Below are 72089 nucleotides of genomic sequence, written 5' to 3' on the forward strand. Positions count from 1 at the left end.
TTATATTTCTAGCACCCCTATCCTGCTAGCTAATTCTATCTCAGCTGTGATCCATGCTTGACCCTGGTCGGACCATCAAATAGTCTCTTTTCAGACTTCGTATGTGGGTCTGGCTCCCCAGACAGCAGTGTGGAAATTAAATGATTCCCTACTCAATGACCCAGATGTAATTGCAAAAATATCAAATAGACACTTATGCTCCGTACACACGACCGGTTTTGCCGTATGAAAAAGTCAGATGAGAGCTTTTGGCTGGGAATCCCGACCGTTTGTGTGTGCTTCATCTGACTTTTTCCCACAGGAAACTGCTTAAAAAAAAGAGAGCAGGATCTCTTTTTTTCCCGTCAGGAAAAAATCCTAGTGGGAAATCTGTTCGTCTGTATGCAATTTCTTAAACTGTACATGCTCAGAATCAAGTCAACGCATTCTCAGAAGCATTGAACTTCATTTTTCTTGGCTCGTCATAGTGTTGTACGTCACCGCGTTTTTGACTGTCGGAATTTGGTGTGACCGTGTGTACACAAGACAAGCTTGAGCGGAATCCCGTCAGGAAAACCATTGTTTTTTTTCCGACGGGAAAACCGCTCGTGTGTACGTGGCATAAGAATAATTCAGATTCAATGACTTGGAAGAGACCCCCCTGATTCTATGGGCGGCCCATAAGGCGGTCCTGAGAGGCTATTTAATATAACTGCCCACTATAAGGAATTTCTTTCCTCACTAGGGAACTGTATAAACTATGCCACCTACATTACCAATCTCACTCCCCAGACATTTTGAAACAAATTGCTCACAAAAAAGTTGAATTAGATACCTGTACTTTTTTTATTAGACCAAAAAGAGAAATCCTTATGTTGGCACGTTTTTTTCTTCATAGTAATTCAGCCTAGGCAATGTTCACTCACAAGCTACACCAGTCCCTCCAGCCAGCAGATGTGTATACATTGAGGAATGGAAAGGGTCAGATGGTTTCTCATCCCAAAGGTGCTACATATCTTTACCTCGTACTATGAGGCTCTACTTTCCCCCACGGACCCTGGATCCTCTCTTCAATAGGGGTTAATTTATCAAAGTGCTCTGCCCTTACAATAAATATTAACCAATAATATAACATCAACGTATCAAGGTATCCGATAGTACTCTACTATATCCAGGGGTTCGTCTGGCTCCCTCCCTGAGAGAAATGTATAATGCTAACTACCCACAAGTTTTCTCAAAGGTTAAACAAAGGCTGAGATTGTGGTCCACTTACCCCATCTCCCTTATGGGCAGAGTGACAGCGATAAAGATGTCCATCTTGCCAAAGCTTCTCTATTACTTAAGGGCCTTGCCAGTCTGTATTTCCCATCAGACCATTGATCAGATCCAAAGGGAAGTTAATATATTTATTTGGAAGAGTAAGAGACCTAGATATGGGCAATTAATAACACCTTAGCCCCTCTTACAGGGAGGCCTAGACCCTCCAAATAAATGGCTATACTACATGGCAGCCAGACTGGCACAAACAGCACAGTGGCACGGCTCTGTGGCCTCGATCCCGTGGCTCCAATTTCGAGAAAATATTGATTTGCCCATTATACCTCCCAGGTCTGCTATGGCATAATACAGTTATGACCAGGGAGCTGAGCCCATTCAATAGTATTGTCCCCCAAACAATACATTTATGGTCATTATACCACCAGAAATTTCAGCTTTCATCCCCAAGACCACCCTTATTCTCCTTTTTGGGTGATAAAAGATTCCCCCCTGCATATACCTCGCCCACTGTATAATAATGGTGGGAGCAGAACAATCTCATTACCCTAACTTCCTGACACAAGGATCTAATTTTTGTTCCTACTCACACCTTCAGCAAAATATGATGCACCAAAGACAGAATTCTTTAAATATCTCCAGGTCAGACACTTTTATGAACCATTAAACCACCTCAAAGTTAGACCAAGATTTACAACATATGAATCAATTTGTTTTAGTTTAGCCAGAGCTAAGGGGATTATATGACAGTTATACAGATATCTAAATGGGTTACACTTACCCGAAAAGTCTTCTGCAATGGTCAGTTGGGAAACAGATATACTGTAGGTCAGGAATTTACTATGGATGACTAATCATATATGATCTTAAACATGCACAAGTGCACCAGCTCCATGTCCCTTAAATAAATGGTGGTGAAATGCACACCAGATGGTGCTTGACCCCCAAGAAGGTGCACCTGTTTTACGCAAGCATCCCAGACAACTGCTTCATGGCATGCCAAGATACAAGCTAATTTCTCCATATCTTTTGGAGCTGCCTTGCCCTCCAGCTGATAAGGCAAAATGGCACAAATAACAGGTTCCTTTGTTACCTTGACTTTACCAATGTGCCTACATTTTGCACCAATTCTGGAGGTTTTCAGCACTGTCCCAAAAATTAGCCCATACACTATTCTGCGCAATCATATGGGCCATAGCACTAAACTGGCGGCCCCCGATAATGCCATGGTCACAGGTACTACAAAGATGGAAGCAATTAGATTAATGGAATGGGTGCATCATACTATTATGGATACGATGCATATCTTTGACCGCAAATGGATAAATTGGGAATCTTATGGTGGTTGAGTGGAAAATTGTTATCTCTCCCTACAATAATATCCCTAATGGCACAAACTTCCAACCATACATAGTGTTTAGCATATCTTTCTCTTTTCAATTTTTTTGTTTTAACTATGATTTAGTTCAACATGTTACAGTTATGATCTAAGTTTCAAGAGTTAGAGTTGAAACCACCCTGGATATAATTGTCGTCTCTGACCCTGAGGTTTAAAAGTCAGTACATTTTGAATATAAAGACAGGGTACTTTTTATACCCTACTACAGAAGTATGGCTCATGCTAAAACCATTACTGCACATACATATAGATACAATATTATATATCTGGATTAGATTCACTCTTTCAATGTTGTATACATCATATCCTCTGTATGGATTCCTTTTTGTTATGCTTTTAAATTCTCAATAAAAGCGTTTGTATTAAAAAAGAAAAGGTGTACACTGCATACTCCTGGGGTCATGTAAAGCACCCTCATGTGCATTAACCGCTGCACTGAACACAGATAGTACATACTTTATTCAGAGCATACTTCAGTGCGTGTGCGGGTGTTTTATGAAATCCTTGGCACACGACCGTGTACAACCGCCTCTTCTAATGCATCTCACTAAGTTGCTTAGCCTTTAAGAATGGTTATTCCAAGAGGATAGTCTAACCATCAAGACAGACCTTACATTTTGCTGAATCACTACTAGAATCATTAGTTATCATTAGTTATCATTAGTTATCTCCTTAGTGGTTCCATCATGTAACAATATTACATAATATAATAGATAATTGTGAAAATAATTTTCACTTGGAAGATATTCTGCCACTCTTTCTGGCTTAATCCCTATTTTATCAAGCGGTATATCCACCTACCCCTAAACTTGCTCCAGCCAAATACTCTCCACACATGTTATTCTTTCCAGGCTACTCCTTTCCCTTATAGCTGGAACATTACCAGCCAGCCCCTTACCTTCGATTATCCTCCTGGTCCCCAGACTCAATCTGCACACATTTTTAACTTAGATGTATTTGTGCTGATCTAACTTAATATGTTTACTGGACATTTTGGGGATTAGCATGTGAAAAGCTTGTCTATGAACAATTATCATCTTCTTCTCTTCCCCTCTCCTACCACCACACTGTGACCCACTCCTATTGTTTCACAAGAACTTCACATTCTACCTCTTCTATCCATTGTACCTTATGACATCATATTCTTCCTCCTTCCTGCTCCTTCAGTCCATAGTCAACACATGTCTCCACCCTCTTTCCTCCTCTTTCCCTGGATGATCTCACTATTTCCTCCTTTTTTCCTCTACTTCGGTCAGCTTTTGCTCCATGGTGCAACTTCTCTCCACACCCTGCCACGATTATTTTCTACTACACATCTGCAAAACCTACTTTCTGCTTTGTTTCCCTCATCCTATGCAGAATCATCTGCCTCTTCCATTTTCCTCCACAAATTATTGTAATTTCTGCTTCTTTTCCCAGTGCCTCAAGATCAGCTACCGCCCTGCGTCCTACAACCTGCATTGTTGTAAATAGCTTACACTCTGTTTCCACACTTGAATAGCTCTTTTGATATGGTTTCCTTGATCAAATACAGTGATATGTGTCCTGCTTAGTTATTATCTGATTGGCCAACAATGATTACCAGTGCTCTATAACTTGCACATAACCTAAAAACTATTCATTCTAAATTAACCTGTTCATTAATGGGAATACAGTTGCTAGTATTTTAGTTACTATATGGGGAAAAACACTTCAATTTGTTTATAAGTGGAACTCCTACAGAAAACACATTTCTATATTTACGCACAATGGTGTAGTGAGTAGCACTTTCGCCTAGCAGCAAAAGGGTCGCTGGTTCGAATCCCGACCACGACACCATCTGCCTGGAGTTTGCATGTTCTCCCTGTGCCTGCGTGGGTTTCCTCCAGGTACTCCGGTTTCCTCCCACACTCCAAAGACATGCTGGTAGGTAAATTGGATCTTGTCCAAATTGGCCCAGTATATATATCTGTGTGTATGACTGTGTGTCCCAAGCGTGTCACGATCCTACGGGGTAAAATGACCGCACCAGCCAAGCAGACACTGGCTGGAAGAAGCGCCCACAGGCGATTCAGTTCGCATGAGTAGCGCTATACAAGTCATTCATTCATTCATTCATATATTTACATTTGAAGATATAGCTAGGGAAACCAGCACAGTATTGCTGACTGAAGAATGATACACGACTTAACAGAAATCTATGTATCGATGTGTTGACTCTTGTTTCATTCACCAGACCAACAAAGGACATATTTATGAAGCTGTCAATGTGACTTTCAGTAAACATACACTGGTGGTGAATCAATCAATGTTGTTTTAAACCCATAATAACTGGAAGAACCTCCTGCAGTGAATGTTTTGTAAATGTCAGACTCATTGCTTTATAAATATGACTCAAGCGTTTAGAAATCAGTAATTACATCTATAAATCATCACATTTAAATTATACTTTTGTTTATATAATTTATTCTCAGTATTAGGTTTAGTCAATTGGATAGTTTTAGTTCTCTGTCTACCGCTTTATTGCACTGTTAGTTTCAGGTTAGGGTGTATTCCCTTATCTTTGCCAGTAATGGTCCCGCAGAGAGTCAGATCGAGGCGTGGTTCTATGCTTCCTTATATTGCGATGAGTCAGTGCTTCGCCCGTTCTCCAGTGACAACGTCTATGTGAGACGAAACGTACGATACGAGACGTATGTCGGGAGGTTGACGCGCTGACGTCATCGCTAGTGGACGGGCATCCACATGCTGGACGGCTTTTATATTTTCTATGGACATGCTTTTATCCTTCTTCCTGTAAGTGTATATTGTATTTTCAATAAACACCTATGTTTTACCGTATCACACTATTAAGTGTTTTTACATTTTGGGGTTACGTTTTCGTGATTCCTCTGGGATTTGGTCTATCGAGCACATCCAGTGCGGTCCCGTATTAATCTCTGCCTATTGGAGTTTTGTGGAATTGGATATCTGACAGGCTTGTTACTAACTTGCCTTTGGTAAGCAGCCAATCTAGGTGGTGGTGGATCATGAGTGCTTGCAGTGACTAATTTGGATTCATTTCCTCTTTGTTGGCACCCCTAAATGTGTGCCACAACTCATCTTTGGACCCAATATATGGACTTTCATATCTTTTCTAAAAGACTTCAATTTTGTCATTTCACATAATTTTTGGTATTTTAGTAGTTATGTAACAGTATCATGTTAGATGATATTAGATAATGTTAAAATAATAATATTTATACCTTTTTGTGCCACTATGCCAATTGCACTATATTACCAAAAGTATTGGGGCACATGAACTTTAATGGCATCCCAGTCTTAGTCCGTAGGGTTCAATATTGAGTTGGCCCACCCTTTGCAGCTATAACAGCTTCAACTCTTCTGGGAAGGCTATCCACAAGGTTTAGGAGTGTGTTTATGGGAATGTTTGACCATTCTTCAAGAAGCACATTTGTGTGTCTTTATGGACCATGCTTTGTGCACTGGTGTGCAGTCATGTTGGAACAGGAAGGGACCATTCCCAAACTGTTCCCACAACGTTGGAAAGAAATTGTCCAAAATGTCTTTGTATGCTGATGCCTTGAGAGTATATATATATATATATATGTTGTACAGCAACCAATCTTCTGTGTGGGAAGAGTGATGTAAATTATGTCTTTTAATTAATGTATCAATGTATAATCTTTGCATAATTTATACTATATACATTGTATTATCAGTTCTATCTAATTTATATCAAATAATTTGAATACCATAAATATTACCAGCTTTACACGTCTGCATAAATCATTCTTGTTATGTCACAACATACAGCAATAGAATAATAAAGAAACAAGCCTTTCATGGCCAGAGTTTATTGATGTGAGAATGACAGACCACATTTTGCAGCATTGGTATACCTCTGTTGTCAACCACTCTACAACTAATTTTCCCACTCAAACCATTTTTAGATTTTATAAGGGCAATATTTGAAGCTTTTATCTCTGTTTCAAAAATAGGTTGCTCAGATTTGTTATTATAGACCAAGAAATAAATGCACTCTTAACTGAATGTAAATTAACATTTTTTAGGCATGTAATATTGTGCTGAGGAACAGGGATCTACAGATTACTAGAAACACTGCCTAGGAGCAGTCTCTGAAGGCCTGCCTGAGAAGAGCAGAATGGTGTACTCAGTCCATTGCAAACATTTCCTCTGCATGGATCACTGTCTTCAGTATTTTGTCAGAACAAGATGAGAGGAAGTAGGGAGGCTGAGCTGCTTTAATATGATGGATGTTTCCACTGGTGGATCACATATTGGGAAGCGTCAGCAGTGGGGCTTGACTTGCATGACATGTACGTTGAGCCATGAGCATTACGTTTACTGCTCAGGACTCAAGTGTTACAAGATTGTGTCATACAAGAACTCAGTAGCGGTGTGTCCATAGTGGGTGCAGGAGCGCCGCCCCCACTCTCCTGCACCCGTCAATCAACAATACATAGATTCATGCATTGAATGAATCTACGTATTGTCGCCGCTGCTGCCCACTATTCAGGTGTCCGGCCCCCTGTTGAGCGCTGGCCATCTGAATAACAGCGGTGGGTGTGTTTTGGAAGTGCCTATCAGAGGCAGCGGCTCTAAAGGCTTTCTGATTACAGCCTGTGGGCTCAAATCGGCTTCCAAATGGTTAACCAGTGGGCGCACAGGCTGTGCGTTTCCTGGTTAACGCTGACCCATGTCTCAGCCAATCAGGTCTGGTTACTGGTCACCTGATTGGCTGAAGCGACATCGAGGGCGGGAGAAGACATCGAGGGAGCGTGGAGGAGGATGGCTGACCCAAGAAAGGTAAGTGGCGGACAGGGGGGGCAAACTGTCAGTATTTGATGGGGAAATCTGGTGGCATTTGAGGGGGCAATCTGGCGGTATTTGAGGGGGCAAACTGGCGGCATTTTACGGGGCAAACTGGTGGTATTTGAAGGGGGAAAACTGGCGTCAATTAATGAGAACAGTGGTGACAATTGATGGCACAGTGGCTGCGTTTGATGGCACAGTGGCAACAATTAATGGCACAGTGGGACAATTGATGGGCACAGTGGCGACAATTGATGGCACAGTGGCAACAATTGATGGGCACAGTGGCTGCGTTTGATGGCACAGTTGCGACAATTGATGGCACAGTGGTGACAATTGATGGGCAAATGAAAAAAAATGTGCTTGCACAGCAGAGCTTTACCACATTTAATAAGCTCTGGGGGAAATGAGTGCAACTGCACTTGCAAACGGCATAGTCTATTTGCCTTTAGTAAATCCACCTCAGTGTGTTCCTTGAGACCTTTGGTAATGGTTCCATGAATGAAGCACTTATCATTATATTGCCTTAAACCAATAAAGACAAAATACAAAATTGTTCCTATTGCCCTATTTCACTCTTAAATAGCTACATCAAATTATTAGCCAAACTTCTAACATCACTTCTATCTAAAGTGATTATCATGCTTATGAATCCAGGCCAATCCAGTTTTATGCCAAGTAAAGGTACCCATGATAATATTTGGAGGCTGTATCTAAATATTGATATTGCTATTGCATCCAAACAAAGTAGCTTGGTTATTTCTATGGATATTTTATTAGCCTTCGTTGATGTTCATTGTATTTTTCTTTGGGAAACTATAACCAAAACATGGTTTGGTCCTTTTATTGCTTAAATTGGTCCAGCCTTTAACAATATCCAGGCTAACACTGATATAATAGCAGATTTCCCTCCTCAGTGGAGCACCTGGCAGGGCTTTCCCTATATCACCCTTGCTATTCACGACAGTCATGGAACCTTTGTCTCCTTTAGACAATCGGTTTAGTAATTATGCATAAGAGCGTATAATTTTTTTTTTTGGTGGGGGAGTGGATCTTGGGTGGGAGTTCCCACACTTTTTTCCCTAGGACTTAACCACTGAATAAATCACTGCCTTTCCAAAAGGCCCTTATGACTACCTAGCCCAATCTAAATTGCAAACCACTGACCTCACTAAGTATGAGTCTTTTAATATAACTCCTATTCATATTCATATGAAAACCAGGATACAAATCTGTCTACAATCCCTGCCCTTAAATCTTATCAGTCGCATAAGCTTAATTAAAATGATATTCCTTTCCAAGTTTCCCTACGTCCTTAAGGCGTCTCCTATATTTTTCTCTCTGCAATTATATCAATGTATTGATTCCATTATCTTATTTACTTTTAGCAATTTCCAAATGAGATCAGCCAAGTCCTCCTTGCTGACCAGACAACTGGAGGGAGGCTTGGTCCACCCTAATCTATTTATTTACTTCACTGCTTTCTGACGCTTATGTATCCATGATTGGGCAGGTGGGTTGTATGGGAGCCGTTCTCCCAGCGATCGGAGAGGAAGAGAGAGGAGAACTACCACCCAGCATAACAGCTTTCATTTCAATAGCTGTGTATTCCCCGCTGTGAAATGAAAGCTGTTATGTTCCCCGCGCTCTGATCATCCGGGCGGCAGCTCTCCTCTCTTCCCCTGTACAGGTAGGATGCATTGGTGGATACAGGCTGCAGTGGTGGACACAGGCTGCATTGATGGATATAGGCTGCATTGGTGGCAGAGGCTTTATTGGTGGTCACAGGCTGTATTGGTGGACAAAGGCTGCATTGGTGGCACAGGCAGCATTGGTGGATACAGGCTGTATTGGTGGCACAGGCTGCATTGGTGGATACAGGCTGCATTGGTGGCACAGGCTGCATTGGTGGACACATGCTATATTGGTGGATACAGGCTGCATTGGTGGCACAGGCTTCATTGTTGGTCACAGGCTGTATTGGTGGACAAAGGATGTATTGGTGGCATAGGCTGCATTGGTGGCACAGGCACTATTGGTGGACACAGGCTGTATTGGTGGACACAGGCTGTATTGGTGGACACAGACTGCATTGGTGGCACAGACTGCATGGTAAACACAGGCTGCATATAGTGGACACGTGCTGCATGGTAAACACGGGCTGCATGTGGTGGACACGGGCTGCATGGTAAACACGGGCTGCATGGTAAACACGGGCTGCATGTGGTGAACACGGGCAGCATTTGGTGGAGACGGGCTGTATGTGGTGGAGACAGGCTGCATGTGGTGGAGACGGGCTGCATGTGGTGGAGACGGGTTGCATGGTAAAAACGGGCTGCATGGTAAACACAGGCTGCATGGTAAACACGGGCTGCATGTGGTGGACACGGGCTGCGTTTGGTGGACTCGGGCTGCGATTGGTGGACTCGGGCTGCGTTTGGTGGATTAGGAGGATTAACTTTAAATTAACATACAAATTCACAGATATTAAGATCTAAAAAACTCCTTAAAAAAATCTATTATATATAGAATATTAAAATTTGTAATACAAACTAACCCATTTTGTGTATCTACCATCATTTATTTACTAATCAATTATAAAACAGCTAATACTCAATTCAAGCCTTCAGGAGACATGGAATGTAAAGTATGAATCCATTTTGTCTCTCTCCAGAAGAGGTCCCTGACCTTTTTTGAACCTATTCAAGCTGGAAGTATCCTCTCTACACCCCAAAATTGTAGTGAGGATGGATCTTTCTCATAAAACCGCCTATAGTGATCTGAAACACTATGAAACCTATATTCCTTCTGGATATTTTTTACATGCTCCTCAATCAATTTTTTTAAGGGTACATTTACATATATATATATATATATATATATATATATATACATATATATATATATAATTACATAATTAGTTTGTCAGGACAAACCAGTTTATATACAACATGAGTAACGTCACAAGTGATAAGATCTCATATTTATACCCTGGTATCTCTGAATAGATGGTATGCCTCCTCAAATTGTTTCTAACATGACAGCAAGTTCTGTATCCACATTCAACTAAAGTTCTTAATTCTTCCTTGTAACCTTTATTTGTAGTAGTTACTGTATCAATTGGGGGGTTTAGCTTTTTCTTTTGAGCGCAGTACACGTGTTTATATACATACACTATATTTTCAAAAGTATTGGGACACCTGCCTTTACACGCACATGAACTTTAAAGGCATTCCCATCTTAGTCCATAGGTTTCAATTTTGAGTTGGCCCACCCTTTGCAGCTATAACAGCTTCAACTCTTCTGAGAAATCTGTCCACAAGGTTTATGAGTGTTTCTATGGGGATGTTTGACCACTCTTCCAGAAATGCATTTGTGAGGTCAGGCACTGATGTAGATGAGAAGGCCCAAATGTGTTTTATCGGGTTGAGGTCAGGATTCTGTGAAGGCCAGTCAAGTTCCTCCACCCCAAACTAGCTCATGAATGTCTTTATGGACCTTGCATTGTGCACTGGTCCAAATTATTTGGTGAAGGGGAGATTATGGTGTGGGGTTGTTTTTCAGGGGTTGGACTTGGCCCCTTAGTTTCAGTGAAGGGAACTCTTAAGGCATCAGCATACCAAGACATTTTGGGCAATTTCATGCTCCCAACTTTGTGGGAACAGTTAGGCATGGCCCCTTCCTGTTCCAAAATGAGTGCGCACCAGTGCACAAAGCAAGGTCCATAAAGACATGGATAAGCAAGTTTGGGGTGGAGGATCACCTTTGAGTGCTTTAGGGCTAGGTCTGATCACTTGAAGGTGGGAATGTAGCCTTAAAGTGGTTGAAAACCTCAGACATGAAATACAAACAAAGCATTTCTATAGTGTGTACTTGTTTCAGTTTAGAGCACTATGTGTCATTTCTGTCTGATGCTTTGTTCCTCTGCTATCAGCATGAATCACTTCTGACAAGTTTTCCTGACACCAAGAGAGAAAGGGGGATAGGGGTGGGAGCTCCAGCTGATTGACAGCCTCAGCTCTGTTCCTGTGCCCAATCAGCTCTCAGAGCTCTCCTCGCTGAGCTCTGCAGAGTATATTTTTAGCTCTCAGCCCACTGTACACCAGTTTAGTGTTGTCTTCCACTCACACCAGCTGCCTGCTTAATAGACATAGGTGATGACATTAGCTTACTGTTAAAGATAAAGAAAGTTACACTAGAAGTCCCTTTTGGCAGCTAAAATAGTTTGTATATATGCATTTCAGCTGTCTGTTTAGTTGTTTATGTGAAAAGTGAAGTAAATGTTATTATTACAAAGTACAGTATGTTTTTGATAGTCTTTATTAACTTAAAAAGTAAAATAAAATAAAATATTAAAACAATAATTAATATATATACAATTAGCAGTGGCTTTCTAATAAAATGTAAGGGATATGTGCCATAAGGCAGTAAAGGATCAACTGTGACTTTATAGTCATGCAATAAACGTTGTCAAGACGTTGTCACTAATAAATAGCTTTGGTATGACTCCTCATTTTATAAGGCATGACTGAATCCATATATCCCTAAAAAGAATCCATTGAGGGGCCAGAGAGATCATAATTTGCTGTCAACGCTCCATTTGTGTATTTTTAATAGATATATTCTGTAAATAGAAAGCACCACATACTGGGGAAGATGAAAGGCTATTGTGGTTCTTTGTCTTTCATGATAGAAATAGAGGTAAAGTTAAATCTCACACACTGGGTTTACAAACAGCAGGTACAACCCAATAGGTGAATTCAACCCTTTACTGCCCAAAAAAAAAGGAAAAAAAAAAAAAAAACTTGGGTGAATGTCGAATTGTAATGCCATCCGCTGATTAGGATAAAGTGAATTTTATATTGATACTGAAGAGTTCATAATTTATTATGTTGATCCAGACGCTGGACGTTGTGTTCATAACAGTTTCCTGGTGATCACAAGTAGGCTGAGGGTTTCAATCAGTGCTAAGAACATTGAATATGGCTGAATTGAAGAAGCAGCACTTGCTGAACCTGAAAAATAAAAGTACAGCGTTACTACAATTATAAATTTCTCCAATTATGGATGAATTTTCAGATTATTTGTTGACTAAATTCATCAACAAACATACAGTTCCTCCTGATACGCATCAATTGCCCACGTGGAATGTTACGTAAACACGTGGGATGACGTCCACTCCATATTGATAAATAGCTGCTCCTAGTTAAAATATATTTTTGTAGCTAAAGGATATATTTGTGCTGACTTGTCCAATTATGTGTAAAAAAAGGTTGTTAATATTTTAAGTTATGCTTTTAAAGAAGTTTGCCACATTCTTTCATTTATACCGCTGGGGTTGCCAACCTTGCCTAGATGGTAGGTAACATTTGGATTTTTTTTCAGCTTAAGAGTGATGTTTCTTCATGCTAAATTAAAAATAAAGCCAAACAGATCTAAGCTCATGGGCTGGCCCAAATTTGATATTTTTTTGTCCCTGATTTTTTGTTTTACAATTGGGTCACAGTTTGTGTCACCAAAGGGTTTAAAGGGTTTTTGCTAATTTAATATTGGGCCTCAACAGATGGCTCTAGGTTTATCATAATGAAGAATTATTACTACAGAAAAACAACATTAGTAAGTTACACCCATTCAGTTTGGCCTGGCACATCATTCAGGGACTGAACATAAAAGCCCTAAAGGCTGTTTAATTAGAAATGTGGTAACTCTCTATCATGTGTCTGCTTTTGAAAGCTCTGCTGGGAACTGGAAGTTCAAAGTCAGAAACCTGAAACTCAAGAACCTAAACAGCATAGTTACAGTGGATATAAAAAGGAATGTTAAAATGTCAGGTTTCTGTGATGTAAAAAATTGAGACAAAGATAAATAATTTCAGAACTTTTTCCATAAACTGTACAACACTTTTCTTTGCAAAAACACTCCAAATCTATCAGATTGTGAGGGCATCTCCTGTGCAACAGCACTCTTCAGATCACCCCACAGATTTTCAATCGGATTCAGTTCTGGGCTCTGGCTGGGCCATGCGAAATTGTTAATCTTATTCTGGCAAAGCCATTGATTTGTTGTTTGGATGTATGCTTTGGGTTGTTGTCATGCTGAAAGATAAAGTTTCATTTTGTATTCAACTTTTAGCTTTCATTTGGTGGTAAATGGTAATAAATATCTCCTGTTTTTTTTTTTTAATCAAAGAAAAACTAGGCCAAAATAGTAATTAAAAAAAATTCTGTATATTTGTTGCTACTACCATAACCTTCCACCAAAGAACAACCCAAAATTCTCATCCTCCTGGTGATCACAGTGATACCACATATGTGTATGTTAGTTATTTTTATGACCCAAACACTAACCCTGGCACTGACCTTGATCTAGGTATAGATTTTTTATTTTTATTTTAATAATAAAATATAAATAATGTAAATAATAATATTATAAATTTGGCACACTTTTTTTTTCTCTCTGCAAGGAAAGATATACAATATACAGAGGAAGAAAACATGGGGTGGGCTTTACAGTGACTGATCACTGTGGTAGCCAATAAGAGGCTATCACAGCAATCAGGTGACTCGAAATTGGGTGTTACGGGTCCCAATCGTTAGTACGATCAGCAGTTGCTGATAGTATTAAAAAAATATATATGGCATTGTCTCCATGAATGCAGGGCTGGCACAGGTATCATAAGGGCTGGTATGCCCATGACTTGAGGCCACAGCTGTTAGCATCCCTACCCCTGTGATTTTAGGCCATACAGTAGGACTGTTAGATCTCCATTATGAATCAACAACAACTTTATGTGACAGACACAGGGATGTTTCACACCAACAACACTCTATGCATATTAGAGAAGGGTTCTGTGCAACCACAAGTATTATATGAGGGTCTTCTGTTCTCATTTGTCTCACACAGTGTCAGAGTGGAGTTATTCAGAAGGAGAACATAAATGAATTAAAGTGGAAGTAAACCCTCCTATCGTTTTCAGCCAAGGAAGCAGCCATCTTGACCTCTGTTTAATCTGCAACTGCCATGATGCTGTACATGTGACCTGTTATGAAACCAGCCATTGGATGGTTTGGCAGTTTGGTTGAGAGCACAAACAATTGTGACAGCTAGCATTTCCGGCATGCCGGGAATGTTAACTGTTTTTGTAACTATCAAATTGAAGGGTTTACTTCCACTTTAAATAATGTAATTAAACATGTTTAAAATGGTATAAAAAGTCCCAGTAGTAAAAAATACTTGCTATATGGTGTATTAAAACCTAATCAATCCCATCTCAGGAGTGGATTTTTGAAGATTTGTTTATCGCTAAATATTAATGAATATTAAAGTTCATCTTTGGGAACATGTTACATTCTACACATTTTTAAGTGTGGAACATGTAACATATTCCCACTGGTGCAACCTTTCACCAAGCCATCACCTGTAGTGACAGCAACCCGAGGCTCTTCTCCCTGAACTCGCTGTCACAATTCTAACAGAAATGTGGATGTGCAGGGCTCCGCCCTCCTGGACGCATCACTCATTAACAGAGTTCTGTGACTGGGGGAGCTACAAGTACTGACAGCCTTTGCGGTTGTTGGCTTGTCGTTCTCAATGAACTACCCCAGCGCTGTTTAACATTCTAGGTAGTTCATGATTTCTTTCTGTCATTGTATATGAGATACGAGCAGACAGCTTACACTTGCAGGGGTAGATCCACGTACCTGGGCGCATCTTCCCGCCGGGCGTAGCGTATCTAAGATACACTACGCCGCCGCAACTTATTTTTTTTTCCGAATCCACAAAGAATTTGCACCGTAAGTTACGGCGGCGTAGTGTATCTCTGGCGGCGTAAGGGCGCGGAATTCAAATGGATGTAATGGGGCATGTTTTATGTTAATACGTCGTGACCCGATGTAAATGACGTTTTTTTTTAACTGCGCATGCGCCGTCCGTGGGGGTATCCCAGTGCGCATGCTCGAAATGAACCCGGAACAAGCCAATGCTTACGACGGTGACATCATTCTACGCAAATCCCTATTCGCGAACGACTTACGCAAACAACGTAAAAAATTCAAAATTTTACGCGGGAACGACGGCCATTCTTAACATTGAGTACGCCACCATATAGCAGCTTTAACTATACGCCGGAAAAAGCCGAACGAAAACAACGTAAAAAAATGCGCCGGCCGGACGTACGTTCGTGGATCGCCGTAAATAGCTAATTTGCATACTCAACGCGGATTTCACGGAAACGCCACCTAGCGGGCGCCAAAAAATTGCATCTAAGATCCGACGGCGTACTAAGACGTACGCCTGTCGGATCGATCCCAGATGCCGTCGTATTTTGTTTTGTGGATACAAAACAAAGATACGACGCGGGAAATTTAAAATTACGCCGGCGTATCAATAGAAACGCCGGCGTAATCCTTTTGTGGCTCTGCCCCGCAGTCTGCAGGAGTCTTGCATTGCACCTGCGATCTGCTGATTGCAATGCTTTGCAGGCTCCTAGTAAAAAAAAAAAAAATACCTACACCTTTTTTTAACTGCAAAAGATATCTAGATATAATTTTGCATTTTACAAATGTGAACTTATCCTTTAAACAGTTGCCACAAAAAATAAAATAGTAATCTCCCAGTGGTGACACCTGTTCTAGGGACAGCTATCAAAAATGATATCTTATGTTAATGTATGTATTTCTCTTCTATGGAATATAGTGTTATCTAGGTAACTTGCTTCAACATTGTCTCAGACAACAATGAACTACTTTCCTTTTTCTATCCATGACAGGTTTAGCTGGAGTTCCACATTTAATCACACTTACTTTTGTGCAGCGTTTTTGAAAGTTTGTAAGTCACATTTCCATTTCTGATTGAGACTCTAGAAGTAAGCAAAAGTCACATGAGAAAAATCCTAAAAATAATGTGGAATGCATGCAAAATTCATATTTGTTTTAGCTCAAAGCAGAACTAATTTATTTCATGCAAACACTAATATATACTATAAGGCCCCGTACACACGATAGAATCTATCCGCAGATAAATCCCAGCAAATGGGTTTCTGCGGATAGATCCTATGGTGTGTACACGCCAGCGGATCTGTTTCCGCGGAGAAATCTCCTCTGGGATGGATTCCAGCAGATCGAATATTTGTTGTGCTGCACAACATATCCATCTGCTGGAATCCATTCCAACGGATGGATCCGCTCGTCTGTACAGACTTACCGGATCCATCCGTCCAAAGGGATTCCCCGCACGCGTCGTAATGATTTGACGCATGCGTGGAATTCCTTATATGACAGCGTCGCGCCCGTCGCCGCGTCATAATCGCGGCGACGGCGCGACACGTCATCGGCAGAGGATTTCCGCGCGGATTTCAATGGGATGGTGTGTACACTCCATCCCATCGAAATCAGCGGATTTCTTTGAGAGGATTTATCCGTGGAAACGGTCCGCTGGACCGTATCTGCGGATAAATCCTCTCGTGTGTATGGGGCCTAATAGTGCCTGCACGCACACTTGCAAAACTATGGGCCAGATTCACAGTTGTAATACGCCGGCGTATCTACTGATACTCCAGCGTATTTTCAAATTTGCCGCGTCGTAGCGTTGTTTTGAATCCTCAAAACAAGTTACGACGGCTTTAGGCTTCGATCCGACAGGCGTACGGCTTCGTACGCCTTCGGATCGTAGGTGTAATACTCCGGCGCCCGCTGGGTGGAGTTTGCGTTGTTTTCCGCGTCGGGTATGCAAATTAGCTGTTTACGGCGATCCACGAAGGTACGCGCGTTCGTCGCAATCTCTTACGTCGACGCTAGTCGGTTTTTCCCGTCGCATACTTACGGCTGCTATTTCATGGCTTAGATTTAGACCAGCCATGTTAAAGTATGGCCGTCGTTCCCGCGTCGAATTTCAAATTATTATTTTTTTGCGTAAGACGTCCGGGAATCCGAAAGGACGTAACGCACGTCGCCGTTCAAAAAACACGTCGGGGCGCCGTAATTTCACACAAAGCACGGCGGGAAATTTCCTAACGGAGCATGCACAGAACGTTTGGCGTGGGAGCGCGCCTAATTTAAATGGTACACGCCCCATTTGAATTAGGCGGGCTTGCGCCGAACGCATTTACGTTACACCGCTACAAGTTTACAGGCAAGTGCTTTGTGAATCAAGCACTTGCACTGAAAACTTGCGGCGGTGCAATGTAAACGAGATACGTTACGCCGCAGCGCAGGTACCTGAATCTGGCCCTATGTATCTCTACTCTTTTTTTCAGAAGGTCCTCCAGCTGTTGTGCAGGCACAGTGCAGAATCTGGGTTTCTCTATGATCTTTTAGTTTCAACAGGTTGCACAGCTTAGAGCTCATAGACTTTCCACAACTTCCTCTTAGTATGTCTTTATGCATTGGTAAAAGGGGAAGCAACCATCACTGCACAAAAAAATGTGGCTTTCTCTAGTTCTACCTTGTTGTGTCTTCTCATTTGTTGACAGCAGCCTTTAAAAGAAGTAAGGCCTGTTTCAGATGGACATCATCTATTCCAGTCAGCAGGGATCTACAAACAGGTCCCTAGCTGAACTGAGGGTAAACAGAATGGATGTCACTGCTGTGAGATCCATGTGCGTTAATATTTTCCACTCCAACCTGTTAGCAGAGGCATATATTAGGTCTTTGGGCAGGCAAATTTAAACGGGCATGCTTTCCGGTACAGGAGGATTAGGGTGGAGATAGAACCGTGCTATTACATGCCTGATTCTTGGCAAAGAATGGAAATAGTTTCTGCAGGAAACTTTCAGTTAGGAAATTATTACATCACTTCACTAACTATTAACTTTTTCAACTTCCACTACTGCTGAGTAACAGGCAAGTTCTAATCTGTAGTCTGGGAACATCCATGTACCTTAGTGATGTAACCATTAGAAATATAATATAATCAATTGGTACTTCTACCTGCAGCATTTCATTAAATGTGTCATATTGTTATGTGACCTAGTAAACTGATAAGTATTCAATAGTAGTCTAAAGTGCGTCTTCTGCATTACTATCTGTTATGCTCTGATCACATTTGTAATACTTACATTAAATCAACAGAATCAGGAATTGGTGAAGATGATGAGGTCCATTTAGCAGTGAGTGAATTATTTGCATCAAAGGTGTGATTCAGCAGTGGTCCTCCAATACAGCTACTACTTCCATTTAGAGACCATGTTCCAGCAGCTGTGTTGTTTGATAGAGCCTGGAGTAGGACTGTGACACTTCCATTGCTATTGCCAGTGACGTTAACTGCAAATCAAATATGAACTGTTATTAGAAACCTGTCAGTAGCAATAAAACGTTATCTACATATTTAACATCAATAGACCTTCATGTCAAAACAGGTACAGTATATTTTTCTTTTGTAACTACTACTGGTTTCAGGAAAACCAAGACCTCTGGCTTGCTTCAGCTCATCTTCCGCTCATGTGATACTGACCTCTGCATTGCTCTTTTTATGCTCTCATCTTCCAAATCTCTACCTATCTGTCTGTGTGACCACGTTCCTGCCTCTTCTGTAAGTACTATGATGACATCCAGCACAAGTTCCCCTTCCTCAGCTTCAACTTCCATCACAAGAGTCAGTTCTTCTGCTGGCCCATGCAACTCCATGTCTTGTCCTGTCCTACATTGTCATCAATCTCGGGGGACAAGCAGGACAGGAGGCGTAAGGGAGAGCTCTCTTATTAGTTTGACCTCTACCAGATACACGACTTTTGGTTATTTTATGTCTAATTTAGCCTTAGTTTTTTTTTATATTGTAATACTGCTAACTCATTAAAAATTCAGATTTGTTGCTTTTCGTAATTCAGTGACCCAAATCAGTCAGCAGAAAATACACTTGCTCTTCTTAAGGCGGTGCATATTTCCAAATGTTCTGAGCTAGGAAAAAGGGCCAACTTTTAACAGCCTAATCACATCCTCAATCACACAGACCAGTCAGAATTAATGATGCGTTAACCCAGTGGGGCTGTTCTTTTTACCACTTCTTTTGCTTCATGCTAATACATGATACAAATAATGCAATAATAGGAAATTTTGATTAAAATGTTAGTGCAATATAACTATTTTGGCAGTTGATTAGAAAATTATTCAATGTAGTCCACTGCATTAAACTTCAAAGCACAACAAAAGAATTTGGTTATAATTTGGTTATATTTGGCTTTTGGATAAAAGAGCACTTATATCAAGTTTGGTTTAGCTTTTTTTTTTTGGGACCTCTTTTATCTAATTTGTTTTAAAACAACCCAGCTACATAATATGTGTGTTAAATAATGTTTATTAGCAAATGTGTGAAGAATGTCACATTTGTTGTGTTAAAAATAACAGTCCAGTAAGTATCACTAAAACACAGTGGATGGTGTATAACAATGACTGATTTGGTAAATTAGTGTTTTATAAAGGCATTGACCTGATGAATTTTCAGTGAATATATTGTTAATATGGGGTGAATGTCAGGATATGCATTGTATAAATATACCCTTATGTTGTAATAATAAACACAAAGCTCCACTAATATGTTAAAGGACTAGTTGCTCCTTCTATCTAAAAAGTATTCAATCAGGACAGAACATGGAAACTGCCATTGTTAACTTGTTTTAAAAAGTTCAGGCTCTGGCACAATCAGCCAGCGACATACCTGGGGTAAGGCATGTGCCAAGGGTGGCACATAAAGGACGCACTGCACAGGGGCTGTTACAGAGGGGGGTGGGCTTAAGTTTGGTATAGCACCCCCAAAAAACCTGCTAACACTCTTATTTTATTGTAAAATCTACGATTTCCCAAAGTACCCCATTTACTGGTGCTGCACAGTGTCATGTCTTAGTCTGCACCATGAAAATGTTTGATGCTCAATTGCTCATCCCGGGCAGATTGTGAGTTGACATACTAACCTAAAATATGGGTGGCAGAAGTTTAGACAAGGACGCAATTTTAGAGCCTGTCATATTCTCAGTAAATATGTCCCTGTTATCAGCCTAATACTGATAGAGTTACTGACCTGGAACAAGCAAGCAAGCAGCGACTCCTGACCTGCATACTTGTTATGCAGTGAACTATTAAGCAGTGAAGCACGGTTAAGGATGACCACTCTATAGCATCCACATGTAAAAATGTATTACAGTTACATTGATAGTTCCTATATTTTATATAGGCTTCTACCATGACTGATGAAGAGTAGCTAGTAAAAGTGATTGAACTATGACAAACCTAAAACATGTCAACACAGCACAAACATTCTAAAGCCAAAAAGTGAAACTGAACCAACTAAAATGTTAACTGTTGAAGGTGGTTAAAGCGTATGTGTATCCAAAACCTTTTTTCTTATTTTTGGATAGAGTAGAGAATGGGTAAAACCTATTTGCATTCTGAAAGTTGTTGGAGAAATATCTTCTACAATTTGAGGAGAGATATCTTCTACAATTTGGTGACAATTTTAGAAGTTCCCCTTCTAGACAATTGTCACCAGAACAGATACCACATTGGAAGAAGTCCCCTCTTCCCACCTCTTGTTCTCGTGACAAGTGTTGGATGTCCCCTCACTTTCTGTGTTGGTGACAGTGGTCCTCAGGACAACTGGAAAGGGTGAATCTCCCCAGCAATACAAATTTGTCAAAAGTTTAATAAAATTTGCTTTCCCTGGCTCAGTAATGTAAAAAAAACATTATGTTCCAAGAATAATTACTGTATATATACAAGTACATAAAAACATAAGCAAACATAACAGCACAGTGTCTGTTGCATTAGCAGAATCAATAAGTTCTAAAAGTCTCACCTGTATACACAGTATCATTGTAGAGGACCTCGGGAGAGATACTCATCTTATAGTCGTGTTCTGATGATGTGATGTTCGGAAAGTCACAATCTAAAGCATCAGCTGCGTGTCCTGCAGTGATGACTCCAATAAGCAGGAGAAGAGCAGCGCATTTTTTAAGAGACATCGTGGTATGAACCTTTTTTTCTGTGGAGTTCACTTGTGCACCTCTGTTTTCTTGCACACCTTTATATCCTGCACGGCCAAAATTATGTACTTTCCTACTTCCTTTTATTTATTTGCACAAGGATAAATTCTTTATGAGTTACACAATAAAACTATTCCTGTTTTTATTGAAACCAATTTGGCAGCCATGTATTCATTTCAACATATGTATAATCTTTGACTCACCCATAAGAAAAACATTGGTTATTCATGTATAAATTTTCTTTAAGTCTATTAAAAAATGTGTGACTTACCGTATAACTTTTTCCACTTCCGGCATGACTGATCATTGGAGTAGATATTAAACCAGTTTGATGGGTTTCACTTCACCCTAATAATATCTATGCTGCTTATGTGACATCTTTCTAAAACGAAAAAATTATGAAATAGTTCAAATTTGTTTTCATAAACTCATCAATGGCTCATCTTCTTAGGAAGTAATTATTAAATAGGTTTTTCATTTATTACACGATACTTCATTGAGGAAGGCCAGGAAGGTGTACCATACCACTTGTTTCAGTTCCACTTAATAGCAGATACAGGTGGCTCAAAGATTCAGGGCTACTTTGTTTTGTTTTTTGTCTTTTTTTAGGGATGATAATGCTTCTTAAATTATGTTTGTACTTGTGGTGGAGTTTTCCTATATGTCCCTCCTCCCCAAACAGCATTTACCCAAAGTCCTAAACCTGTGTGTCTCTACCTCTGTGAGATGTTTTGCTGTGCAACCCACTGGCATTAGCAAAAGTCTCATAGCCAGACTACTTCTTCCTAGCATATGCTTCACTTAATTTCTTTGTACAGACCTTTCATTATTTGTCCCATTGGTGGACAGACCTTCTATAAAAACAAAAATTCTATTGTGATGCAAATCCATGCAGGAAAGACCTCGCAGAGGCTGGGACAGCTTAAGTTGACCATATACTGTACAACTGAGTTTTAAGTAGCGCTACCCCCATAGGAGCTGCTTGAGTTTGTTCAGTCCGTTACTCTGCCTCTCAACCCCAAGAACAGTCTTGGCCCCTCTGGCAAACCTGACAATAGTGTGAGTGCAAGGACCAATGAGAAACACACACGTTATGCTAAAACACAGAAATTGTCTTTACTGCAAGGTTTCTAAGAAATAGTAACATACAATAACAGTATGTTTTTAAATGAATTAACTGAAGAGCAGCAACTGAGATCAAGAGCAATATAGCTCAATATACTGTCAGGCTGCTCTCAGGGGATTCCACAACCGCAAGTGACTCCGAGAGCAGAGGCAACACTTAAACAATATGACATTTTATATAAGATTGGCCACCACTACTTAAACTTGGCTCTATGAGTCCAGGCAGGAGGAGAGAAGAAGACTGACCCTATTTTATGTCAGACCTATTTCTTCTGTCCCCTGACACCACAGGCCCAGCTTCAAACACTGTACTCAGTTATACATTCAGTGGCTTAACTCCCAAGTCAGTCTATTCCGTGCACACACACTACAAATACTGAGCCCTGTGTGTGTGTGTGCATGCCCATATGACTCCAGTAACTCCAGTCCCTTAGATGAAAGATTAAAGCCTTGAATCTTTGGCTTAAAGAGACCCTCTACCGCACCTAATTACTTAAACTGATTGTGGACCACATCCCTGATACATAGAGCCAGAACTTTAAAGGGGTTGTAAAGGTTCGCTTACTGAACAGCTTACTGAGGAGGAACAGGAAGTGAGAAATTCAGACAAAGAAAACAAAGAAAAAAACATTTAGAAGGGAAATTTAAGGAAAAGGTAAGTGAACCAATAATGCAATAGCTTAAATTAACCTATTTGGAAAATAAAAAACAAACCTTTACTACCCCTTTAATTCCTCAGACTGGGACTTTAAACTGGGCCACAAACAGTTTGAAAGTGAAAAAGTATTCAAAATTTATTGCACATTGATAATATATAACAACATGGACATGGGGATATACGCAACAAACACAAATATTGGGAGCAGAAATGGAAACCAGCTACAAGGAAAAGCCCAGAGCTTTGTCAGACAGACAGAACGTCCAATGCGTTTCGAAAAACAAAATGCAGATCTTCTTCAGGGACAGAGGGCTTGCGGGTTCCAAATCTGTGGCTTATATCCCAAATGTTGATGCTCGACCCATAAAGATGAAGAACATAACTCAAAAGTAAAAATAAAGCTATGTCCATCCGAGCAGCGCACATGCAACAGAAAACGGGAATGACATCAGCCAGAGGTCTGTATAATGTGGAATGGTCTTATTGTGTAACTTAGTGGTATAAGTCAATATAGACCATAGCTAGAGAGGAGAGGTAGAATAGTACTTTCCCCTTGATACGGGTCCAGTTGATAGAGAGTGTATATCACAAATTAAATCATCCAGAACATCATGGGTTAAAGATGGTTGTATCCCTCAGCCAGATATCTGGACGTGCCTTATGGATCTTAAAGTTGGAGTCAAAATAATGTGGCTGTAGATGTAGTTGGTGGTGGCTGGAAAGGTAGAACAGAGAACTCGGTTCTAACTTGCCCGCCACATCCCCAGCCACAATATTTTGGGTACAGTGCCAAGCGAGTGACAATGTGCACCCAGCAGTACTTTTGGCCCACATTGCCAAAATGCGCTGCATCCCCTTTTGCTTCCTTTCCTGTGATATCAAGGGAAAGGAAGCAAACCCTGGCCCGGTAGGCCATAACGCGGGGGGGGGGGGGGGTGCTGCAGACACCCTAAAGGTGGATGCCGCACTTGAAGAAGAAGACCCAGAACTAATGGCATCTGCCCCATAAATACCCTCCCCCAGCATGCACAGCGAGGCTCAACCCTCCTGATTGGCTGCTGGGGAAGAGCACCCGAACCTTGACTCCACTGCTGCCATCTACTGCCCTGGGAAGAACACCCCAGTACAACAGAATCCCACAGCACAGGCAAGCTGAGACAGAGACCCAATTTGAACATATCAACCAGATCAGAGTTTAACTACACTCTGATCTCCCTCTAAATTTTTATATTTAAATAGCACCGGTACTTTGAAGTAACCAGGCGCTACACAATCCTCCCACATGAATAGACACTGTCCTCAGTGTCCCAACAAAAGGTATTCAAGCCTGAATACCTGACCTGAATCTGCTTTACAATAGAGAGAAGAGATAGAAAGATAGAAAAATAAAACATTCTTTGTACAATACTTACAGTATCAATTTAAAACAACAAGACATTCCTGACTATCTATCCTGCCCCATTCTCCAACAGTTTTGATAGTAGATCACGACCTGTAAGATATAAAATGAAAGAACATACATACAAATATACAGTGGGGATCGAAAGTTTGGGCACCCCAGGTAAAAATTTGTATTAATGTGCATAACGAAGCCAAGGAAAGATGGAAAAATCTCCAAAAGGCATCAAATTACAGATTAGACATTCTTATAATATGTCAAAAAAGTTAGATTTTATTTCCATCATTTACACTTTCAAAATGACAGAAAACAAAAAAATGGCGTCTGCAAAAGTTTGAGCACCCTGTAGAGTTAATATCTTGTACTGCCCCCTTTGGCAAGTATCACAGCTTGTAAACACTTTTTGTAGCCAGCCAAGAGTCTTTCAATTCTTGTTTGAGGTATCTTTGCCCATTCTTCCTTACAAAAGTCTTCCAGTTCTTTGAGATTTCTGGGCTGTCTATCACGCACTGCTCTTTTAAGGTCTATCCATAGATTTTCAATTATGTTGAGGTCAGGAGATTGTGAAGGCCATGGAAAAAACTTCAGTTTACACCTCTTGGTGTAATCCCTGGATTTTGAGGTGTGTTTAGGATTATTATCCATTTGTAGAAGCCATCCTCTCTTTAACTTTAGCTTTTTCACAGATGGCATCAAGTTACCATCCAAAATTTTCTGACATTTTATTAAATCCATTTTTCCTTCTATTCATGAAATGTTCCCTGTCCCACTGGCTGCAATACAATCCCAAAGCATAATTGATCCACCCCCATGCTTAACAGTTGGACAGAGGTTCTTTTCATTAAATTCTGTGCCCTTTCTTCTCCAAACGTACCTTTGGTCATTCCGGCCAAAAAGTTATATTTTAACCTCATCGGTCCACAGAACTTGTTTCCAAAATGCATCAGGCTTGTCTATATGTTCATTTGCAAAGTTCAAACGCTGATTTTTGTGGTGAGGACGTAGAAGAAGTTTTCTTCTGATGACTCTTCCATGAAGACCATATTTGTACAAGTATCTCTATATAGTGTACCACAACTCCAGTGTCTGCCAGATCTTTCTGGAGGGATCGTGCAGTCAAACGTGGGTTTTGAATTGCTTTTCACACAATCCTGCGAGCTGTTCTGTCTGATATTTTTCTTGGTCTTCCAGATCTTGCTTTAACTTCCACTGTTCCTGATGACTGACATTTCTTAATTACATTCCGAACAGAGCATATTGACATCTGAAAATGCTTTGTTATCTTCTTATAGCCTTCTCCAGCTTTGTGAGCGTCAACTATTTTCAGTTTCAGTTTTCTAGACAACTGCTTAGAAGAACCAATGGTGCAGATTGTTGGGGCAAGGTCAGATGAGTCTGGGCATTTAAAACCTTTGAGATTGACATCACCTGGTCTTCCCAGACGATGATTGAGAACAATCCATGACACTGGCAGGTCTCAGCTTTGCAAAGGGGGCAGTGCATGCTATGAATTCTGCAGGGTGCCCAAACTTTTGCAGACACCATTTTTTTGTTTTCTGTAATTTTGAAAGTGTAAATGATGGAAATAAAATCTAACTTTTTTTGACATATTATAAGAATGTCTAATTTGTAATTTGATGCCTTTTGGAGATTTTTCCATCTTTCCTTGGCTTTGTTATGCACATTAATACAAATTTTTACCTGGGGTGCCCAAACTTTCTATCCCCACTGTACATCACTATACAATTGAAGTCACTAAGGGTGAAACTGAAGCTGCACCTTCCCCAGTAAAAGGTGAAACCTCCTTTTCCTCCCAAAGAGACACATCAGGAAAAAAGTGCTGAAAATGTCTCAAAAATGCAAGGCTCGCGAGAAGTATATTTACAAGTTAGTCTCTGTGGTGGTAGAAGTCGCAGAACACTGCCTCTAGTGGTTAGTGCGCTGTACTACCATCATAAGGCAATCCATGATCTAATTAGAGCAAACAGGAGAAAAAGAGAAATAAAAAAAACTTTTTCCTCTTCTTTCTTTTCATGCTGTAGATGCTGTAAAGAAGCCGGCGGGCCCTGATCGCACTAACTTATCAACATGTCCCCCTTCCCCGAAGTTCTTCACATTGCAGCCCAAAATGTGGATCCGGAGAAAAGAAAAAAACAAAACTGAAAAGGGGTGATCATTCCCGTCTGTAACTTCTTAAAAAGCATTAGGCCTACTTGTAGAATCTTGGGTCAGGCAAGTTGATGATGTCTCCTCTCTTATTTGTGGTGGTTATAGAATGAACTCAATCCATTTTTCCAGGACACTTAAGAACCACCTCGTCACTGTAGATGTACCGACTAGGGCTCCAATCCTTCAGGCAACCCTCAAACCGGTGGCCGGTGCAGATAAACGCATACTCAGTGCCGCGATCAGCCTTTGGTACTTTTAAGTAGTCCCAAATCGCTTCCTTGCACCAGTCCTCTCTCATCTTTTCAATCAACATCATGAGAGCTGGAGGCACATAGGGGACCTCCCACCCGTAGTCCTGGGCCACCTTCTTCACAACGATGCGCTAAAGACGGGCCAGTTTGGGCAAGGTACGGGGGGTCCAAGTCCTGGCATGACAAGGGTGTCAGGCGCTCTTCTTGTAACAGGCAAGGGAACAATCTCCTGAACAACACTGGTGCTTGGCACCGCAACGCAACAGGTTAGCTGTGGGACATCTGCGTGTGGTGCAGCATTCCCAGAGCGTCTCTTGTGTTTGCAGGGTTTGGAAGCACAGGAGTTTCTGCCCCATTGTGACTCAGGCAGCTCTGGCTCAAACCACTTGTCATCCCCAATATCAGACGAAGAGTCAATATCAGAGGTGTCATACTCTTCCGCAGGCAAACATACACATTCTCCAACTAGAGTACTGACCTTGTCATGTGTAATGGCAGGTGAGCCTCGACCACAGCCATGGGAGACCTTGACAGGGCCCATCTTTTCAAAGGTGAGCCAGGCGGGAACCACCGTCATGCACACAGTCTCAGTTGTAGCATACACTAATTTTATCTTCAGTGTCGCTTACCTCCGGCGACATGATCGGGGTAGTAGCCGATGGCATGGTCAGCGTGGAGGAAACAGTCACTGTTTCATGGTCGACGATGTCTTCCGTGGAGGAGGGTTCAGGCCATGGTACCTCTTCCTCGGCGGTCACCGTTCCGGCGATCCAATCCACCCGATACTCACGGGGAGACTCAGCTGGAGGTTCCACTCAGAACAAATAATCTCGGCATCTTTTGCACCGAGCAAATGGCAAGACATGGACAGCCAGATCTGAACAGCGAGGGCAGGACAGTCCGAGGGCCTCTGCGCTACCACTGGAGAATAGGACGAACTTCCCTTGGGTCCTCATTCGGATTCCTGTATCGGTCAAGGGGACTCCAGTGGCAACAGGCATCGGATTGGCTCCCGGTACAGACATCGGGGGTCTCAGCCTTTCAAACGGCGTCGGTGGCACAGACATGGTTGCGCGACTCTCTCTCGTGGGCGGGCAAAAATTCGCCCTATCTGAAACACCCCATACGAGTGTTTCAGATAGAAAACATGGAGCTCTGCAGTACTTACTGGTTGGCTGGTAGGAGAGCTTGGAGCTTGTTTGTGTAGAGGGTGAACAGAGCTATGTGTCTCTTTATCTTCTCCCCCTAGAAGTCTGTGGGCATTGAAATAAAATGAAGCCCTCAAAGCAGCATGCAAAAAAAGCAGTGCAGGAAAAGGGGAAGCTGGGGAGATAATGGAATCCTGAGCTGACTAATCATGGGATTTCCACATGCAAGATCGTCAGCTATGCTCTCAGAAGGTACAAAGTCGCTGGGGATGCTAAAAAGTCTGAGTTATATTATGCAACTTACTACTGTCAGCTTGGAACTAATGGCTCAGCTCAATGGCCACAGTATCAGATGGGATGATATTCTGGCCAAATCATTACTTTAGTTTTTTTTTCAATTTATGAAGCTGATAAGGGAAAATGAGGTAGGCATCTTAAAGTGTAACTAAACCCAGGACCCTGCACTCACTATATCTGGTTTCCCACAGTACACAGAACATGGAAATGCAATTGTTTTAGTAAATATAAACTGCTAAATACCCTTTCTCATTAGCTGTTAGAGCAGTCTTGTGACTTCTATCACTGCCTTATTTAAGCTTGTAGGAGGTGTTTTCATTCTCCTCTGATTATCCTATGAGGCTACAGGACCCCAGCCCCTCTGTCTGGACAGTGCCGATTGGACCTGTGCTGATTACATGCACTCTCCCAAGAAAACTTCAATCCACACACGATCGGAAATTCCCACAAGAAAATTTTGATGTGAGCTTTTGGTTGGAAATTCCGACCGCGTGTAGGCTCCATCTGACTTTTTCTGTTGGAATTTCCGACAGCAAAAATTTGAGAGCTGGTTCTCAATTTTTCCATCAAAAAAAATTCTTGTCGGAAATTCCGATAGTCTGTATGCAATTCCGACGCGCAAAAAAACAATGCTCAGAATTCTACGCATGCTCGGAAACATTGAACTTCCGATCGTGTGTACACGGCATTAGTGTCAAAGCTTGTAGGAGGAGTTTTCATTCTCGTTTGTGTATGCATGGTCAGAGTGTGATACAGCTGCTCTTAGCAGACAACATTATTCTGGTGTTGGTGGTGGGTAACTTGTCTTGGCCGCTTCTTTTGTATTTAATAATTTTTCTAATAAAACATATCCCATATTAAGCAGCATGGTCCGCCTGTGTCTCTTCACAGTGGGAATCCTTCCCCTGTAACTTTTTTTTCTGTATATTTACTAGGCACAGAGACTGCACCTACCATTGGTGAGCCTGCAAATTTTGGGACACCATATGGGTATATTGCACACCCAGTATGGTGTTAACAAATAGTGGGTATTGATCTCCAACCAATTTCTTTTCTAGGAGTTTTCATTCTCCCCTGATTGTCCTTTGAGGCTGCAGGACTCCTGACCCTCTGTCTGGACACTGCTGAGTGGCTCTGTGCTGATCACATGTACTCTCCCAAGAAAAAAAACTCTCTAGAAATACACACCAAACTGATCATGCACAGCTTGTACCTTAGCCTCTGTCTCATCAGGAGATAGATTGGGGACTGTGGAAGAAGGGAAGGGTCAGAAAAGACAGGATCAAACTGCTTTTTTTTTGCTCAATGAAGAGGATTGACCCCTTAGGTTTCACAGTGAGTATAACAAGCATGCTTTACTGCATATGCAGACTGATTTTACTGTTGTTGGTTTAGTAACACTTAAATCTCAATGGTTGTCCATTGATTAACATTTTCTTATAATGTGTCAGCAGAGAGGTACAGATCTTTCCCCCAGAAAAGGATAACCTTTTTAATAGAAACCAAAAAGTTTAAATACACACAGATGTGTTTTACATTTTTATTAAAACAGGAAAAAAAGTTTTTTTAATCAAAATAATAAGTTCCAGAATATTAAGAGTTTTTATACAATTATTTCCCTTTGAAAATGCACAATAAGTTTTAAACAATAGAGTTGTTATATTATGTGGTCATGATTTTCATGATAAATTCTTTACACAGCATGAGCAGAAATTTCACATGAAGTCAGGTTGTATGACAACTTAACTCCAGGCAAACAACCGAATGTACTGTTCAAATACATTAGTTAGAAAACATTTTCCTCCTGTAATGTTATCTCTGTCTTTCATGTTGTGCTATATACAAAGCCATACCAAACAACAGGTCCAGATTAGTGACCTAACTTTTGTCTGGTGCTGTGTATTGGTGCAGCAATACAGCCTAGTCAACTGCTTGCCCCCAACCTGTAGTTGAACAAGAGTCCGAATCATGTACTTATATTAGTTGTAGTTAAAATTATTTTCATAATTTTTTTAAATAACTCATCATAACTGCATTAATTTAGGTTTTTATGTGTGCCTGGAGTTCAGCTTTAAAGTTAGTTTTGTAGTACTTTAAGCATTGTGCATAGGCAATAAATGCAGGGCTCTGCAATAAAAAAAAAGTATAAAAATGCAAGGGCTTATTGTAGTTTTGACCTATTTGTTGTAAAATCTTCCAGTGTTAATTTCTGTAAAAAAATATTGTTTTTCTCATAATTAATAAAAAATATATATAGTTATTACCAAAGGTTATAAAGAATAAAGTAAAAATAGAAGTCTACTAATTACAGACTTTTGTGTATTTATAGAACGTAAGGCATTTCAGAGGCTGTAGCCAAAAATGCCTTATCCAAAAGACAGATCTATATACAGAATTGGGATTAAAAAGAAATCTGGGAAGTTTGTGAAATCTTGGATGTGTTATCGAAATCCAAGACACATTTCAACTGTAATAAAATCTGAAAGACCTCAGGGAACCCCTTCTCTAGGCCACAGATAAACAATGTTATGTTTTAAAATTGTGAGTGCATTTGATTAGCCTTTTTTAACTCCATTGAAGTTTATTGCTATACTATGTCAGTACTCAGTACGCTCCCTGTCTTTTGTTTTTGTGGGGTAGAGTTAAAGCTACCCCTACAGTGCAATGGTTATATGTTTATTTATGCTAGGGTATGGTAAAAAACACTTTTTATAAACCAATTCCCCCGTTCCTGCAGTATCCCTCCAGGCTTTAAGACCAGCATCCGCAGCCTCTTCTCCCATTTTTCACTGGCCGCATTCCCTTCATTGGACTGGATGATGCAGGGGATCACATAAGTAAAACAGTTTTTTCTAGTACCCCAGACATAAACGTGTATAGTGTAGTGCAGTCCCAATGCAAGGGAAGATTTTTGTTGTCTTGGAGATAAGCATTAGGAATACTTCACAACACTTTCCAGGAAGACATGCTTTCTCAGTAGTGTAGACTACCAGTACAAGGCATTGCTAGGGAAGGGTGACCAGATGTATTGCAACACCTGTATGAAAGACAGAAGCCCTTGACGGGCAGGAAGGTATTTCAAGGCATCATTTTTACAAACTATTGGATTGCACCTTTGTTTCATCAACACAATATAAATTAAAATATGCTTGGATATATGAGGAAATTAGGCAAAATTTTTAGGTAAATTGGGAATACATTTAGTCTTTAGTTAACCAGTAAAAGTTCATGCAAATGGCTACAAAAAGCAAATTTGTTTTCCCTTTTTTTTATGGATCTGAACACAGATCTATGGTTTGTTACGGCTGTATACACAGAGCTGTGTCAAGATCAGTAAACTGTGTTCAGATCCTTAAAATCAAAATAGAAAAATCTGCATTCACTTTCGTAAGGACTATATTTTACGCTGTATGCATGTAAAAATGTGTGCTAATGTGTAAATGTATACAGCTCAACTGTACTCTGTTGGTGTACAAGAACAGATTCCTAGCAAATAATCATTAGATGGCAATAGCTGTCTGCATCCTAGCAACAACAGATGTCAGATGGCAATTTCTGACTGTGTCCTAGCAACCAATAGGCTGCATTAACACTGTATGCATGCAGGCATACTTGTATGCATGTAAATGTTATACAAACGTTACATGTGTAGAGAGGTTGGACAACCTAAAAAGCAGGTTCTTGCTGCCAGCAAGATCCCGTGGTTTGCATTGTAAAACTCATTATGCCCATGTAAATACAGCCTAAACATCAATGATTTGTTTTCAATTCTGATTTAAGACAGACATTTTCTGGTGACCACAAGGAAGAAGAGCGTTTCCATCAAAGTGAAAAACATAGGTGCTAGATGATTTGCAGGTCCTCCATTTGTTGTAACCTTGGCAGTTGTGGCAGCTGTAGTAGCAGTTGCTAAAGCAGGTGAAATAGATAAAATGTGAATTTACTTCATGAGTTATAATGAATTACTTTTGGTTGGGTAATATTTAAATATATTTAATTTAAGCACAAAACGTATTAAAGCACAAATAAATTGAATAAACTGTTTCCCAAAACAGTTACATTTAAAGCATGCCTCTGGTGATAATAAATGTCAAAGTTGCCAATGTACTTATATCAGAGCTCAACAAACCTTTAAGCCCACAAATGGTGTCATAGCTGATAACATGTGCAGCAGCATGACAACTGTAGATCAAGCAGAGACTAAGATGGCACCTTTCTTGGTTATAAGGAATAGGAGGGTTTAGTTCCTCTTTAAGTCAATTATTTTGATTGCATTCACATAACCCCATTTCTTGCTTACATTATCAAACTAACACACCTATCAGGAAGATGTCGTAGAACTGCAATATTGTTGCAAGCAGGGTTGTGGAGTGGAGTGCAGTGCATTCTGTTGGTATTAGTGAAATCATCAACCTAGGATTTGCATTAGGCTAATCATTAGCTCTTGAGGTCAAACTCATTTGCATATATGTGGGGTTCAAGATGAATTAGGCTTCACTCAAGCACATAGCAGACTTTCTTCTCTATACTTTGTATAGGCTAGTGAGAACCTGACTGTTTTTCTTTTTAAAGATACAACTTATCTCTAGTGCTTAAAGGGTAAAAAGTTTCAGAAACTCCGAATTGGATGAACTTTCCCCACCCTGCACTGTAATGCTGCGTACAGACGATCGGACATTCCGACAACAAAACCGTGGATTTTTTTCCGACGGATGTTGGCTCAAATTTGTCTTGCATACACATGGACGCACAAATGTTGTCGGAAATTCTGATCGCCAAGAACGTGGTCACGTACTACACGTACGACGGCACTATAAAAGGGAAGTACAATACCAAGTGCGCCACCCTTTGGGCTCCTTCTGCTAATCTCGTATTAGTAGAAGTTTGGTGATAGACGATTCGTGCTTATATGTCGTCTGCTGCTGTTCCCGATCTCTTGGAGTCTCTGAGAAATCAGTTTGTGTGAATATCAGCAGCAAAACAACTTCATTATTCTAGCATTATAAAAAAGAGAATGCGCTACATTAACCACTTAAGCCCCGGAACCTTTAGGCAGCTAAATGCCCAGGCCAGGTTTTGCGATTCGGCACTGCGTCGCTTTAACAGACAATTGCGCGGTCGTGCGACGTGGCTCCCAAACAAAATTGGCGTCCTTTTTTCCCCACAAATAGAGCTTTCTTTTGGTGGTATTTGATCACCTCTACTGTTTTTATTTTTTGCGCTATAAACAAAAATAGAGCAACAATTTTGAAAAAAATGCAATATTTTTTACTTTTTGCTGTAATAAATATCCCCCAAAAACATATATAACATTTTTTTTTTCCTCAGTTTAGGCCGATACGTATTCTTCTACCTATTTTTGGTAAAAAAAAATCGCAATAAGCGTTTATCGATTGGTTTGCGCAAAATTTATAGCATTTACAAAATAGGGGATATTTTTATTGCATTTTTATTAATTATTTTTTTTTTACTACTAATGGCGGCGATCAGCGATTTTTTTCATGACTGCGACATTATGGCGGACACTTCGGACAATTTTGACACATTTTTGGGACCATTGTCATTTTCACAGCAAAAAATGCATTTAAATTGCATTGTTTATTGTGAAAATGACAGTTGCAGTTTGAAAGTTAACCACAGGTGGCGCTGTAGGAGTTAGTGTTCACCTAGTGTGTGTTTACAACAGTAGGGGGGTGTGGCTGTAGGTCTGATGTCATCGATTGTGTCTCCCCTATAAAGGGGATGACACGATCGATGCGCCGCCACAGTGAAGCACGGGGAAGCCGTGTTTACATACATACGGCTCTCCCCGTTCTTCAGCTCTGGGGAGCGATCGCGACGGAAGGGGCTATAAACGAATAGCCGCGCCGTCGTCCCGGATCGCTCCCCGAGGGAATCCGCCCGCCGCACGCAGCGGGGGGGGGGGTCGCGATCGGACACCCAACCCGCGCAAAGGCAAGGACGTATATATACGCCCATCTGCCTGTCCGTGCAATTTTGCGGACGTAAATAGTCGTGCGGCGGGCGTTAAGTGGTTAAAAGATTTAAAAATGTGCAGCGTGACGAATATGCTATCTCCATTATGAACGTTTGTTTTACCAGACCGAGCGCTTCCGTCTTGTACTTGATTCAGAGCATGCATGGAATTTTGTGCGTTGGAATTGTTTACACATGCTCGGAATTTGCGGGAATGGATTTTTGTCCAGCTCTCATATTTTTGTTGTCGGAAATTCAGACAGCAAATGTCCGATGGGGCATACATACACACGGTCATAATTTCCAACAACAAGCTCCCATCAAACATTTGTTGTCGGAAATTGTCGGCGTATGTACGCGGCATAAGTGTGACAGGCCCTAGGCCCTTGATAGGCTTTGTATTTTTTAAAGCTATGTTGTGAAATTAGATTATGCATAAAATTTATTAAGATCAAGGCAAGTGTCAGGTGTGCTCACCTAGGCCTTCTATATCAATATTCAGAGACCCTAGGGATATACTGCTGAATGAGGTTTGTCAAGGGTGTTGTGGGGTTATATGAATCTGAAGACCCTGTCATGGGGGAGAGGGTGGGGCAAACTGCTGCTGGGAGGATGTACTGATTCCTAGATACAGCTTTTCAAATGCTCCTGTGATAATTGGATGCCAAACCATCCTGACAGGCCAAGCTCCAACACTTCCAGTGCCACTGTATCCCTCCCCCACACATTCCCATTGGTCTATCATTATGATGTGTAGTTTCCCCAGATCAAAAGGGATACGCAGGTGGTAGGAAGAGGTGGTGGACTAGTTTCAACATTATCAGGAAATGATGGAGATGTGCCTGTCAGGATGGCCTGAGAATCAGCCATGATAGGATTGTTTTGCTACAAGTACCTCTGGGTTCCTGCACTTTATACATGCCCCAGTTTGCCCCTGTACATCTCTTTAATTTCATTAGGGTGAATAAGATGAGACTTTTTAGAAATGAGCAAGATTTTCAAAGTATTGGTAGGCCGGGTCAGAGTCTGGGAAACTTTTACATTTTGAAAGATAAGGACATATGGTCTAATGCCTTGTACACAGAATCGGAATATCCGATGAAAAAAGTCAGACGGAGAAAAAACTGTGAGCCCCAATCGTCTGTGTGGAACTCCAACAGAGAAAAAAAAAACATGCATGATCAGAATCAAGTGGACGCATGCTCGGAAGAATTGAACTTAATTTTTCTTGCCTCGTCGTAGTGTTTTACATCACCGCGTTTTGGCCGGTCGGAATTTGGTCTGACAGTGTGTATGCAAGACAGCTTGAATGGAATTCCAACGGAAAATTCGGATCCCATCGGAAATTCCGATCGTGTGTACAGGGCATTAGGCATATTTAGCAACCCAGGGATTGTCCCTTGCTATCCAAGCCTTATTTTATACCTTATAAATTCTAAAATGCAATTGTGAATAACTAATAGAGGAAACTTACCAAATGTCACAGTTTTGTTTGCTGTATATACGTCATTTGTGTCATTGAATAAAGCTCTGAAAGATACGATATTGATACAGTCAGTAAAATCAAATAATAATTACGCAGTAAGAAAAAAAATAGTTTTCTACAGTTTCCTTTGTCCTTGCTTTCTCACAACCATAACCCACTAGATCCCTGTGAAAGTTAATATTTTTTGTGAGAGAGTTAGGTAAGACCTTAATGTAGAAAAAGCTTTTTTTTTTACTTAATTGTTTTATTGTATTATTCATTGGCACTACAGATACCTCTATAATGAAACCAGAACTGCAGGGCCAATGTTATATATGCTTTGATCTATCTTGTATGTTTCTCTTTAAATACATTTATATTTTATCATATTTGTGTAATGCCTATAAAGTCCATCATCTGCCAACTTAGGGCCAGATTCACAGCGGAGATACGACGGAGTATCTCAGATACTCCGTCGTATCTCAGATACTCCGTCGTATCTCTCAGAGTATCTATGCGACTGATTCATAGAATCAGTTACGCATAGATAGCCCTAAGATCCGACAGGTGTAATTGTTTTACACTGTCGGATCTTAGGATGCAGTACCGCGGCCGCCGCTGGGGGGAGTTCACGTCGTAAACCAGCGTCGGGTATGAAAATTAGGAGTTACGGCGATCCACGACGGTTTTTCGCATTCGCTACGTCGCTGCTAGTCTAGTTTCCCGTCGCAAAGTTAGTCGTCGTTTTGGGTGCCTTAACTTTACACAGCACACATATGTGCTGTATAAAGTATGGCCGTCGTTCCTGCGTCGAAATTTAAAAATCAACATCGTTTGCGTAAGATGTCCGGGTCTTTTTTTGTTTATAGCGCAAAAAATTAAAACCACAGAGATGATCAAATACCACCAAAAGAAAGCTCTATTTGTGGGAAAAAAAGGATGTGAATTTTGTTTGTGAGCCACGTCGCACGACCGCGCAATTGTCATTCAAATCGTGACAGTGCTGAAAGCAGAAATTTCGCCTGGAAGGGGGTATATGTGCCCAGTAAGCAAGTGGTTAGGAACCTATTTTCTGCATTTCCTGATGATTTCAAGATGAGGCCAATGCGCCTCCAATCCTTTGCAGCCCCAGTGCTGCTTTCCAGAATTATTTTAAACCACAACCCCAGCTGTTATTGGGTTCCTCTGGCCAGACCTTTCACAGCTTATGCTTATGCTTGTGGCTTTCCTTCAGTCAGCCGAGATTCGAACAGTGTATGGCCGGCCCAGTCAGTGTAACAATTGGCTTATTGTTCTGTGAACATTTTTTTTTTTAAGTGTATTTTGTGCGTGTACTCGAGAGAGGAGCCGGACTGCAGGAGTTGGGAGTAGGCAGGCCTCCCCCAGAGGCAATCTGCCACCTTTCTCCGTGCCCCGGGTGGCAATGGCAGGTGTGTGAGGGGGTCCTCCCACACAGCCAGCCCTACCTGCTCTGCTTTGAAGCCCAACGGGGCAGAGGGACTCCCTATAAGGGAGTGAGAGGATCTAGCCCGCTCAACCAGCCCCTTTAGTCCTTCGCCTCTCTTTTTTTAGAGCCTGCGTGGTCAAAGTGCGTGCATGTTAACCCAATTTCGAGTGCGTGTAAGTGTGGTGGTTTTTGTGGGAGGGGGGTGGGCGTACTAAGCGCAGGCTTACCTCGCATAGCACACCCACCGGGGGCTGGTCTGAGACCACCAAACTCAATTCACATGTAGCCGAGACCGGGTTTCGAACCCCTAGCTGCAGAGGTGAATGGCTTGTCAGCGCAGTGCCAATCGCATTGAGCCACCGCAGCTCCCTCTGTGAACATTTTTAGGCATCAATTTCCTGGAATACCTAGTTGCACTTCATGTAAAATTTGCTGCATATCCTTGAAAATCTTTCAACACAGTTTCCCACTTTTTTTTTTTTTTCATTGTTCATTTATATGACATCAACTTATTCTGCAGTCTTTTAAATGAACATTACATCAGTCTATACCATAGGTACCCTCTGCAGTACCTACATTTTGTTATGCTTCACTTTTTATTAGCCTAATTAGATAACTACATCATTCAGCCTACTCAGTTTTGCAGTAAAAAAAAAACTGTTAAAGTGCAAAACTGAGTAACCTCAACAATGTGTACTTTCCGTACACTGAAGATGAATTCTGATCGGTCGCTATTGGTTTCTGAACTTTGAATAAACTCTTAGGGGCAGATCCTCGTACCTTTGCGCCAGGCGCAGCGTATCTAAGATACGCTACGCCGCCGTAACTTATCTTTTTTTTTTCGAATCCTGAAAGAATTTGCGCCGTAAGTTACGGCGGCGTAGTGTATCTCTGGCGGCGTAAGGGCGCGGAATTCAAATGGATGTAATGGGGGTGTGTTTTATGTAAATACGTCGTGACCCGACCTAAAGAACGTTTTTTTTAACTGCGCATGCGCCGTCCGTGGGGGTATCCCAGTGCGCATGCTCGAAATTAAACCGGAACCAGCCAATGCTTACGACAGTGATGTCATTCTACGCAAATTCCTATTCGCGAACGACTTACGCAAATGACGTAAAAAATAAAAAATTGTACGCGGGAACGACGGCCATACTTAACATTGAGTATGCCTCAGAACAGCAGCTTTAACTATACGCCGGAAAAAGCCGAACGCAAACGACGTAAAAAAATGCGCCGGCCGGACGTACGTTCGTGGATCGCCGTAAATAGCTAATTTGCATACTCGACGCGGAAATCAACGGGAACGCCACCTAGCGGCCGCCGGAAAATTGCAGCTTAGATCCGACGGCGTACTAAGACGTACGCCTGTCAGATCTAGCCGAGATGCCGTCGTATCTTGTTTTGTGGATACCGAAACAAAGATATGACGCGCAAAATTTGAAATTACGCGGCGTATCAAGAGATACGCCGGCGTAATTTCTTTGAGGATCTGCCCCTTAATGAGGAACTTAGCTGGTACTGAAGATGTTGACACTGGTTAAAACTTTTATCTTCATAATACGCTTTCCCCTTTCCAGCCTTCTGCTCCAGACCCTATTTATGCATACATCCAGGTTGCCACTATATGGAAATACCAAAGTACCTCTAAAGCAGTGGTTCTCAACCTGGGGGTCGGGACCCCCTCGGGGGTCAAATGATGATTTGCCAGGGGTCACCAAATCCTGGGCTATTCCCGCACCACTCTCACAACTGTTTTGCGGCTGCCCAGCAGGTCTGTCCCTGGAGCCTGTGGCCGCCCAGCTGGGCTGTTCCTGGAGCCCATGGCCACCCACTCAGCCTCTTCAAAGTCGCACAATCAGTTCACGGCATGGCTGGGGGGCAGAGACTAGAGGTAAGTTGACTGGTAAGGAATGTGAGGTGGGAGGGGCTGGAGGAGACCTGATTTCAGCATAGGTGTCACTGCTACGAGACACCACAAAGTCGGAGACCCAGTGAGTAACACTACCTGTGATTTTAGTTGCCATTAAAAATCCCCACTACAGTTCTCAGATCAGCAGATGACTTTGATCAAGAGCATCTAAGTTGGCTGAACAGAACTCAGCATTGCCACTCATCCCATTCCCCCCCACATAGGAGTAAAACAATGAATAAAAATAGAGAATACATGGAAAGGAGGGGAAAAAAAGGAAGAAAGAAAAAGGAGAAAAAGAGAGGGATGGGTGAAAAAAAATAAGAAATTAGGATAGAGAGAGATACAAGGGAAAGTAAAGAGAACAAAGAGAAAGAGTGTTACATCCTAAAATGTGCCATATGAAGTGTTAATACTGTACGAGTGAAGGGGACTTCTGTTAGGGGTCACGGCACTAGCAAGGTTGAGAACCACTGCTGTAAAGGGATCAACAATACTGTGCAATATGTAGCACTAGCAAGTATATCTAAATGTAGCTCACTGTGGTATAACTTAAGAATTATGCAAACAGTATTTTTTGTGGAAAATCCCACATTTAATACCAACAACTTACTTAAATAGGACAGAAGAAGAATTTAGCGATGATGGTGCTGTCCAATTTGCTGTTAATGAGAAGTTACCAGATGTGAAATTGTACCAAATGCCTCCAGTACAACTTGCAAATCCACTTGGTAATGATGACCAGGTGCCCACAGAGGTATTGTTTGATAGAACTTGCAAGAGCACTGTGCCATTTGTGCTGCTGTTTGATGCAAAAGTTACTGTGGATGAAGCACAAAGAAAACATTCTTAGTATATTTAGATATCTGTAATATATGTAATATATGCAACGATAATTATGTTACCAGTTCAGGCTCAGATGTGAGATGAGGACCAGTCACACATACATGTGTATCTGTAAGATCAGTGTAAATCCCAATTTCATTTGCAACAGGGATTCTACTTCTCGCTATATGATGCAGCCCTTATTACCCTGATGCCAGGTAAGCTTTGTTGCCATGCCCATCTTTAGATTAGTCCAATCCTCCTAATAACATTGAATATTTTTACCTCCTTAGATGTTCCTGCAACATTTCAAAACTTTGTCATGACTATCTTTGCTTGAGTAATTACTAAAGCACCCAGTAACATCACAGGATTATCCATTATGTTATCTTTTAAATGCAATTTTGTAAAGAACTAAAAAAATATATTCTAAAGACTGTTTCTCGAAATAAAAGGGCAATTACTTCATAATAAAATTAGAGTTAACAATGACTACACAACTTAATTTCTGCCCTGACTTTTTATTATACATGTATCCAGGGGCGGACTGACCATTGAGTCACTCGGGCACTGCCCGAGGGCCCCATGTCACTAGGGGGCCCCATCAGGGTTGCCAGGCTCAGTAAAACCAGGGATAGTATGTAAAAATCTATGTTTTTTTTTTTACATCTGTCCCGGATATGTCTGAAACCAACATGCTTCTAATAAAATTCTGAGATTTTAGCTGCCCCGTCTCTGCACTGCCTCCTGGCGTGGTGGCCATCTGTAAGCCCAGGGGCCCCATAATCTTCTATTGCCCGGGGGCCCCATGAGTTGTCAGTCTGCCCCTGCATGTATCACACATCTTAGGGGAAGATTACTGCTTATTAGGGGTTAAGTCATTTTACTTCCCATTGAGTACTTGTACTCTCTCCCCCATCATAATTTGTGGATCGCCAACATTCTCTCTGACATGTAAATTATTTTAACTATGCAAATTAATACTGATCAAGTGGAGGGATTATGCATAGTTGGAGTCTTTTAACTGATAATTCCCAGAGTGTGGTGCAGTGTAGAGGATTTTTGATTTGCCTTACATGCTATTTGCCATTGATGTAGTGTGAAGGATTGCCGTAAATCTGTTTCCCAATGTAAGTGGGAAGGGGATTTAGTAGGTGCGTTTTTGTTGGAACATGTTGTAAAATAGGGTGATACCTTTCCTCTGTGATGCGTTTAATGTCAAGAAAGCCCACGCCGATGGGTGAAGGTGTTGCAAGGGGTCAGGCGGATTGGGGGTAATCCACAAAAGGGATACGCCGGCGTATCTACTGATACGCCGTCGTATCCCTGTTTCTATCTATGGAACTGATCCACAGAATCAGTTTCACATAGATAGACAGAAGATCCGACATGTGTAAGGGACTTACACTGTCGGATCTTAGGATGCAGTACCGTAGCCGCCGCTGGGGGCATTTCGAGTCGAAATGCCGCGTCGGGTATGCAAATTAGCACTTACGGAGATCCACAAAGCTTTTCAGCTTTGTTTTTTCTCCGTAAGTATTAGTTTGCTATCGCAAAATTAGGGCTGCTTTTACAAGGTGTAAAGTTAGTACACCATGTAAAAGTAGACCCTTCTTTCCCGCGACGGTGTCTTTTTTTTTTTTTTTTTCGCCGCAACTAGTATTTTTTTTTTACGCCGTCGCGATTCTCAAAACCCGGTGCAACGTAAAACCGCGCAAAGCACGTTGGGAAAATGAGGTCGGGAGCATGCGCAGTACGTCCGGCGCGGGAGCGCGCCTAATTTAAATGGGACTCGCCCCATTAAATTAGGAACGCCTTGCGCCGGACGATTTTAAGTTACACCGCTGCAAATTTCAAGGTAAGTGCTTTGTGGATCGGGCACTACCTTGTGCAATTTGCGGCGGTGTAACTTAAATGACAAAAGTTACGTTGCGCCGGGTGTTTGTGGATTACCCCCATTGTGCTCATAGTTGGAGTCTTGAGTGACAGTATGGTTAGAGCATAAACAGCCATAGTAGCTACTGATCTGATCTATCAATGAAGTCTTGGTTTGACTCAAAAATTTGGAGACCCTTTGGAGACTCTCAATTGGATGGAAGGAAGGTTGCACCATTGATGGTCAGCTTGGCTTTCTGGCCTTTATAATTCATCTTGTTTTAAAGGACTGAAGCTAATGACAATAAATCTAATGACAAGATAAATCATCATGCTACAAGCATGACACATTGTTCTGTTTAGCATTTCTTAGTGAAAAAGTTGTTGTCTTTCACTCACAGCAGAGGACATCAGAGGCCATTGATGTTCAAAAATTTGGAAAAAATTTGGAGACCCTTATATTCTATTGGATGGAAGGAAGAATGGTTGCACCATTGATGGTTTTTTGGCCTTCATAATTCATATTGGTTTAAAGGACTAAAGCTAATGACAAGTACAGCAATGAGATTGCAATGGATTCAGACTAACAATCACAGATTTTTTAACGTTTTCCATATCCCCTCTTAGACAGCTGTCACAGAACATGTGTCCCTCTATTCTTATTCCAGGTACAACTGCAAATTTTTGCATTACCCATTACTTTGTCTCAGTAACAATGGTCACCGTGACAAATATAGAGGGTTACCTTATGGGTCAACAGACAGCAATCCAAACCTATAGAAGAGGAAAAGGGTAATGCCGCGTACACACGATTGGTTCGTCTGATGAAAACGGTCCGGACGAACCGATCGTGTGTGGGCCCCATCGTTTTTTTTCCCATAAAATTATCTGATGGTTAAAAAACCGATAGAAAAAAACGATCGTCTGTGGGCAAGTCCATCGGTTAAAAATCCACGCATGCTCAGAATCAAGTCGACGCATGCTCGGAAGCATTGAACCTAATTTTTCTCAGCACGTCGTTGTGTTTTACGTCACCGCGGTCTGACACGAACTGATTTTTAACTGATGGTGTGTAGGCAAGACTGATGAAAGTCAGCTTCATCGGATATCTGATGAAAAAATCCATCGGTCCGTTTTAATCGGATGAACCGATCGTGTGTACGTGGCATAAGAGTGCCAGTGCACTGTCCAGAATAATTTTGTTATTACAGTAGTTGCATTCAACAAAAAGGCAATTTTCTATTCAATGCAATACATAATACACATACGGTATACGTGCTGTCATCCTTTACCTTTCTTTACATTGTTAGACAAATCTACTCAAGGCTCCTATAATGCTGCCTGGGGATCAGCACAGACCACTTCATCATATAATAAGCAATAAAAACCTGACAGGGATTTCAACACTTCCACATCCTATCCAAAATGGTTTGTTTACTGTCCATCGACTTACATGATGCCTCCAATAAGATCTGCCTAAAAAATTGACAGACAGACCTGATTGAAAAGCCCACATGAAAGGACCCTAAGTGGGATAAAAACAACAAAAAAAACACAAAGATGACTTTCAGTATACCTAGATCAATGACAAGCAAATAACCATTTAATGTATAGACCAAGCTTCACTAGCCTGTGAGCCAAACAAAAAAATCTGCGTGTGTATGGCCAGCTTTAGAGTCCTTCACACTATGCGTGGTGACTGATGTTTTTTTGTACCTGATTAATGCTAGTTAATGCAAGGGCACATGGAAAACTTTGTCAGCACCCTGTGTGCCCCATCCACACCTTAACATTGGGGTGACATGTGATATGGTGTGAACAATTGAAGACATGCAGCATATCAGAAGGCACTGAAGGTCATGCTGTGGTATGGGGACTTGAATGGAGTGCAACTTTGTATGCTCTCAATAAAGTAAAAAAAAAAATGTAAACAGCTCATTGCACCACCCCTCAAAATGAAAACCATTTTGTTAGCCTACCTCACTCATTATCTGCGCAACCTATTAAATCATCAAAAAACTTTACACACAATGTTATTAAAAAAAAAAATTCAAGAAATATCACTTACCTGGATAGGTAATGCCATTGGTAACACTTGGTGGGGTGGTCAGTGTATAGTTAGTGTTCGTTTTAGTAGAGTCACTTAATGCAGGGCAGGCAGACTGTGCATTAGTCAATGTGATAATTGCGCATAGAAGCAGAAGAGCGGTAGATCTTATGAGTGACATTCTGTGACTTGAATGGATGGTCATCAGCATCTGTGTTTTTTTCCCCCTTTTCATCCTCTTTTTATAGCCAGCTCTTACAGAGATGCAAATGAAGAAGGCAGAGCCAGACATATAGATTGTTATTCCTGTTCTACTTCCTTGTGCTGGTCATGATGAATTATCTCATGCTTCAAAGCACTTTAAAAATTTCAGTAAAAATTCTTTTTTGACATTTAGTCAGGTTGAAAAAAGACACAAGTCTGTCTTGCTCAAAAAAAAAAAGAACAAAGAAAAAAAACTCCATATACACATTCCTATACCCACAGGCCCGGATTCACGTACGAGTTACGCCGGCGTATCAGATACGCCGTCGTAACTCTGAGTCCGAGCCGTCGTATCTATGCGCCTGATTCTTAGAATCAGTTACGCATAGATTTGTATTAGATCCGACCGGCGTAAGTCTCTTACGCCGTCGTATCTTAACTGCATATTTACGCTGGCCGCTAGGGGCGTATACGCTGATTTACACCTAGAAATATGTAAATCATCTAGATACGCCAATTCACGAACGTATGCCCGGCCGACGCAGTACAGATACGCCGTTTACGTTAGGCTTTTCCCGGCGTAAAGTTACCCCTGCTATATGAGGCGTACCAATGTTAAGTATGGACTAGGCGTCATTTACGTTCACGTCGAAAGCATTGGCTTCTTGCGGGTTAATTTGGAGCATGCGCACTGGGATACTTTCACGGACGGCGCATGCGCCGTTCGTAAAAAGCGTCATTTACGTGGGGTCACATTAAATTTACATAACACACGCCCACATCTACCACATTTGAATTAGGTGGGCTTACGCCGGCCTATTTACGCTACACCGCCGCAACTTTGGTTTGAGAATATGGCACTTGCCTGTCAAAGTTGCGGAGGCGTAACGTAAATAGGATATGTTACGCCCACACAAAGATACGCCGATCTACGTAAATCCGGGCCACAGTTTCTCCAATTGAAAGAAAAAAAAAAAAAAAAACAATAAAGCGTGATCTAATTTGCTCCAGAAGGGGAAAAACATCCTTCCTGACCCCACAAAAGGCAATTGGATATTTTCTGGATCTGATGTTTTTATAAATGTTGGTATCTAGTTATATTGTGTGCATTTAGGAATGTATCCAACTATTTTGCTCAGTTGGCAGTTCTTGACGTGCATATATGGAAGAAGTGCTAGACCAAAAGATAAGAGTGCAAATTCATTTTTTTTATGTGTTAAACCAGCATCAATAAATTAATTTGGACTCTAATGCCACGTACACATGATCGGTTCGTCTGATGAAAACGGTCTGATGGACCGTTTTCATCAGATGAACCGATCGTGTGTGGGCCCCATCAGTTTTTTTCCCATCGGTGAAAAAACTAAGGGCCAGATTCACGTAGAATCGCAGCGGCGTAACGTATCCTAGATACGTTACACCGCCGCAATTTTTCATCGCAAGTGCCTGATTCACCAAGCACTTGCGATGAAAACCTCCTCCGGCGCAAGGCGGGCCAATTCAAATGGGCGTGTGCCATTTAAATTAGGCGCGCTCCCGCGCCGGACCTACAGCGCATGCTCCGTTTCCAAACTCCCGCCGTGCTTTGCGTGAAGTGACGTCATTTTTTCGAACGGCGACGCGCGTAGCGTAATTCCGTATTCCCGGACGGCTTACGCAAACAATGTTATTTTTTAAATTTCGACGCGGGAACGACGGCCATACTTTATACAGCAATACGATTGCTGTGTAAAGTTGAGGCAGCAAAAAAAACGACTAACTTTGCGACGGGAAACTAGACTAGCGGCGACGTAGCGAACGCGAAAAACCGTCGTGGATCGCCGAAACTCCTAATTTGCATACCCGATGCTGGCTTACAACGCGAACTCCCCCGAGCGGCGGCCACGGTATTGCATCTTAAGATCCGACAGTGTAAAACAATTACACCTGTCGGATCTTAGGGCTATCTATGCGTAACTGATTCTATGAATCAGTCGCATAGATAGAACAACAGATACGACGGCGTATCAGGAGATACGCCGTCGTATCTGCTCTGTGAATCTGGCCCTAAGAACCTGTTTCAAAATTATCTGATGGTTAAAAAAACAATAGAAAAAAACGATCGTCTGTGGGGAAATCCATCGGTTAAAAATCAACGCATGCTCAGAATCAAGTCGATGCATGCTCGGAAGCATTGAACTTCATTTTTCTCAGCACGTTGCTGTGTTTTATGTCACCGGGTTCTGACACGATCGTTTTTTTAACTGATGGTGTGTAGGCAAGACTGATGAAAGTCAGCTTCATTGGATATCTGATGAAAAAATCCATCAGACCGTTTTCATCGGATGAACCGATCGTGTGTACAGAGCATTATCTTTTGGTCTGGTGCTCTTTCCATATAGAGTGGGTATAGAAAAGAATCACCCCCTCCCCTTTAAAATAATCACATTTTGTCACTTTGCAGCCTGAAATTAAGACAGACACCGTTTTTGTTTTACCCAGCTGTATTTACTCAGTGCAACTTATAACACTCAAGTGAAAGATATAACACCAACATGTCAGAAAAACAAAAAAATTTAATTACTGTTATAAAAATGATCACTAAAAATGACATGTAAACTCAATCAGGTGTAGTGAATCACCTTATCGAAGACACAGAAAGCCATTTGACTTTCAACTGTGATCAGCTGTGGTAATTTTGATTAGCTCAGCATGAAAAGAGATTTCCTAGAGTATTTCAGTCCCTGGTAGTGCAACTGAGGCAAACAATCAACTATGGGCGACAAGGCACTGTCAAAAGATCTCCAGGATAAAGTTGTGGACAGGCACAAGTCAGGAGATGGGTACAACATTTTTTCAAAGGCTTTATCAAGTCCTAGAAGCACAGTGAAGTCTAACATTAAGTAGAAGGTATTTGGTACAACACAGCACCCCCAAACTGGATGAAAGAGCCAGGAGGAAACTGGTCTGCAAAGAGGTCTACAGCAACCTTGAAGCAGTTGCAGGAATTTATGACGAGTGGTCATTGAGTGCATGTGACAACAATATCACAAATTCTCCACAAATGTGAATTGTATGGAAAGGTTGCAAGAAAAAAAAACACTCCTCAAGAAAGGCCACATGCAGTCATGACTGAGCTTTCCCAAAATGCCCCTTGAAGATTCTGAGGCCACATGGAAAAAGGTGTTATGGTCAGATGAGACTAAGGCGGCTGGCCATACATTGTACAACTTTCTTGCTTTCTTTCTTTCCTTTAGATTTAACAAAACCATATGATATGAGGACAAATCTAAACACTTTCAATTTGTATGCAATCAGACAGGCCCTTGTACTACATAGTTGAAGGTAAATCTAAATTAAGTTGAATAAGAAAATTGTATAATGTATACCCGGCTTAATATTGAATTATTTAGCCTTAACACCAAACGCTATGTTTGGCGGAAATACAATATAGCTCACTATCCAAATAACATCATTCCTACAGTAAAGCATGGAGGTGGTAATATCTTGTTATGGGGGTGTGTCTCTAGAGCAGGGACTGGAACTCTTGTCAGCATAGAAGGAAAATTGGATGCGGCAAAGTATCGTCAAATTCTTGAGGAAAATGTTCTGTCCTCTGCCAGAAAGTTGTCAATGAGAAGAAGGTTTACCTTCCAAAATGACAATGACCCAAAGCATGCAGAAAAAATCGGCCCTGAAACTGAGCCAAAGATGAACAGCCGCCCCGTAGATATGTGAACTGGCTCCATAGAGAGCCGGTCACATTCTCTTGCTATGCAAATTGGATGCGGAGAAACCTGCATCCAATTTGCATAGGTGTAAACCCAGCCACCAAATGACTATACAGACTCCTTATGTATTTGTACATGTTGATCACATTCCCCCTTAGGCCTCGTACACACGATAGGTTAACCAGAGGACAACGATGACCATTTTCATCGGTCCAAACCGATCGTGTGTAGGCCCCATAGGTTATTTAACCATAGGTTAAAAAAAAGCCAACTTGCTTTAAATTTAACCTATGGATTCCTAACCGATGGGAAAAAAACGATCGTTAGTAGGCACAACCATCGGTTAAAAATCCACGCATGCTCAGAATCAAGTCGACACATGCTTGGAAGCATTGAACTTTGTTTTTTTTCAGCACGTCCTTGTGTTTTACGTCACCGCGTTCTGACACGATCGGTTTTTTAACCTATGACAACGGTCCTTCAGACCGTTCTCATCGGATGGACTGATCGTGTGTACAAGGCTAAAATCTCCTCTTCTCAAGAAAGAATAAATTCAGTTCCTCTACTCTTTCCTCATAGCTGAGCTCCTTCATGCCTCTTATCAGTTTGGTTGTCCTTCTGAACACTTTCTCTAGTTCCCTGATATCCTTTTTATGAACTGGTGCCCAAAACTGAACTAGGTAGTTAAAATCCCGTAATGAAATCAGAGTTCCAGCCCTGGCAGCACTTTCTATCTGTGCAAGGAGCTGAGTCTCCATCACCTCAAAAACCCTGGGTGGCCTATAAAAAAATCCAATAATTAATTTTGAAGTTTGCACACCTATTCAGTATGCAGCTTTACCCATAATGCTTCAGCACCATTACACTCTCCATCAACAAGGTTTTCTCACACACAGAGGCGTTGCTAGGTGGGAGCGGGGGGTGTGGTCCGCACCGGGTGACACCCGCCAGAGGGGTGACACCCGTAGGCAGGAGCACCGCCACCAGCGCTTTCAGGACGAGGGGGGGGCAGAAATCCCCCAGCCAGGCGGCTCACTTTCTCATCAGTGAGAACGGGGAGGGCGATATATGTAAATCCCTCCCTGCTTGCAGCCCAGTGAGAAGAGGTAACAGTGGGCGTCTGCTACTGTAAGCAGCGCCGCCGCAGCGGTGCCTGACTCTGTTAACAGAGCAAGGGAAGAGTGTCTCCTTTCTTCCTGGAGGAGGAATGAGAGCCAATAGGAGAGCCGCTACCTTTTCCATCCAATCCCTAAGAGCCGGCGGGTCTCCAAGGGGCTCAGGCCCTGAAGCATGAACAGGAGGAGGATTGCAGATACAATTGTATAGGCAGCTATGGAAGCGTCCCTGGATTTTGGAAGCAAACTGATTGTGGCAAGTCCTGGAAACAAGTTAGTGTATTTACAGAACTACAGTGTCAGCAGGGTACAGAAGACTGGTCATATACCCTGTAACCCATATTGTACATTATATACAGACTAGTCTGTACCCTGATACCGTGCTGTACATTGTATACACTGGTCGGTATATAATGTACAATATGATTTACAGGGTATATGACCAGTTTGTAACCTACTGACACCGTATTGTACATTATATACAGACCAGTGTATACAATGTACAGCACAGTGTATATAATGTACAGCACGGTGTCAGGGTACAGACTAGTCATATACCCTGTAAATCAATTTGTACATTATATACATACCAGTGTATATAATGTTCAGACCATTGTGTATATAATGTTCAGACCAGTGTGTATATAATGTTCAGACTAGTGTGTATAGAATGTACAGCACAGTGTATATAATGTACAGCACATGTATCAGAGCCTGGTGACATATTGGAGCTGAGCCTGGCCGTGTTTGGAGGTGGTGGGGTCCCCAGAACTATTACTGGAAGAGGGACACCTGCGTTAAACTGGGGGTGGGGGGAGTTAAGAAATGTGCGGGGGGAGTTAAGACCCCCCCCCCCCCCCAGAATATGTGCTGGGGGACACTTTGGAGAAGAAAGGACCTATGCTAGAAGTGGAGGTTGGATTTTAAATCCAACCTCCCACAAGAACATAAGCCCTCTCACTTCCCAAAGCCCCCCAGCACATCTGACCCCCCCCTCCACCTCCCAACAAGCACAAGTGGAGAGGGATGTGTGTACTGAGGGAGGGGATCTTTAAGGAGGGAGGGGGTCTGGACTTAGTGGAGAGGGGGATCTGGACTGAGGGACGGGGGTCTGTACTTAGTGGAGAGGGTCGTCTGTACTGAAAAAGAGGGTCTGTACTTAGTGGAGAGGGGGTCTGTACTGAGAGAGGGGGTCTGTACTTAGTGGAGAGGGGGTCTGTACTGAGAGAGGGGGTCTATACTTAGTGGAGAGGGGGGTCTGTACTGAGAGAGGGGGTCTGTACTTAGTGGAGAGGGTGGTCTGTACTAAGAGAGGGGGTCTGTACTTAGTGGAGAGGGTGGTCTGTACTGAGAGAGGGGGTCTGTACTTAGTGGAGAGGGGGGTCTGTACTGAGAGAGGGGGTCTGTACTTAGTGGAGAGGGGGGTCTGTACTGAGAGAGGGGGTCTGTACTTAGTGGAGAGGGGGTCTGTACTTAGTGGAGAGGGGGGTCTGTACTTAGTGGAGAGGGGGGTCTGTAAGGAGGGAGTGGGTCTGGACTGAGGGACAGGGGTCTATACTTAGTGGAGAGGGTGGTCTGTACTAAGAGAGGGGATCTATACTTAGTGTAGAGGGGAGGTCTGGACTGAGGGAGGCGGGTCTGTACTGAGGGGGGACTATACTTGGTGGAGGGGGTGACACCATGTTTTCCCACACCGGGTGACTCCAACCCTAGTGACGCCACTGCTCTCACATTTGCTTTAAGTTCACGTCCCACATAATTACAGACACCACCCTTTTCATGTTAACATATTTCTCTGAAAGTGAACATAGCCTTTAAATTGGAACAAAACCTGAAATGCAAGAAAATTCCCTTGTATATCACATGTCTGACTTTCCTAGCTTGAAATGTCAGCAAAAACATATTTTACAGTAAACCCAAGCAAAACCTGAAAAACAATAGAGAAATACCTTATATAATACACCAGGGTGCATATTTGTTAAAGACAATTTGCATATGCTGAAACAACAGTGCTTACCAGAGTCCTCTATTGATCCAGGGCCATGCTCGGTTACAATTCTCGCCTATTCTTAGGACTTGTACACACGGTCGGACAAAACCTATGAGAATGGTTCGACGGACCGTTTTCATCGGTTCACTGCTGAAGTGGCCTAATGGTCTGATGTGCGTACGCACCATCGTTCCAAAAACCGATCGGGTCAGAACGCGGTGATGTAAATTGTAAAACACACGACGTGCTGAAGAAAACTAAGTTCAATGCTTCCAAGCATGCGTCGACTTGATTCTGAGCATGCGCGGGTTTTGAACCGATGCTTTTCTGTACTAACCATCGGTTTGGACCGATCGGGCAGCGGTATAAATATATATTAGGGCTGGTACTGATCAAAATTTTTGTGTTTGATTAATTGTTTTTTTTTTTTAAATTGATTAATCGACTAATTTTGATTAATTATAACGCACATACAGATCCAACTACTTTTAACTGATCTCCTCCTTGCAGGCTGATTCCCAGTGCAGCTACCAACCACTGTAAAAATGGATAGCAGGATACAAAAACCACACAAAGGCAGCACTCGATGGGAATAGCATTAAAACTTTTATAGTCTTCAAGTAGGTAACAAAATAAATATTGCACTGGAGATAAAATCGATGTAGCTACATAAACTGTAAAAATGGTGCGAGTAATACCAAACGGTAACAAAAGCAGTCATAAAAACATGTAGCTAAGTATGATACTGGTATAAAAACGTGTACAACGATACCACTGCTGAATCCAGATGAGGAGAAGTTAACATCAGTCCGTCGGCATGTAGATGTCCCGTGAAGGGAACTATCACAACTCCCAGTGGATGGTTGTAGAATTCCAGGTTGATAGAGGGAAGTGATAGAGGGAAGTGTAACAGCCCTTGCGTGGGGCAGATATGAAGGCACAGCAAAGGAGCCCTTCAGATGGACACATCAAGCCCCGCCGGTGTCCGTGACGTCACCGGATCGATCAAAAAAATTAAAGATTAATCGAAAAATTAATAGTTAATTTCCACAGCCCTAATATATATATATATATATATATATATATATATATATATACACACACACACACACACAGTATCTCACAAAAGTACACCCCTCACATTTTTGTAAATATTTTATTATATATTTTCATGTGACAACACTGAAGAAATGACACTTTGCTACAATATAAAGTAGTGAGCGTACAGCTTGTATAACAGTGTAAATTTGCTGTCCCCTCAAAATGACTCAATACACATCCATGGCAATTTACATTGTAGCAAAGTGTCATTTCTTCAGTGATGTCACGTGTAAAGATATAATAAATGAATTACAAAAATGTGAGGGGTGTTCTCACTTTTGTAAGATACTGTATACGCAATCCTGCATTTTCGGGTATCGGGTGCAAGGGTGTGACACCGGCGGCTCGCTTCCGCTGTGATTTTACACAGCTGGCACTGATCAGCGCGTCCTGCTGCCGGCACCCGCTGATGGTTGGGTACACAGGCAGAACAGCGTTCTGTCTATGTAAACAAGGCAGATTGCTGTTCTGTCAGTCCAGAAGGCATGGATCCTGTGTTCCTTTTTTTGAAAGAGAGCCAGATTTGATGAAGTGAACATGCGTGAGGGCTGACCATTTTGCCTGACATTCTTTGAACCATTAAAATTTGGTCTAAGTGTGTTTGTCCGAGCTCTAATACACGGCACAACAAGAATTCTCTTGACTTTGTGGCTGTATGTGGTGAAGAGATGAGCTTGGGCGTGTTATTTGGATATACCGTATTTATCGGCGTAAAACAGGCACCTTCACTTTAAGAGGGAAGTTTTAGGGATTTTTTTTTTTAAATAAAGGACCGTGAAGCAAAACAAGGGTCAGTGCCCATCAATGCAGCCTATTCAGTGCCCATCTGCAGCCCCACCATTGCCATGAATGCAGTCTCACCATTGCCATAAATGCAGTCTCACTGTTGCTATGAATGCAGTCCCACCATTGCCATGAATGCAGCTTTACTATTGCCATGCCTTACCATTGCCATGCCTGCAGCACTCCCATTGCCAGGAATGCAGCATCCCCATTGACAGAAATGCAGACTCACCATTGCAATCAGTGCAGCCTGATCCATGCCCTTCTGCAGCCTTAGGACAGGACAGGTAGGGGGCGGGATGAGCGCCAACAGATTACATACAGTCATCCAATGGCAGCGCAGGAGTCGGGACTTCCGATTACAGAGGCCGCCATGCAAACAGGAAATTCTCCTGTATGTACGGCACTTGCCCCGCCCCCTCCCTGTCCACTCCAAGGCAGCCAGCATGTATATCTTTTGTGGCCTCTGGGGCTTGGGGATTCGGCCACAAAAGATATACATGTCCAAATTACCAGGTGGGCCAATTGAAACCGGAAAGTGGGCCGTGATTGGCCAACGGGTCGGACTTTGGACATGCCTGCTGTAAAGCCAACCCATGCCTTCCACTTGTAAAATAACATCCCCCCACTACACTAAATCACCAGCTAGGCACACAGTTAACCCTTTGATCGCCTCTGTTCTTAACATCTTCCCTGCCAGTCTCATTAGTACATTGCCAATGCATATTTTTAGCACTGATCACTGTAATAATGTCACTGGTCCCAAAAAAAGTGTCAAAAGGGTCAGTTAGTGTTTGATTTATCCACCGCAAAATCGCAGTCCCGCCGCTACATGTCGCTAATCGCCGCCAATACTAGTAAAAAATGAATACAAATTACATAAATTTTTCCTTTAGTTTGTAGACACTATAACTTTTGCTAAAACCAAATCAATATACGCTTATTGGTATTTTTTACCAAAAATATGTAGCAGAATACATTTTGGCCTAAATTAATGAAGAAATTATTATTACATTTTTATATGTTTTTAACATTTAAAAAGAATAAATCCGCGCCAATTATCTAAAAGTGATTAATTCAATAAAATTATTAAGCTGCTCCTCTAATAGTAAAAAATAGAGGGGGTTATCCACAAAAGGAATACTGTACGCCGGCGTATCTACTGATACGCCGTCGTATCCCTGTTTCTATCTATGGAACTGATCCACAGATTCAGTTTACCATAGATAGGCAGAAGATCCGACATGTGTAATTGAATTACACTGTCGGATCTTAAGGATGCAATTCTAGGCCGGCCGCTAGGTGGCGAGGCCATTGCGGCCGGCCTAGAATATGCAAATGAACACTTACAGCGATCCACGAACGTTCCGACGGGCCCGTCGCGCTAAATCTACGTCATTTACGTCGAGTTACGCCGTGTAAAAATAGGGCTAAGTCCTATTTGACTAAGCCCTATTAAGTATGGCCGTCGTTCCCGCGTCGAAATTTTAAACTCTACGTCGTTTGCGTAAGACGTCCGTGAATGGCGCTGGACGCCATTTACGTTAACGTCTAAGCAAATGACGTCGGAGCGATGTCTGTTAGCGCAATGCACATCGGGTAAGTTACCCGACGGAGCATGCGCAGTACGTCCGGCGTGGGAGCGCGCCTAATTTAAATGGGACTCGCCCCATTAGATTCGGCACGCCTTGCGCCGGACACATTTAAGTTACACCGCCACAAATTTCAAGATAAGTGCTTTGTGGATCGGGGACTTAGGTAGAAATTTTGCGGCGAGGGAAACTTAAATCTGAAGATTTAAGTTACGCAGGATATTTGTGGATCTGGCCCAGAATTCTTACTACAAAGTGATATGTGAAAAAGGAGGGCGCTAGAAAGTGATTATAAGAAACACTCATAAATATTAAATATACTAAAGTGAGAAAAATGCAAATCATAAAATTCTCCCAAGTGGATAAACCAGTGATATACAATTAGTGGCAATAAATCTTAAAATAAATCACCAAAAAGTATTGCACACATAATATAAGTCCATAAAGAAAGTGTTTGACTCTTTCTAGGGAAAAATATACAAAGCAAAAAAGATAAAAAATTGTTCCAATTGAAAAATAAATAAATAAATAATGTGATTAATTTCCAAAAACCATCCACCAACAAAAAACAAAATCTTGCTGTAAAAGGATTGTTGTCCAGACAGTGCAAACTTGTTCCTTCACCATACGCAAGGATAAGACACCCAAAGTGCACAGAAGGGGAATGTGCTTACCAGACTCAATGGATTTTTTTGATTAGAAAAAGATCTCATGCGCTTAGCAGGAGCATGCCTGCACACTTGGCCATAAACGGGAGAAGTGGGTATTGGCTCAAGACCTCCATTGCAGAGATGGAACATGGAATGAAAAAGCCAAAACTTCCATAGTGCAAACCATTTAATAAAATAATAAAATGACAGAACAAAAAAGGCCAAATGGCCGCTTACATTAAAAGGTGCCCAACCCGGCACTGGGGCTGCAGACTCGTAAGGAAAAGCACTTGTGGTTCCTCCACTTCCTCAACGGCGTGCGTTCCACCAGTCGGAAGCTCAAGCCAGATTGCCGCATGTGACGTAGGAAATACACATGACCAGGCTGCGCCGCGACGTACGTTTCGTAAAATTAACGTCTTCAAGCTCACTCTATAAGTCTCCTCACGCATCATTAATTTACTAACAGACATATCAGGCTGGATGTCACACCACTCAACGTGTCCAAAATCAAGCTCATAGTATTTCCTTCCCCATGTGCCCCTTCCCCTGACTTCTCTGTCAAGATTAATGGCACAGCCATCTGCATGCCAGGGTTCAAGGCGTTATTTTGAAGGCTAAACTCTCCTTTCGGCCCCACATCCGGTCACTTTCCAAAGCTTGTTGTCTCAACCTAAACACCATCTCTAAAATATGCCCCTTGCTAACCAATGACACCACAAAGCTTCTAATTCACTCCCTGGTCATCTCTCGCCTTGACTACTGCAACTCACTCCATATTGGCTTACTTTTATATAGGATATTCCCAGTCTGTCATAAATGATGCTGCTAGACTAATTTACCTTACAAACCGCTCAGTGTCTGCTACTCCTCTCTGCCAATCCCTCCATTGGCTACCACTCACCCAAAAAATTTAATTCAAAATACCAGCAATAACAGTGACATCACTAAACTAGTCTCAAAATACCAACTAAATTGTTCTCTTCAATCCTCCCAAGACCTGCTTCTCTCTAGCTCCCTTGTCATCTCCTCCCGTGCTCCCCTCCAGGACTTCTCCCGAGCCTCTCCCATCCTTTAGAATTCCCTACCCCAATCTGTCTATCTCCTACTCTATCCACTTTTAGGCGATCCCTAAAAACGTTTCTCTTCAGAGAAGCCAATCCTGCCTCCACCTAACAACTGTCATTTTTTTTTCTCCATCAGCTCATCACCACAGTTACTATCTTTTGTATCACCCTTTCTTTTAGATTGTAAGCTCTAACAAGCAGGGCCCTCTGATTCCGCCTGTATTGAATTGTATTGTAACTGTACTGTTTGCCCTAAGGTTGAAAAGCACTGCGCAAACTGTTGGCACTATATAAATCCTGTATAATAATAATAATATAGTTGCTACAAATCACAGAGTCTTTCCCTGGCTTTGGTATAAGAGCAATATTAGCAGACAAATGATTAGGTGAGGGAAGATGTGTATCTTCAATGCAGTTGAATGCTTGGGACATGAGGGGAGATAAAAGTTTAGCAAAAAATTTATAGAAACAAAGCATGAAGCCATCTTGGCCGGGGTATTTACCTGAATTAAGGGCTTTAATGATAGTGAGAAGTTTTGGTTCTGACAATGGTGAATCTAAGACGTCCACTGCTTGAGGATATAATGTGGGAGAGCAGTTTCCTGTATACAAAAGAATAGAGGGAGACTACTTCTCCAGTGCAGAGGGGGGTGGGGTTCAGGTAGATTGTACAAAGTAGGAAAATGGTGGCAAAATTCTTCCATGATATTTAAAGTGTTATAAACCTTATCATTGGAAATGTAGAGAATGAAGGGTATGGAATATCTGGGTCTCGGGTTTAGAACTCTCGAGAGGTGTGTGCCACATTTGTAGGCAAGAGCATAATGCGAATTAGAAAGGTGTCTTATGGAGTTAGAGAATTTGAGGAGAGTGGCTTTCATTAAATCTTTTTATGAAGAGATTCAATGGATGCAATTTTAGAGAGCAAAGAGTCGATTATTGTTTTTTGAGCCAGGCTCTGTGTTGCAAGAAGGGTGCATATTAGAGCCTCCCACTTAACAAGTGGATGAGTAGTACCATTAGAATGGGTAGCTGATGTGATACATTTGCCTATATGTCTCAGTTTACTGCTCCCTGCTAGCCATATGGGTTAGAGGTAGAAAGGAATTTCATGTGTGATTCATTCCTCTGACAGGTTATTGACGTGCTAATGTCCCCTCACTATTCTAAACGTTAATTGATCTATTGTGTTGTGTGAAGAAGATCTGTGTTTACCTTTAAAAGATGTGTATTGTATCATCAGGCTAAATGATTAGAGAAGTAGTATGTTAATTATTCTGATTGCTTCAGTGTAGTAATTAACTCCCCTGATGTCTTTATCTAAAGAAATGTGTCTGCATGGTCGGCTCCGACTTGTCTCCTATAATCTGTATGGGAAACTCCACTGTGTGAGGGGGGGCGTTCCTAACAGGTTGCAACCACATATAAGCTGAGTTTTTGTGTCATTAAAGTGTCTTTTTCTAGCAGTAAGCTTGTCTCATGTGTGGCTTTCTGGGCGATTCCAGGGATATCCCTCCTCGTGGAATATTGGGGTGATTTTCGTTATGGGAAGAAGGGAACGTTGACGGGGATATCATACCGATACCGTCACAATTGGTTGGTAGCAGTGGGATTTTCCCTTCTATTCCCCTTCACACCCGGATTCCAAGCAGACACTGGAAGAACTACTGGAAGTTCGTGGAAGGATTGCTAGCAACAAAACCAAGCGGGTCATCATAGCAGAATCAATGGAGCTAGACCAGGAGGACGGGATTGCAGCAACGCCAGCAGTACAAGAGATGGAGACACCAGTGATTCAGGAGGAGGAATCCCCAGCCAACAAGCTAATGAGAGAGAAGCTAGCTTGGTTCGGCCCGAACCCAACGCCGGATGTGGTGCTGAAAGTGATGGACCTGTTAGTAAACGCAGAACTACAGATGGCTAAAGAAATAAGAGACGCAGAGCTACAGGAGGCTAAAGAAATAAGAGACGCAGAACTACAGGAGGCTAAACAAATAAGAGACGCAGAACTACAGAAGGATAAACAAATAAGAGACGCAGAACTACAGTTAAAACTGGCAGCAGTCCAACCAGCAGCCGCACATTCTCCAAACAGTGAGTACAGCACAGCAGACGCAAGGAAGATTCCGTTTAGCGCTTTTAAAGCTTTTGATGAAAAGGACTGTGAGATTGATAACTTCCTGGCAGATTTTGAGCGACAATGTAACCTGCACCGAATAGCTAGAGGAGACTGGGTTGCAATATTGTCAGGCAAACTGTCAGGCAAAGCTTCTGATGCTTTCCGGACCGTGCCAGATCAGGATATCCATAGCTACGCCCGGGTTAAAGAAGCGCTCCTGGCTCGTTATGCAGTAACCCCAGAGTCCCACCGACAGAAGTTCAGGGACTCACGCAAAACCACGGAAGACTCTTACGCGGAATGGGCATGCCAGTTGTCCCGGTCGGCCTCTAACTGGGCTAACAGCAGCCAGGCCATCACCGCAGAGGACATTTTGCAACTAATGCTCCTGGAGCAATTTTACAATCACATCCAGACGGACGTCAAAGACTGGGTGAGAGATCGCAGGCCCATGACTCTACCAGAGGCCGCGAAGTTGGCGGATGAATATGCAGATACTCGCAAGACAAACCAGGTCACACCACGGGTACAACCGCCACGACCAACGGCGCCCTCACACCCACCAGCCGCTAGATACCCACCTCCTAACAGACCGGTGACATCTAGCCCTCGCTATCCACGCCAGGAGGACAACGAACAACGCTACTTCCGGTGCAAACAGCTGGGTCACTTCAAGCAGAATTGCCCCATGAACGACAACACCAGGTCAAATTGGTCTCAACCTGGGTACCGCCCACCAGCAGCAGCCCATTGTGTAGACTCGGCTTGGGATCTCCAGGAGCTGGGTCAGGAAGAACCATTGGGCACCCCTTACGAAGCCCTCATGGTACAATCTGTTATTACGGACAACAGCGAACACCATTGTCAGCTGGTCATGGGCGACAGCCATGAGCCGGAGGGGCCCTGGAGGGAGCTGGGCAGAAAGAGGCACCGCCAGCTACCCCCCAAGAAGAAGAGGTCCTGGAAGCCGTATAACAAGCTGACCTGGGAGGAGAAGAAGCGACTGGAGGAGAGGGAGTCGCAGCGGGCATCCCAGATGCGGGCCGAGATGTTCACCAAGGGCCCACCGGTGGCCCCTTACACCACCACCCAGTTCCTGATGATGAAGGACCACGTGGAGAGCCTGCAGGACATGAGCAAGCAGGAGCTGATCCGTGAGTACATAGAGCTGGAGGAATGCATAAGCCGCATGGAGGAGGAGAACAACCACCTGAGGTCACAGCAGGCTGACCCCCCCAGGCTCCATGAACTGGAGATGGAGCTGGAGAAGCTCCAAGAGGAGAACCGGCGGCTGCGGAGGGAGCAGGGGGTGGCTGATCTTATGGGGCTCTAATTCCCCTCCCCCCCCGGACTCTGAGCACCAGTGCTACAGCATTTCAACAAATATAACTTTTTCTTTTTAAGAATCTCCTGTGATTGTCACTTCAGAGCCATAACCTGCCCCTCCCATAGCGGGACACCTAGACGGCAGCGCACAGACCCATTCGCTGTCTTCACACTGACTTCTGGTGACTTTGCAGATCGCACAAAGACTTGGGGACTGACCGGTGTGTGATCTGACGACCCGGTGACATACCTGAGTCTGAAGCAGTTGCCAAGGGAGGTCAGTCATGCCAAACGGAGTTAACCTCGGACTAAAAGCTCTGAACCCGTCAACCCTACTGGACCAGGGAAGGTCCAACCGGGTTTGCCGGAGCAGGGAGCAAAAGGGGGGCCATTGTGATACATTTGCCTATATGTCTCAGTTTACTACTCCCTGCTAGCCATATGGGTTAGAGGTAGAAAGGAATTTCATGTGTGATTCATTCCTCTGACAGGTTATTGACGTGCTAATGTCCCCTCACTATTCTAAACGTTAATTGATCTATTGTGTTGTGTGAAGAAGATCTGTGTTTACCTTTAAAAGATGTGTATTGTATCATCAGGCTAAATGATTAGAGAAGTAGTATGTTAATTATTCTGATTGCTTCAGTGTAGTAATTAACTCCCCTGATGTCTTTATCTAAAGAAATGGGTCTGCATGGTCGGCTCCGACTTGTCTCCTATAATCTGTATGGGAAACCCCACTGTGTGAGGGGGGGCGTTCCTAACAGGTTGCAACCACATATAAGCTGAGTTTTTGTGTCATTAAAGTGTCTTTTTCTAGCAGTAAGCTTGTCTCATGTGTGGCTTTCTGGGCGATTCCAGGGATATCCCTCCTCGTGGAATATTGGGGTGATTTTCGTTATGGGAAGAAGGGAACGTTGACGGGGATATCATACCGATACCGTCACAGCTGAAAATTCACAAATGGCCCAATTGATGTCTGCTGAACACACGGAGTCAGCCAAAGGGTTATCATTAAGTCGCCATGAAAACCAATTCACATACAATGTGATTGACCATGAGGAAGATAAATAGGGATGTGATCTGACTATAAATGCAGGCCAATTGTGGCTTTAGGGGAGCAAACAAGTAGTGACTGATATATAAGAAATAATCAATCCTGTTGTCAGAGTTGTGGGAATTTCAGTTAAAGATATAGGGCCAGATTCACGTAGATCTGCGGCGTAACGTATCGCATTTACGTTACACCGCCGCAAGTTTTACGGGCAAGTGCTTGATTCACTTGCCTGTAAACTTGCGGCGGTGTAGCGTAAATCCGTCCGGCACAAGCCCGCCTAATTCAAATGGGGCGTGTATCATTTAAATTAGGCGCGTTCCCGCGCCGAACGTACTGCGCATGCTCCGTTTTGAAATTTCCCGCCGTACTTTGCGCAAAATGACGTCGCACCGACGTAATTTTTTGAACGGCGACGTGCGTTACGTCCTTTCCTATTCCCGGACGACTTACGCAAGAAAAAAATTAAAATTTGACGCGGGAACGACGGCCATACTTTAACATGGCTGGTCTAAATATAAGCCATGAAATAGCAGCTGTAACTTTACGCCGGGAAAAGCCGACTAGCGATGATGTAAGAGAATGCGACAAACGCGCGTAACTTCGTGGATCGCCGTAAACAGCTAATTAGCATACCCGACGCGGAAAACGACGCAAACTCCACCCGAAGTATTACACCTACGATCCGAAGGCGTACGAAGCCGTACACCTGTCGGATCGAAGCCAGAAGCCGTTGTATCTTGGTTTGAGAATTCAAACTAAAGATACGATGCGGCAAATTTGAAAGTACGCCGGAGTATCAGCAGATACTCCGGCGTACTTTTTCTGTGAATCTGGCCCATAGTCCCTTTCAGTGGAATGTATATTATGCCAAATGTCCACAAGATATAGTTTTTGGAAAAGTTTAATCCTTTGTAGTGAGGAGAAGGAAAAAGTAGAATTACCCGACGATAAGTCCATGAGCGGAGATAGGGCAAAGATGAGATCACCCTGCAGAACAAGGTTGTGAAAGCCAAAGGTCTCAAGTTGGGGATAATGGAGGAAAGGGATTGAACTTGATCCTGGTTGGGAAGATATGCGTTAGCCAGAGTATGAACAATGTTGCTATCAGCGACGTTGCTAGCCAGGTGTCGGGGGGGGGGGGGGGCGGGCCGCACCCAGGTGACACCCACCAGAGAAGTGACACCTGTGGGTAGCGGCACCACACTAACACCGCCCACCCGTTGCCCTGTGCCTCGCGCCGCGGCTGTGTCCCTTAGCGGAGCAGAAGGAAGTCGCCGCCCCCTCCTCTCTGTTTACATCCACAGAGGAGAAGGAGCCCACGCTCGAGGGACACACTGCTGTGTGTATCTGCTGCTCTGTTCTGAGGTCTGTAAGGTAAGGGGGGCATCTATACTGATGGGGGGAGGGGGTGTCTAATGCTGGGGGGTGTCTGCTGGGGTTTGCACCAAGGGGGGGGTCTGTAACTGAGGGGGTGTCTGTACTGAGGGGGTCTGTAACTGAGGGGGGTCTGCACTGGGGGGTGTCTGTAACTGAGGGGGGGTCTGCACTGAATGAATGAATGAATGAATGAAGAATTTATATAGCGCGACGCATGCAAACTAAATCGCCTCTGGGCGCTGGTTGTTCCTGTCTCCTTTGATATCAAAAGAGATGAGTTTTGATCTTTCTCCTGAAGGCTAGGTGGTTCTCCTCCAACCGAATGTTGGTTGGTAAAGCGTTCCATAGTCTGGGACCTTGGACCGCAAATCTTCTTTCTCCTTTGGACTTGTAATTGGCTTTCGGTATTTGGAGCAGGTTTTGATTGGTGGATCGCAGAATGCGATTGGAGTTGTGGGCTTTTATTTTGTCGCATAGATAATGGGGAGCATTCCCATGGATACATTTATGCGTTAGACAGAGTGCTTTAAAGACAATTCTGTCTTTTATTGGCAACCAGTGTAGAGTTCTCAGTGAAGGTGAGATTGATTCCCATGTTTTTTTCCCAGTCACAAGTCTGGCGGCTGTATTTTGAACGACTTGCAGACGAGCGATTTGGTACTTTGTGAGTCCGAGATAAAGGGCGTTTGCATAATCCAATCTGGAGTTTACAATAGCTCCCACCACGGCCGCTATGTCTTCTTTGGGAATAAAAGGAGTGAGTTTGCGTAGTAAGCGCAGCAGATGGTGAGATCCGCTGACTACTGACCCTATTTGAGCGTCCATTGTCATGTAGGAGTCAAAGATGACCCCAAGACTTTTGACTTTGGCGCTAGGGGTGATGATTTTGCCCAGAATGGGCGGGGGTATCCATGTTGTTGCAGGTTGATTCATGCGCTTGGCGTGAAACAGGAGAAGTTCTGTTTTCGCTCCGTTGAGTTTAAGATAACTCTTAGTCATCCAGTTCTCTATCAAAGAGAGGCATGTCTCTAGATTGAGATGGTGATCTTTTTTGTTGCAAATACGGAAATACAGTTGCGTGTCGTCAGCATATGAGTGATAAAGCAGTTTTTGGCTGCTAATGATTTTAAAGAGGGGACGAAGATAGATGTTAAACAGCACCGGTGATAGAGGCGATCCTTGAGGGACTCCGTGCGATACCGTGCGTTTCTCAGAAGTGAAAGGTCCCAATTTCACTGTTTGTGATCGGTTTTCCAAAAAAGAGGAAAACCAAGATAAATCACCTTCTGCGACTTTGGCTACGTCCGTTAGCCGAGTTAGTAATAGTTTGTGGTCTACTGTGTCAAAAGCCGCGCTTAGGTCCAGCAGAACCAGGAGACAAGATTCTCCTTCGTCTGCGGCCTTGAGAGCGTCGTCCCATATTTTGAGCAATGCTGTTTCCGTACCGTGTCCGGGACGGAAGCCAGATTGAAATGGATCAAGTAGGTTGTGGGTATCTAGATGCTGTTGCAGCTGTTGTACCACTACTTTCTCCATGACCTTGGAAAGAACGTTTAGACCTGTTATGGGACGGCGATGAAGTGGGTCCTTGGGGTCTAAGGTGGGTTTCTTCAAGATGGGTTGGATTATGCCCTCTTTCAGCTGGGAGGGCACCATGCCCTCCTTGAACGAGTGGTTTATAAGCTGCGTGATAGGAGGTGCCAAGATGTCGGCGCATTCCTTCAGCAGTTTAGTGGGGATGATATCATTTGGCGCGGTGCTGTTTCGCAGAGTACCGATGATATTTTTAGTGGCCTCGATGGAGATGGGTTCTAGAGTGAACTTTCCTAATTGCGGTGAATTTCTGTGGGTGTTATGTGAGTAATTGTGGGGGGGTTCAGGGGGGTATTGTTTTGCTGAATGCTTTCCCGGATTCCCTCGATTTTATTAATGAAGTAATCCGACAATTCATTGCAAAATTCTTGGGTGTCAGAATTGGGGGCTTCAAGACAGACAGGATTCATGGTCTGAGTGACCAGCTTGAAGAGTTCGCGGGGGCGATTTAGGGCGCTGTTGATAGCCTTGGAAAAATAATTTTTCTTGGCTTTGAAGATTTCTTTATGATATTTTCTTGTTGTGGTCTTGTAGGTGATGAGGTTTTCTTCTGAGGAGCTTCTTTTCCAGGCGGCTTCCGCCCTTCTACGCTCTTGCTTCAGTAACGACAGCTGGTTGTTAAACCAGCTTGAGGTATTTTTTCGGATGCAGGTTTTCCGTTTTGGCGCTATTAAGTCGGCTGACTGTAATAGGGCTGTGTTTATGGCATCCAGTGTTTCTAAGGTCGTTTGATAAGATTGAATTGTTTTTACTTTTTCCCTTAATGTGGTTTTGAAGAGTTCCGAATGGAGCTTCTTCTGACATCTAGTCCAGTGTGTTGTCACTGGTTTTGATGTCTTTGTTAAGGGGGGGATTTTGGAAATTCTGAACTTAATTGCATGGTGATCTGTCCATGGCAATGGTTCATTTTCCAAAATGTTTATTTCCAGATTTTGCCTGAAAATAAGATCGAGCGTGTGACCTGAAGTATGTGTGGGCCCACATACTAATTGCTGCAGCCCTAAACCTTCCAGGTGGTTGATACAGGCGTCAGCCACGGGGTCTTGTGAGGAATTGGCCCACAGGTTGAAATCCCCGAGCAGCAAAAGGTGTTTGCTGTTAAGGGTATAAGTGGAGATAAAGTCCGTCAATGATGGCAGAAACTGCGATTTTGGGCCAGGCGGTCTGTAGCAGAGTAGAATACGGACGGTCTCCTGGGAATTTGTTTGTAGTTGCAGAGTAAGGGTTTCCATGAATGGAAGAGGATTTTGAAGGACTGGTTTAGTTATCGCAAGGTGAGTCTTGTGAATCACCGCCAGTCCTCCTCCTCTTTGCCCTATTCTGTTTTCGGTTATAATATGATAGCTTTCAGGCACCAGTTCTCCCAGAATGGTGTTACAGTCGGCTGTGAGCCAGCTCTCTGTAATAAAGAGGCAATCTAAATTGTGTTGTAAAATGAAATCATGGATTTCTAGTCGGTGTTTTACTGCGGATCTTGTGTTGATTAAAGCACATAATATGTGCTTAGGCTGGGGCAAATGACTGAGATTCTTGCTAGTCGATCGTCGATCGACTTTCAATAATCGCTCAATTCTTAGGGCTTTTTTGGTGATGGCTGGTAGTATTGCGGCGAAACGCCTCAGACCCCAAATGGTTTCGGCAGAATATTGCAGTTTAACCATGGTCGCCAAGCCTCAAAAAGGGGGGGGGGGAGAGTTTATTCTAGGGAGATGGAGGGAAGATTAGCTTAATCTTCCCTTTTAGCTTGGTCCAGAGGAAGGCAAAAAACCCCGGCCAAGCTGTGCCAATATGCTGTGGCTGGGGAAAAAATTCCTTCCTGACCCCTTAACAGGCGATCGGGTAAAGCCCTGGATCAAGTTCAGGTTGTATTGAGGGGGGGGGGGGGTAGTGGGGGATATTCTTACTGCTGGGTGTTGCAGAGATGGCCACTGATCAGGCAGCAGGATCCAGGCTGGGGGCCAGCTTTTGTTGGATCGGTTCTGCTGTGTACTGTTCGGTTTTTGGACCTGGAGAATAGGTATCCTTCAGGGGTAGGGGAAGGGGGGGGGCTCGGGTCAGTTTGGTGGAGATAGAGGGGTGTGGGAAGCGCTGCGCTGCTAGGCCGCGGGTGAAGCCGCGGTCTTTCCTGAATCGCGGCTGCCGCGATTCTCTTCAGGCTGGCGCGGACGTTCTGAAAAACGACAAAAAACGGCTCTAAATTGCGGCGGGGAGGTGATGGGGGGAATGTCTTGATAGTACTATGGGGGTGTAGAAGAGGGGGTGAGGAGAAGGGGAGAGCCGAGCTAAGTAGTTTGCTGTGGTGGCTTGTCCTGAAAAGGACGGCCGCCAATGAACCTAGTAGATGGCCCTGAGAACAGGGGCTTACCTGTAGGCTTCCCTATAGAGGTGAAGAAAAGGGAGCCAGGGGATGTCAGGGTAGTCCGGGGGAAGCCAGGTGGAAGTCTGCGGCAGGAGATCTGACCAGCAGAGGCCGGGGAGAGCGGACAGCAGTGACAGGGGGAGGATCAAGCAGGCTGGAGGTGAAAACCCTGCCTGTCTGGCTCCAGGAGCCGTACGTCCTACTGCTAGGTCCGCACGCCGATTACTACTGGAGCTCAGTTCTAGCCCTGGGGAGGAGTCACTCTTTCAGACTCAATCCTGAAAGTAGGAGAACGTGGTCAGACAAGCCGGGTCGGTAAGGATAACAGGTAATCAGGTTCAGGTGAGGGGGGTGTCTGTATTAAGGGGGGTCTGTACTGCTGGGGGGTCTGTAACTGAGGGGGTGTCTGTAACTGAGGGGGGTCTGCACTGGGGGGTGTCTGTAACTGAGGGGGGTATGCACTGAAGGGGGGTGTCTGTAACTGAGGGGGGTCTGCACTGAGGGGGGGTGTCTGTACTGAGGGATGAGGTTTATACTGAGGGAGGTGGTCTATATTGATGGAGGGGGGTCTATACTTAGTGGGGGGTCTGTACTGAGGGAGGGGGAATCTGTGCTGCGGGAGGGGGGTCTGTAGTTAGTGGAGGGGGTCTGTACTGAGGGGGGACTATAGTTGGTGGAGGGTGACACCATTTATTTCCGCACCGGGTGACACCAACCCTAGTGACGCCACTGGTTGTTATATTTAAGATTGAGAAAAATTAAAGGACCTAAAGTGTCTATAAGAGAGTCAAGAATTTCAGGAAAAAAAATGTATGCAAGGCCATGGAAACCATGTTGTATTTAGATAATGGATTGGTGCTGCACAACAAATGGTGAAAAAAATTGTTTTGTATAGACAGTATACAATACCAATACAATTTACAAGAGTGTTTCTAGTAAGAATTACATATTTGTTCTGGAATTAGGAAAATTATATAGGATTTGGCATCTCCTTTCCCGTTTGTTTAACACCCTGAAATTTAGAACTGTGTTTAAATGTGGACATAAATAAAGCCAATAATCTGCAAAATGCTGCCATCTAGAGGAGAACATGAGGAATACAATCGAGTTGAAGAATGATAATAACATAATTTTCAATATGTACCAAAGTACTGAAGGGCCTCGGTGGAGAGAAGTGAGAGATACATGGTGTGACCCACTTACACAAGGCTGTACTGGTTTAGTCGTAAAAGGAGTAAGAACTATATGAATACTGGGAAAATAAATACTGAAATAATCCGAATGTATCGATGGTGAAAAGGAGAGAAAATTCAGTGCATAATGAGAATGAGGTTTGTGCATAAGTCAAAAAATCCTGATTCCTAAATAAAGATAATATAGGAAACAATATGTTCCATACCCATGCAAATCAATGACCAAAAAACAAATAAACTACAATAAAGATCTGCTTGTTGTAAAGTGTAAAAAAAACACCTATGAGGTGAAAAGAAGCAAAGGAACCGCAATCTTATATCATAACTTACGTATCATAAATCACCATAGTGAATAAACAGTTACATCTTCATTTGAAATATAAAAAAATACATATAAATTGTGAATTATGGGCCAGATTCACGTAGCTCAGCGGATCTATAGATCCGCTCGATCTACGTGAATTAAGATCCGCTCCCGCAAGTTTAGGAGGCAAGTGGCTAATTCACAAACCACTTACCTCCAAACTTGCGACGGCGGATCCTAAATCCCCCAGCGGAATTCAAATTCCGCGGCTAGGGGAGTGTCATATTTAAATCAGGCGCGTTCCCGCGCCAATTTAAATACGCATGCGTTGTCCGGGGAATTTCCCGGCGTGCATTGCTCCCACTGACGTCAATAGGACGTCAGTGGTTGCGACGTGAGCGGGACTTGCGACGCGCGTGTTCCTGAATCGGCGTACGCAAACGATGTAGGAAATTTCAAATTCGACGCGGGAACGCCGGCTATACTTAACATTGGCTGCGCCTGATAAAAGAAAGGGTAAGTATACGACGGAAAACCGCTACGGAAACGACGTAAAAACAATGCGACGGGTCCGCGTACGTTCGTGAATTTGCGTATCTCGCTGATTTACATATTATTTATCGTAAAAAGATCCGACAGTGTAACACAGTGTAACACTGTCGGATCTAGCCCTATCTATGCGTAACTGATTCTATGAATCAGGCGCATAGATAGGACCAGTTTACGTCAGAGATACGATGGTGTATCTGTAGATACACCGTCGTATCTCTTTGTGAATCTGGCCCTATATGTATAGATCCCACAGTGAGTATAGGAAAGGTTCTTCTCCACCCGCATGCAGTCACACTATGCACTCACCAGTCTAAATTGACCCCTATTACAAGGAGTCATAATTGACCCTATTACATCTTTGAAAATCCAAGATGTCATACATGAGGTCACAGTAATGAATCCAAACCGCTGCTATCATCCATTTAGAATATATATAGATAGCATATTCAAAGCTCCAGTGTTGCCATATAGAGAGGGAGAGGAAAGAACACTCTCATGGCACAGTAATTCAAATAATTTATTTTAAAAAGAAGGTTGTATTGCACTTACATCAAAGAAGACAGGGATCAGCATGTATTGTATAGGAATCGCCGGTTAGCGCTCCGCCTGCATTCCAGCTGACCCGGAAATGACATATTTCAAACACCACCAAATGCCGTTTTGTCAGCCTATGTCTGACATCTTCAAGGACCCCTAGGCTAAGGTGGCCAGATTTTTTAAATGAAAACCGGGGACATATTTTTTTTTGTTTACTAGTAATGGCGGCAATCAGTGGCTCTCATTGCCCATTGCCGCCCGCCTCACAGCCTGTCAAGTCTCACTCTCCGGGCCCTGGCGACTACTGGGTGGGGAGCGGAGCAAGACCACTCCACAAGGGAAGGCAAGGAGATAAGCAGGTAGGCAGCTGGCCAGGACTTGAGCCAAGGCAAAAGAACAATATTCCCTCCGCTCCGACCAGCACATGATCATCAGAAAGGGGCACCGATATTGAAACAAAAATACACCCCCCTAAGCTAGTAGGAGCGGCAGGGCTGGGGTGTGTAACTCAGATTTTTTTTTCTCTTTTTGAAATTGCCCCAGCCCCTATTCAAATCCAATTGGGGGACAAAACCGGGGACAGACTTGTTCCGGGGACAGTGTCCTCAATCCGGGGACTGTCCCCGGAAACTGGGGATGTATGATCACCCTACCCTAGGCATAAAACAGGGCTGAACAAGTGTCCAATAAACAAAAGCTGACTTGGGAGATATACCTCTTGAAGAGTTTGTAACAACAGAAAGAAGGGTCTGTCAGACAGGCAGAACCATAAAAGAATGTACAGTAAATTCCATAAAACACACTATCAAGTAGCATGGGCTAAGGTGGAGGTCCAAGTCCATCTGAGCCTATTAGATTCAGTTGTTTTTTGTTGGCATGGCTTTCCCATTGATGATCAGGAGGATTTAGAGGATTGGGATTGAGATGTTAGGAAGTTCCAAAGTTCCCAAATAGTTAGGCTGTCTTACCCTCAGCAGAGCTGAAATAGAAAACCCTATTGGTATTTATTATTCCTGGAGCGTAACTCCTCCGTGATGGGCCTGAGAGCTTTGCGCAAAGTTAGGTCCCAGCTTTTTTTCTTTAAAAATAACAAACATGTTATACTTATCTTCTCTGTGTAATGTCTTTGCACAGGGCAGCCCAGATCCTCCTCTTCTCGGGTCCCTCTTTGGCTCTCCTGGCTCCTCCCTCCTGTCTAGTGCCCCCCACAGCAATGAAAAAATAAAAGCTGGATAGCCGCACTCCAAATATTCACCTTTATTTTGTAAAATTAAATATTATATATAATATAATAATAAATAGGTACAGACCAACTGCACAGTTGCAAATGCGTTTAACACCAGATATGGTGCTTAGTCATAGCTAAAGTGAAACATATACACACAGATATATATATATACAGTATATATATATATATATATATATATATATATATATATATATATATATATATATATATATATATATATATATATATATATATAAAACTAAGTAATTTAAAGAGATAGACAAAGTATGTGAGCCATTAATTGTCAAATCGAGAACACCTGTGAACATCTAAAATCCGTAGATTGATCATTAAACAAGTAGGCCCCTTTCACACTGGGGCGTTATTCGAGCGTTATTCAAGCTAAGCTTCATCTGCAATCCCAATGTGCTGGTAAAGCACCGCTAAGACCCTAACGTTTTAGGGCATTTTTGCAGCGCCTCAGTGTGAAAGGGAAAGGCATTTTTTACAGCGCTTTCAATTAATTTCAATAGAGAGGGGCGCTTTTGGAGCGTTTTTTTTAGCGCCCAAAAGCTGCTCCAAAGATGCTGCTTGCAGGACTCAGTGTGAAAGGATCCATTGAGATGAATGGAGAGTGTTTTATGAGCGTTTAAATAGCGCTATGTTTAACGCTAAAACGCTGTAAAAAAGCTTCAGTGTGAAAGGGGTCTTAGAGAGAAAACCTCCCTTGCTGGAATTTCTACATATGAAAGCATATACAAATAGGAAAAGTAGAAAAAGTAGCACAGATGCAATAGACACGACATATAATGTAAAATTATTTGATATATAATAAAAATCACCAACATATGCAACGAAGAAAAAGAACATTAGTCTCCTATCAATGCATAAATGCTGGTATATGCTACTCAAAGGTCCTCCTCTGCTAAATGATATACTGTCATTCCTGCTTCAATTTTTTTTTGTTGTTTCTATTATTATCTAGTATTATATATCTAGTATCTAGTATCTATTATATATCTAGTATTATCTAGTATTTATCGGCGTATACCGCACACTTTTTTGCCCTTAAAATCAGGGCAAAATCGTGGGTGCGCGATATACGCCGATACTCGCTTCCCGCGCTGTGTTTGAACCAATGCGCCGACATATACCGAGCGCAGTACACTCGGGTATACTCGGGCAGGCTCGGCTCCGCTCGCGGTCACGTCCTGTGCGTCCTGTACGTCCTTTACGCGAGAGGAGCCGAGCCTGCCCGAGTATACCCTAGTGTACTGCACTCGGTATATGTCGACGGAGTGGTTCAAACACAGCGCGGGAAGCGGGGATCGGCTGAAGAACACAGCAGGAAGGACACCACGATGGCCGCAGAAGGATGCCGGACCGAACAACGCCGCCGATGGACGCCGGGCAAGACACCAAAACTGTAAGTATAAAAAAAAAAAAATTCCAGGAATTTCAGGGCTAGATTAGGGGTGCGCGCTATACACCGGTGCGCGTAATAGGGAGATAAATACGGTATCTCATATTTAATTCCATTTTGATCAAATAAATTGTTGTTAAATTCTTCTATTCTCCATTGTGATTCCATCAAAACCCCTTTCTAATCGTTAATACTAGACCACGTGTGGCCGATGGAATTGGATCAAATGTGTGCACCTAACTCCCAATATAAATCCATAAAATCAGAATAATAAACCTATATAAATAGTTGGAAATTAGTCACTTTCATGGAAAACATCGGGAGAAACATGCAGACACATGAAGGGCATACACATATATCTACATAAATGTGCCTCCATACTAGGCAGACAAAATAACTAAGAAAATAATAATATAATAATAATATATATATATCTGCAGAACGCAGTAAATACATTGCTTAATCAAACAATGTATGAATATATTAATAGCATAAATATGCACAAATATTGAGCCCAAATGGCTATAAGGTACGTTTATGCAGAGATGTGAAGGTGGCTTGCCTGCTGAGTGTTTCTGTCCACTCCCTCCTATGTACTTGTATAAAGATGGCCATAGACGATGCAATCTGATTGTATATTGTGTATGTAGTGAGAGGGGTGATCACTGAATGATTGCATTTCATTTAAAAAACTTGCAGCTGGAAGTGGGAGGGTGGATGATGCAGGGTGTGTATTAGTGAGGTCAGCTGGTCAACTTCTTCCTGTGTCATGACCTACAGT

General features: G+C 42.7%; 1 protein-coding gene and 1 long non-coding RNA gene across 3 annotated transcripts; both read right to left on the bottom strand.

Annotated features, from left to right (window-relative positions):
* Positions 1 to 17849: 17849 nt before the first annotated feature.
* LOC120915462 lies at positions 17850 to 18508 on the bottom strand. The gene is made up of 2 exons (XR_005743884.1): positions 18088 to 18508; positions 17850 to 18049 (listed from the first exon to the last, which is right to left on the bottom strand). It is a non-coding gene; the product is annotated as an uncharacterized LOC120915462 (long non-coding RNA).
* Positions 18509 to 30010: 11502 nt separating this feature from the next.
* LOC120915463 lies at positions 30011 to 44335 on the bottom strand. 2 transcript variants are annotated; one of them, XM_040325999.1, is made up of 4 exons: positions 44050 to 44335; positions 39895 to 40102; positions 35935 to 35990; positions 30011 to 32393 (listed from the first exon to the last, which is right to left on the bottom strand). In XM_040325999.1, the coding sequence occupies exons 1-4, from the start codon at positions 44318 to 44320 to the stop codon at positions 32260 to 32262; spliced, it is 669 nt and encodes a 222-aa protein (XP_040181933.1). In that variant the 5' UTR covers positions 44321 to 44335; the 3' UTR covers positions 30011 to 32259. The 2 variants fall into 2 exon arrangements, with proteins under 2 accessions (XP_040181933.1, XP_040181932.1); XM_040325998.1 differs by having other exon boundaries at positions 30011 to 32399.
* Between the last annotated feature and the right edge of the window lie 27754 nt (positions 44336 to 72089).

This window comes from Rana temporaria, chromosome 10 (genome assembly GCF_905171775.1).
Source record: "Rana temporaria chromosome 10, aRanTem1.1, whole genome shotgun sequence".
Taxonomy (NCBI): domain Eukaryota; kingdom Metazoa; phylum Chordata; class Amphibia; order Anura; family Ranidae; genus Rana; species Rana temporaria.

What these genes read in the sequence shown, in the direction of transcription:
- LOC120915463 (XM_040325998.1), bottom strand. Translation starts at nt 44,320, where the DNA reads ATGTCTGGCTCTGCCTTCTTCATTTGCATCTCTGTAAGAGCTGGCTAT. An exon ending in CAATGGCATTACCTATCCAG is followed by an intron (nt 40,103 to 44,049) that starts GTAAGTGATATT and finishes CTTCATCCACAG; the next exon opens with TAACTTTTGCATCAAACAGC. An exon ending in TCTTCTTCTGTCCTATTTAA is followed by an intron (nt 35,991 to 39,894) that starts GTAAGTTGTTGG and finishes CGTATCTTTCAG; the next exon opens with AGCTTTATTCAATGACACAA.